This window comes from Vulpes lagopus, chromosome 17, assembly GCF_018345385.1.
Source record: "Vulpes lagopus strain Blue_001 chromosome 17, ASM1834538v1, whole genome shotgun sequence".
NCBI classification, from domain to species: domain Eukaryota; kingdom Metazoa; phylum Chordata; class Mammalia; order Carnivora; family Canidae; genus Vulpes; species Vulpes lagopus.
In genome coordinates, this window is record NC_054840.1 from 24,685,501 (window position 1) to 24,755,928 (window position 70,428).

The 70,428-nt window shown below is 53.1% G+C and overlaps 1 protein-coding gene across 1 annotated transcript; it reads right to left on the bottom strand.

The window, feature by feature from the left end:
- Nucleotides 1-26,828: 26,828 nt before the first annotated feature.
- EPHB3 (EPH receptor B3) lies at nucleotides 26,829-45,960 on the bottom strand. The gene is made up of 16 exons (XM_041732031.1): nucleotides 45,834-45,960; nucleotides 37,227-37,291; nucleotides 35,428-36,100; nucleotides 33,061-33,216; nucleotides 31,937-32,287; nucleotides 31,664-31,788; nucleotides 31,319-31,478; nucleotides 31,125-31,233; nucleotides 30,736-30,788; nucleotides 29,532-29,654; nucleotides 29,161-29,408; nucleotides 28,473-28,688; nucleotides 28,212-28,361; nucleotides 27,926-28,119; nucleotides 27,444-27,599; nucleotides 26,829-27,338 (listed from the first exon to the last, which is right to left on the bottom strand). The coding sequence occupies exons 1-16, from the start codon at nucleotides 45,943-45,945 to the stop codon at nucleotides 27,230-27,232; spliced, it is 3,000 nt and encodes a 999-aa protein (XP_041587965.1). The 5' UTR covers nucleotides 45,946-45,960; the 3' UTR covers nucleotides 26,829-27,229.
- Nucleotides 45,961-70,428: the final 24,468 nt, after the last annotated feature.

Below are 70,428 nucleotides of genomic sequence, written 5' to 3' on the forward strand. Positions count from 1 at the left end.
ACAGCTCCCTGCCCATACCCACCAAGTACAGACACGTGCACGCACAGTCTCCCTCCAAAGTGCACTCACATGTGCTCTCACCTCCACAGAGATGATGTAAAGCCTTTAAGACCCAGAGATCAGGAGCCCAGGAGACGTGCTATTTTGTTCTGAGATCTGCTCTACAGAGCAGTACCTTGGGCAAGTACCCTTGCTGACCCTCCATCTCTCCATCTGCGATGGAAGATTCAAATTAGATGGTTTCAGAGATCCTTCCACCCTTGACTGTTCTGTGGTTGTGAGGTCCCCTCTCCTTACCTTGTAAAAGGCCCCGGGGTGATATGGAAGGGGCAGGGCTTTTGATTCACATGGATTTGAGAGTAAATTCTAGCTCAAATTATTTTTAGTTGGAGGATCTTAGCCAAGGTATTCAGCTTTTCCGAATTTCACTTTCTCATCTTTAAATTAAGAGTAACACTTACTATTACATAGGCTTGCTGTAACCATCAGAGACAAAAACATAATGTGCCTGGTCTGTTCTCAATTAATGGTGGTTATTATTTTATTAGCTAAGGAAGGCCATAAAAAGTCATGCATGTGGTGGTTGTAAGCATGGACTCTGAAGCCCCGTGGCCTGAGTTCCAATTCCAGCTTAGCCACTTTTTAGCTGTGTGACCTCGGGTAAGCAACTTAACTCTATGCCTCTGTGTCCTCATCTATAAAATGGGGATAATTATATCTATCTTACAGAATTGTTGCCAAGATAAAATTATTCCATAAAGTGAAACTTAGAGCAATGTCTTATTATATAAGCACTCCAAACAACACCAGCTATGGTATTATGATCATGCTGGGGACAGAAGCATATATGGGTCGGGGGAGGGTACTGTTACCAGTACCTACGCCAAGTCTGGAGTCCCATTTGCTTCCCAACATTCACATCGCCAGCCTATGGCTCTGGGTTTTCATTTAGCACCCAGAGCCTGGTGACCCTCATCTTCCCTGTGCCCTCCCTAAAACATGCCCTCCTCTGCCCCATGTAGCCTGTTAGCTTGTTCTGTAACCTCTGCAGAACCAGGCTTCCCCAGTGGGTATCTGGCTGCTGGCCATGAGACACAGGTAGCCAGCTCTCACTCAGCTCTGAAAGTGTGTGATCCACCCAGAGCATAGGAATGTGCCCAGAGAACAGAATCCTGCTGCTTCTCTTTACCTAGGTCCTGATAGCATTCATTTGCGTTCAGTTCTTCTTCAGAGCTGCCTTAGATTTGCTACTTATTCTTTTTTTAAGATTTTATTTATTTATTTGAGACACAGAGAGTGAGCATAAGCAGGGGGAGGGGCAGAGGGAGAGGAAGAAGCAGACTCTGCACTGAGCAGGGAGCCCAACATAGGGCTCAAACCCAGGACCCCAGGATCATGACCTAAGCCAAAGGCAGATGCCTAACCGACTGAGCCCCTCTGCTACTCATTATTCAGCACTTCTTCAGGTCTTCACAAATGATGCTTTCTTCAGCTAATGGGACTTTGGCTGAGCTGTACAGACTCAAGAAAATCAAAATGAAAACAAAAATGAAAAACTCTTTTTGTCTCACTAGATTAGTAAGTGTGGATATATTACATGATACCTGGTGGCAAGGATGTGAAAGAATGAGCACACTCCTATTATGATGGAGGGAGCATAAATTGGCATAAACCTCTTTGGACAGAAGTTTACTACTAACCATAAGAATTTAAAACGAGCACATTCTTGACCCAATGATGCCACTTCTAGGAATTTATCCTGTAGAAATACCCTTGCTTGCATGAAGATATTATTCTTACAAGGATGGGTGTGCACTGAAGCACTGTTGGTGACTGCAAGACTTTAGAGACAATACAAATGTCCAGAGGAAGGGGGATAGATAAATAATGGAATATCTCTACAAAGGAGTACTATACAACTTGAAAAAATTAAATAGACATAAATAAGGATGGAAATATCAAGAGAAAAAAGTAACATGTTGCAGAACAACATATATACTTTGATCTCATTTAGGGAAAGAAAAAAAAAAGAGCCCACCCTTTCCCCCTCCTCTCAGCTGGGTGGAGGCTTCCTGCTAAGTTCAGGCTGGCTCAGGACAGGCTGCCCTGGATCAAAAGTCCAGCCTCTTCCTTCCAGCCAAATGGGTCAGTGCCCCAGGATGGCCACACCTGGAGAAGAAAACACTGCTGAGGCCCCAGGGTCAGGTCTCTTGCCCAATGGAGCACAATGCAAGCAGCCTCCATTCTGAGGCTGGCAGACCTGGGTTCAAATCATACCTTCATCTATTCCCAGCTGAGTGACTTTGGGCAAGTTTCCTCACCACTCTGAGCCTCCATTTCCCCATCTGTAAAATGGGATGATAACACCTGCTACACTGTGCGCTGGGAATTAAATGAGAATGTATAGAAGGGTGCAAGAGCACCTCAGAAAATGCCGGCCCTCTCTCATCCCCACAAATGCTTCCTTTGCATTACTCTCTCTCAAATTTCTGTAATCCAGCCTCAGCTGCAACCCTGCTCATCAGCCCTCCCATCATCCCTACCCTACTCCTGACTGGGTATCCATAGTGGACTCTTTCCAGGTCCACTCACTCCTCACTCAGTGCCAACAATGAGTTGAGTAAGGCCAATGAAGAGGTCAAAATATCCTCTCCTTTCCCCCACCCCAGTGTGTCTCCTGTTCCTTCTTACCTATGCCCTAGCTCTCACCCCTCAGCCTTCTTCAGGACATGACCCCATCAGCCATCTACCCTTCCACTTGGCATCTTTAACCCAGTCCTCCCTGCCAGCCCAACCTTATGATGAAGCTCGGGTGGGTGCCACCATTAAACACCCACTTCTCTACCCTGCTCCTCACCCCATCTCCCGTCTTCTTTTTACCACCAAGCCACCTCCTTCTTTTTTTTTTTTTTTTAAGATTTTATTTATTTATTCATGAGAGACACACACAGAGAGAGAGAGAGAGGCAGAGACACAGGCAGAGGCAGGAGCAGACTCCACGCAGGGAGCCCGATGTGGGACTCGATCCCGGGACCCCAGGATCACACCCTGGGCCAAAGGCAGGCACTAAACCACTGAGCCACCGGGGAGTCCCAAGCCGCCTCCTTCTGATCCTCCTGCCATCTATCTGGGGCTTCTGCTCAGCCTCCCTCCTCCAGCCCGCCTCACTTTGACCTCTGGGCAACAGCGGAGACAGGCACAGGCCTTTGGCTTCTGCGACTTCGATGCTCTGCATCAGTCAAGATTCTTCCTTCCGACACACACCTCCCCCTCACTCCTCCTACAACCCACCTCCCCGCCTCGATCCCCCCCCCCCCGCCCCCCGACAGCAACCTGAGGGCCAGACATCCTCCACCTCTGCTGAATGAGCTTGGGAAAAAAACGTGACCTGTGTTCCTTGTTTTTCAGAGGAGAAAACTGAAGTCCCCAACAAACTTTCCCAAAGCCACACAGCGGGTGAGCAGTAGAGAGCCGAGTAGTCTTTTATCTAGGAATCAAGTGCTTCCGGAAGTTTCCAGCTCTCCGGAACTTCTTCCCTTCTTTCCTACACTTTCCTGGCCCTGGAAAAGCCCAGCCAGGTGCAAATTAGCATAAAAACGTCCCTAATTAGTCTCCATTTCCGCCCGGGTGGGTCAGCCCCGCAGCCTGAGTCCCAGCCTCTGGCCCCAGCACCCCTCCCCGTCCTCCCCGGAGCCCCGCAGCCTCCGAGCACCTGCCCCCGCGACCCGGCGGCCGGCGGGCGCTGAGGCTCGCGCGCCCCCGGCCTCCCCCTCCAGCCCCTCGGCCCCCGCTGCCGGGAGCACGCGGCGCGCACCGCCCGCGCGTGGGAGGGGCTGCATTGACCTTGGCCAGAGGCAGCGGAGCCCTCCAAGGCCCGGGCCGCTGCGGCGCCGGGGCTCCGGTTTCTGCTGCCACCGTCTCGGTTTCTCGTCCAGCAGGGCCCGGGGGAGGGTGCGGGGCGGAGCCCGGCCCGACCCCCGGCCGCAGCGCTCGGCTGCCGGAGACGACATCTGATGGGAAGGTCTTCCTGCAAATTAAGCCTTCCCGGGCCTCTCCATCCGGTGCCGGCAGCAAGCCCGGCGCGCGGGGAGCCAGCCCTGGGGGCGGCGGGGGCTCGGCACCCCACCCTCGGTCCCCGCCTCCTGCCGCGGGCGCTCGGGGTCGGAGGGTGGAGCCCACCTACCCCAGCGCCCAGAAAGTGGGGCAGCTGTGCCTCTCTCCTCTGCCCCGCTCGGGCCACCCGAGGCGCTCGAGGGCCCCTGTCCCTCTGCTACCCCTTACCCTCGGGGAGCGACCCCCGGCTTCCAGGCCCGGCCCCGCCCGCAGGTAGCCGTGCTCCTCGAGCCCCTGCTTCTCCGTCCCCGGGTGTGAACCAGGGCGTTAGTACCCCTTGCGCTTGCTTCCCGTGAGGGTTCTTGATCCGCCTGCGGAGCACCGCCGCAGTCCCGGCCCTGAGTGAGCCTGGGGTCCTACCCAGCGGCAACCCCCGAACTCTGGGACCTCCTCCCCCCTTCCATGGTTTGCAAATGTTAGCTTTCCGCGTTTTTCTGCAAGGGGTAGAAGAGTCTGCAAGGGGTGTGAGGCTTCCAGGTGTATTTGGAAGGATAAGAGGTAGAATTTTGGAACACAGCGCTACGCTAGAAAAATAGTAGACTCCAAGATCTTCTCCAGGAAGACAAAAAATGATAATGAAAGAACTTCACCTTTCTCTGGCCGCTGTCTTATGGGCCATAAATCTCATTATTGTTTAATAACTACTGTTGTCCCCATTTTATAGACAGGGAACTGAGGCTCAAGTGATTCCTCAAGATTACAGAAGGGTTGAAAACAACGGAGTTCCAAGTTGAACACAGCTCCTCTTTCCAAACCCTGTGCTCTTTCCTCCTCTATAACGTCTTTGGACATGACTATTTTGTGCTATTTATAGTTTCTGCACTTATCACTTTTTCCCTTAGTATTGGTGAATTTTTAAAAGACTCCAGGCTGTTTTAACTGTGCTGAAAGAAGACAAGAAGGAAAGTGTGTCTGCACTTGCATCTGGGTTCAAAATACAGGCAGGGAGGTGGGGTGGGGTGGGGTGGGCAGAGCAGCAGGGAAGTGGAGATCCCTTTGAGCTGGAGCGGCAGGACACTAAAGAAGCCCCTGGGGACCCCCTCTGGCTCTAACCTCGAAGAGCTCGTGGCCCCAACAAAACTCTCCCACACTTCCTGCACTGGGGATCCAGGTCAGGCTGCCAGTGCCCAGCCTCGGGCCTGCCCAGCCCTGCAGTGGGAAGGATGCTTGGCCCAGAGGTGGCCCAGCACTAGGCCTGCTCCCCTTGGGGGTATCTGCCTGGCAGCCAGGGCGGGATGCACCTCTGGGAGGACAGAGAGGCATTCAGGGGTTGGGACAGTGAGAGACAAAGGTGGGGAGGAAGCACTGGTATGAGAGGGAGAGACAGGAACCCAGAGGAGGAACAAGGGAGCTATTCAGAGTTAGAGAGGGGAGGCCGCTGGGGAGGGAAAAGACCGAGAAAGACGGGAGAAAAGACAGACAGACGGACGGACAGGCAAGGGTGGGGGGCGGTGGGCGAGGAAAGGAGGAGACAAAGAGCAGAGGGGGAGAGTGAAGGGGTGACAAGGATGGGCAGACAGGAGACAAAAGAGAGGAGAGACGGAGCGGAGGAGAGAGGAGGGCAGGCGGGGCGCGGGGCCGCGGGCGGGGGGCGCGGGCGGGGGCCGCGGGGAGCGCGCAGGGCGGGAGCGGGCTGGGCGCGCGGGGCGCGGGGCGCGGGGCCGCGGTGGGCCGCGTGCTAAGCCTTTTCTTTCTCTTTCTCGGGTGGGCGGCGGATCTCCGCCGAGATAACCCAGCCGAGCCCCCTGCCCCGCGTCCCAGCGAGGGGCCGCAGCTGTATAAATACCGGGGGTGGGGAGCGGGGCTGCTGCCCAGGGGTCAGCGACACCGGAGAAGGCTTTGCTGTCATTAGCTAATTGAGCCCCAGATGTTAAGAAAAGGTTACGTCCTCCTCCGGAGAGTTTTTCTTTTTAAACACTTTACACAGATTCCGCGGCCAAAATGGCCGGGAGGCGCCGGGGGGGCCCCCCATCCACCCCCAGCCCGCGCCCCGCCCCGCCCGCGCCCCGCCCCGCCCCCAGGGCCCCCCGCGCCCCGCCAGCCGCGGCTGCTGCCCTTGTAATCCTAGTGGCCTGCCCGGAGGCGCGGCGGGGACCACCGGCGGCGGAGCCAGCCCCCAGCCCGGGCCGCCGACTGGGAGGTCAGCCCGGAGGGAGGGCGGCTGGGAGCGGGGGACCCCGGGGAGAGGGGCTCTCAGACTCTTAATCCCCCTGAAGGTTGCAGATCAAAGACGCTGGTACCGAGGCAAAGGCGGGGGGGGGGGGGGGGGGGGGTGCTGGCCCGGGCCGCAGCCTTCCCCGCTGCTCTGCGGGCTGGGGCTCCCCCCGCCCCCGCCCCCGCCCCCGCCTCGGACCCCAGGCTGCCAGCTCAGGGGGGGAGGGCCCGGGCTGCGGGGAAGCGGCCCAGGCGCCCCCACGGGGCCTTCGTGGACCTCCCCCTCCCTGGGGGCCGGGGAAGGGTGCTTGTCGCAGCCCCTCGCAGGCAACCAGACCAGAATGCCAGGCACTTGATGCATATTATTTCCTTTACCCTTCTCGAAAACTCAATGAGGTTTTAAATTGTTGTTGTTATTACTATTAGTTCATAAATGAGGAAACAGGCCTCTAAAAGGTTCAAGTCCCTTGCCCGAGGACACACACCGCTGCGAAGTGGCAGCCCTAGGATTCCCGCGCCTTCCCTCGCTGCTCCGCAACTGCTCTACCATTCCCGCTCCTCTCCTATCCTCTTCCTGTGCACCCCCCCGGCCCGCCCAGGCCCCTTCAGCCCACAAGAAGGGATCCACCCACGTGTGGCCCTGGCAAGTGGGGTGGCGGTGGGCGTGGGGGAACAGCGTGGTGCCAAAGGCGTGGCCCTGCCGGCTACCGCTACCGGCTAAATGTGCGGGATGGGGCTGGGCAAGCATGTGCCTGGGTTGAATCTGAGCTGAAAGAATGTTCCTGTCGCCCCTGCCCCAGAGGTGGGGCTCCCTGCTCAGAATAGAACCAAGCAAGTCAGAGCTGGAAGGGGCCTACAAGATGATCTGATCCAACCCTCATGTTTGACAGATGAAGCTGAGCCCCAGAGCAGTGAGGCACCCTCCCCAAGGTCACAGAGCTGGATGGTGGCCGGCAGGAATGAGCCCAGGCCTTCGCTGGGTGCGTACTTGGTGGCCCGCACTGCACTAGCTCTGCACATGTGATTTTGTTTAACCACTGCAGGGTGGAGATTATCATCTCCATTCCACAGATGAGGCTTGGAGAAGCTATGTGTGCCCAGCGTCTCCCAGTAAGAAAGTGGTAGAACTGGCTTGGAACTCAGATCTCCCGACAACTTCCCTTTCCATGCCCCCCAGAATGTTGGGGCCAGGAGTGGAGACTGAAGGATGGAGAGCATGGCAGGCGCTCAACAGCTCTAGAGACACAAGGTGAAGGGGACGTAGGCTGGGAAAAGATCTCCATGCCCTCCTTACAGTGACCCAAATATTGAGATCCTTTCCAATTTTTCTTCTGAGAGAGTCAGTGGGAGGGGGGAAAACCAGGTGGTTAGTGGCCCTTCTCCATCGTGAGGGTCTGAGATGCAAGAGAGGCCTTAATCCACAGGCTCCTTCTGATTGTCTACCTGAGGTTCAGCTTAGAAGGTGAATAGACCATAAGGCTTCACTGGCCCACCTCAGAGCCACACCTGGCTTTAGGGGCAATTCTACCCCAGCTCCGAAGACTCCAGAAGCTTCATCTTCTTACCTCTTCCCCTTCCCAGCCACCTTCCATGGTCCTGACCTCTCCTTTCTTAGCTTCCCACTGACTCCATTTCACTCATCATCCATAAATGTGCTTAATAAAAATTTGTCAGGTACCTGCTATGTGTCAACATTGTGCCAGGCACTGGAGATCCACTAGAAAGCAGAATGACCTTTTGGAGCTTGCAATCCAGCAGGAAGACAGAATTAACTAAATAGATGTGGAAATAAATTTATAATTACAAATCGTTATGTAGGAAAGTAGTAGGTACTTGGAGAATAGCAGGTACTTGGAGAAGTTACAACACTAAGAAGTGGGCAGCCTGAGCAGGGCCGGGGGGGGGGGGGGGGGGGGGGGGGGGGGGCTCAGCGGTTTAGCGCTGCCTTCAGCCCAGGGCGTGATCCTGAAGACCGGGGATCCAGTCCCTCATCAGGCTCCCTGCATGGAGCCTGTGTCTCTGCCTCTCTCTCAATCTCTCACTCTCTCTCTCTCTCTGTCTCTCATGAATAAATAAATAAAATCTTAAAAAAAAAAAAAAAAAAAAAACACAGTAGAGGGATCCCTGGGTGACTCAGTGGTTGAGTGTCTGCCTTTGGCCCAGGTCATGATCCTGGAGTCCCAGGATCGAGTCCCACGTCGGGCTCCCTGCATGGAGCCTGCTTCTCCCTCTGCCTGTGTCTCTCTCTGCCTCTGTGTGTGTGTCTCTCTCTCATGAATAAATAAATAAAATATTTTTTAAAAAAAGACAGTAGAGGCTAAAAACTAGTACTAATAATTACCCCAACAGGGTACTGCTCACTTGCAATCATGCCCTCACACCACCTGCAATTCTACAGTGGGTCTCCAGTCCTCCCCCAAAGGTGACCACCCAGTCTGTCCCAGAGGGTCCAGCTGATGATGTGGGTGGGAGTGGGGTGACTAGATGGTGGCCCCAATGCCAACAGTCCCCCCCAGTAGTCCCCGCTACTAGCCAGCTCAGGATTGGGAAGGGCCCAGTCCAGAGATAAGTGAGGAGGCTGGGAGAGAGGGTGTTTTGCCCAGGTAGCAGGTCAGGGCTGAGGCTTGAGACTGGGAGTACCTGCAGGGAAGGGGACAGTGTGGCTCACGGATGAATGTGTGAGCCTCTGGCATCTCCCCAGGGGAAAATCCCTCCTGCTCTGCCTTCTCACCTGCCTTCTCACCTGGCCCTCCCACACAACTCACACTTACGCACAGACACAGTCCCCCAAAAAGCATAGTAAAGCTGGACAGGTCCTGCCTTGGGGTCAGACAGCCTTGCGCTCAAATCCCACATCAGCCACATTCTGACTGGGTGACCTCGGCAATGCTCCTGGTATCCCTGAGCCTCCTGTCCCCTCTCTGTTCTTTGAGGTAACATGAGCCTCTGCCACAGAGGGCTGTGAGGACTTGATGAACTCAGGCACAGGCACGGAGAGCACTGAACACAGCACCCGGCCCATGGTTCACCATGACTAAAGGACGGCCGTCACTCTGATGATATAACCCGATAATTAATATATAATGGTAATAAAAGAAACCTCATTCGTGCCCTCTGGGCTCCCACCTGGTTTCCTGAGCCTCTCTGGGAGGTCACTCTCAGTTGGCCTCCTGTGAAAAGGGAAGTTATACAAGTTTGTGAAAATTGTCCCAGCAACCCTAGAGCCTCTTGAGGTCCAGGCAAACACACAGTGGGTATTCAGCATGGACTGGGGTAGGTGGGGCAAGGGGGTGGGTAGAAAAGCCTGGAAACCCCCCCATGTGTGCGTCTAGGAGTGGGCACAGTACCTCCTGGCTTTGCAGTTCAGGCTTTCTGACCACAGGGCCGGCAGGCCCACCATGGCGGGGAGCCCTACCCTCTCCACTGTCCCAGCTCTGTATACTTCAGAGGCTGGAGGGACGGGCTGGAGAGGTCTGGCCAGCTGAGCCTTCCCAGCCACGGGGAGAGTCAGAGCCTGAGCCAGTGCGCTGGTTTTGGCCTCTGCAGGGCACAGAGCACACCTGGAACCCATTAGGCCTGGCCAGGCCCTTGTTCCCTCTTGGCATAAATAGAGTGAAGAATTTGTTTTGACTACTTCAAATTGTGCAGATTTTAGGGCCTGAGAATTGGAAGTCCCCAATGTCCCGATGGACAAACAGACCAAGAAACAAGAGGGTTGAGGCAGCAGGAAGAGAGTCCCATCTCATCCCGTTCCTTGTCACCATCTCTGCTTAGCTGGGCCTCTGATACTGGTCCTCACAGCTATGCTCCACGTAGTGCATGCTGCTGCCTCATGTGCCCCATCTTCTCAGCAACTGTACAAGGTAGGAATGAGATTCCCTGACTTCTAGGTGAGGGGGGCCAGTGACTTGCCCAAGGTCACTGGGCTAGTAAGTAGCAAGTCGAGATTCTATACCAGGCTGGTCTGATGGCAAGGCCGGTAGAGGTCCTTCCAGGGACCACCAAGACTGCAGCGGGGTGGGCTAGAGCTCCCCGTCACTGTCAGGAACACGAGGCTCACAGAGCTGGAGTTGCTCAGACCCTCACTCCAGTCAGAGCACAGGAGTCTGAACCTCTGTGCTGGGCTCCCTGTCCCGAGTTACCAGCTCCTGACCTCAACTGCCCCAGGGAGTTGTGCCCCCCAGGTCAGGGTTGGGTTGACCTTGGCAGGAGGAAGAGACTGTGGGCCCTGGGCTGCTGCCAAGACCTCATGAAATGAAAGGGTACCTTGTCCTGTCCCACACAGGGCCCATTCTCTGAGCACTCTTGAGCCGGCCTGGCCCCCGTGGACCAAGACCTGATCCCTCTGTGCCAGCTATTCATAGGCTCACGGAAGAGCATCTGTCACCAGAGGCAGGGCCCTTAGAAGTCCCCAAGCCCAGGCCATAAAGTTTACAGTTATGGAAACTGAGGCCCAGGGAAGGGAGGAACTCTCTCAAGGCCACACAGTGAGTTAATGGCAGAACAAAGACTCAAACCCCATCTCTTGCTTCTTTGGCCTGAACCTTTTCTCCAGGAGCCTAGCACTGCCTCCAAATAGGCAACCCTGCCTTACCCCCTTCCCTCCTGGAGACATCCACAGCTGTGCTCCCTGACCTCCTCTTCACTCCCCCAGAAGGACTGGCAATAAATACTTGTTGGATTCTCCATTTTCAATCATCTCAGCTACCTAACCTAGAGGGGGCTGCCTTGGGAGGTGCATCCCTGGCACCATGATGAGTCCCCCATCCCTGGGACTGGTCAAACAGAGGCTGAGGGACCACCTGCCAGGGAGGTTGCAGAGTGAGGAACTTGTCTGGGAAATGGTCTCTCTGGACGGTCCCAGCTGAACTGGCAGATCTCCTCACAGCCCTGGGATGACCCCAGAGAAGCTGAGGGCTCCTAAAACAGGGGCCTCCGAGGGCTGGCATCTAGTAGAGGGGACAGATTTGTAAAGGTACCATCTTTATACGGACACCTATCAGTCATCCGTCTCGTCCAGCTTCTCACACTTCCTTCACCATGGGGAACCCACACTTCAGACAACAGTAGCCTGGTCCCCACAAGAGCCACCCGGCAATGTTCAGCCTCTGACGCCATTGTCCCCTGCATCTTGGGTCACAGTCCCTTAAGGTTGCATCCAGGTATGAAATTCCAGAGGAAAGCAAAACTTCCTGGGAAAGGGGGACCCCAGCTAGAGGTCTCAAGGGGGCTCAGACCAGCCCCCTCCCAACTCATCCCAAGCTGTGCCCTTGGCCCAGCCCACTGGTCTGTTCAGACTCAAGAGCAGGGACCTGAGGTAGCTCAGGCAATGCCTGTCCACTCCCTAACTAATCACATCTACACTCCTGAGATTTCCTGAGATCTAGAAAAGGAGGTGAGCCTGGGAGCAGGCAGGGGAGCCTAGGGAAGAAGATGGGTTGGTCAAAGATAGTTTCCTGGGAAATAATAATATAATGTATTTGCAAATAAAACATTTTTGAGGAAACAAACACTGCTGCCCTTCCGCATTCTCTCTGAGGAACAGGAGATACCTCAAAAGTCAACCCGTTTTGCTGGTTGAAATACCTCAATGTATTATAAATGGTGAGAGGCTGAAATGGTGTCAGGGGGCCAGGCCCAGCAGCAACCCAAGGGCAGCACAGAGGGATGCTGAGGGGTTCTGACAGTAGCCACAAAAGAGAAGCTGGATGAGGATGGAGTGGGAGGCAGGAATGGGACATTGTGAGGAGGACCTAGAGGGGAAGGCCGAGAGGAGGCCATGCTGGATGCCTGTAGGAAGAGGCCTATGGCTGACAGGACCAGGCAGTGAGTGCAGGGTGGCTGGCCACACCATGCTGGCTACATCCTCCTTCCAGACCTTTGGTGATGGCCCTCAAGGCACAAGCCCTAGAGTTCACACGTCCCTTGTGGGGCAGTGGCCAAGGGGGCAGACAGCTCAGGAAAACACCAGCCATGGCAGGAAGGATGAGTGGGAGCAGAGGCACCGACATCTCAAGAGTCATGGCAAATACAGACGGGGTGGGTTTGTGAGGGCTTCTATGTTTGGGACCTGGGGCCACTTGATTATTATTAATCCGTGGGTAGTAAAGGAGAGAAGTGATCCTTTGGACAGCAGAGAGACTTGCAAATACCCAAGAGGAAGACACAAAATCAACACCTTTGACTGAGAATGTGCCCTGCCAGGCACTTAACATCCATCATCTCCTTCGCTCTCATCACAGCAGCGCTGCCAGGGAGGCATTATTATGCCCATTTGACAGATGCAGAAACTGAGGATAGGAGAGATAATGTGCCCCACCCAAGGCCAAAGGTATTAAAGGGCAGAGCCTAGACACCGAGCTCTCATCCTGCCAGCTCTAGAGGGACAGTCCTTCTTCTGCCAAGCACTGAGAAGGGCTGTAGTGCCGTGTCAGGGGACTGGACCCAGCCCACACCCTCATACACCTGAGGTGACTGAGGCCTGGAGAAAGGAAACACCACATCTCAAGTCACAGGGCTTCTTGGGAGTTGAACCAGGCCAGAATTCAGGGCAATAAAAGTGTTCTGAAGTGCTGAACAGAGGCCCCCCCAACGCCCCCATCAATCTGTCACAGCCACCCTGGTTCAGCTCCTGGGGTTGTGAAGTTGTTTTCTCAGACCCCTCCCCTCCCCACACACACACCTGTTGTTTTGGGGGGCTTGAGGAGGGCTCTCTGAGCAGGATGCTGCCCCTCATTTCAGCCTTTCCTCCTGCACAGCCCATCGGATGGTCCATGCCCCCTCCCCTGCTGCAGCCCCCAAGGGACCCTGGGTCTCTGGTTTTCGTCAGGCCTGAGAGCTGGTGGGATTGATTTATGAGAGGAGCCCCTACCCCCACCTCACCCTGAGCCTTTGGTCCTCCTCCCCCTTCTCCTCCTCTTCCTCTTCCAACTCCTCCCCCCCTGCCTGACTGCCTGCTCAGTTTTCCACAGAGTCAGGATTTCCCTGGGGCTGGGGGCTCCAAGCCAAGAACAGCACAAGACCGGTTCCCCCACCTCCCCTGCCCCTCCTCTCCCCCCTCCAGCTCACTCACCCGCCACAGTGGCCCCTCAGTCAAGAGGAGGGGGTGAGCAGAGAGGTCCAGGCCCAGCCGGATCCCTAAGGAGGGGCCAGAAGCCAAGGTCCCTCCCATCCTGAGCCTTGACTGCCCCCCCTCCCTCAAAAGTGCCTTTCTTCTAGGGCCCCCATTGGGGAGCTTGCAGCAGAGCAGGACTTTGCAAAGCCACACTAGGGTGAGAGGAGGACAGAGAATTCTGAGAGCTCAGTGAGGTGGGGTGGGGGTATCCAGAGTAATGAACAAGACTTGAGACCCACACTCTGAGGGGGCAGGTCAGTGAAGGCTCTTGGGAATCCACAGTGAGGGCAAAGGCGAGAGGACTCTGGGAGCCTCTATTGGGCCTGGGAGGAAGTAGGGCAGAGAGGCCTCTGAGACCCTCACACTGGAGGCAGATGGGAATAAGTTCTGCTGTTGCTAAGTGGGCTCAGGGGGAAATGGGCAAGGGGGTCCCAATCAGTCTCTGGTTCCCTCTCCACGGAGAGGGGCTTGAGTTGCAAAGGAGGAGATGGGGACAGAAGGTAGGACAAGGAAGACTCTTGTGTGATGGCAGTAGTGTTGGAGGAGCAGCAAGCCAGACAGACCCCAGGGCTGGGTCAGAGCAGGGGTCAGGGCAGAAAGAGGGTGGGGAGGGGGTCATGGCTTGTGTCGAGGCTTGCTTCCGGCTGGTTCTGAGATTTACTTGTGGCCCTTGAGGAGGTATGGAGATATGGAGGGACCCAGGCGGGGTGGCTGAGGACCCCTGTTTCCTCCCTAAGAAGGGGCCCAGACATCCAGACCACGACAGGCAGACACAAAGCTTCTCCCTAGAAAAGAGCTTGGTGAGGAACGCCTGGGTGGCTCAGGGGTTGAGAATCTGGTCTGCCTTTGGCTCAGGGCGTGATCCCAGGGTCCTAGGATCAAGTCCCACGTCAGGCTCCCTGCATGGAGCCGGCTTCTCCCTCTGCCTGTGTCTCTGCCTCTCTCTGTGTGTCTCATGAATAAATAAATAAAATCTTTAGAAAGAGAAAGAAAAGAAAGAAAGAAAGAAAGAAAAGAAAAGAAAAAAGAAAAGAAAAGAAAAGAGCCTGCTGAACCTCTGCCTGCAGCCAGTGCTGGACACGGAGCTTTGCCACCCCCTCTCCAGCCCCAGGCCCTGCCCCTCCCCCATCAGACTAGGCCTTCATCCCTCTCCAGGCTGCGTGAACCCGGGTGACCCCTCCAAGTTTGCCCCTTTCACACAGCAGCTCCTTTGATGAGTCTCTGAAGGCTTCGGTTTTCCTCTGCTGCAAGCCCCTGCCCGGCCCCGCAGTGAACCCCCCCTTGCCTGCCCTCCCCTCATTTCCGACCCATGGTTCCCCCCAGTGCTGCCTGGGAAGGAGAGGCATTCCCCAGGCTGCCCAGGGCACCCCCCAGACACCTCCCTAGTTAGGACAAGGAATGAGAAACCATTTTTTAAGTGACACCTCAAAGGCTCCCAGATGGACTCCTTCCCAACTAGCCCTCTGTTGAATGTGTCCTTCCGTCCCTGGCTCCGCACAACACAGGAGGCTTAGAAAGGAAACAGAAAATTTTTCAATGAGTACTTGGTACGATGGGGAGTCACAGGGGCCTGTCAGAGGTAGGGCAGGGTCAGACGGGGAGGGATGTAGCTGGGTTACAGCTGCAGCCAGAGAGTGTCACTGATGGACTAGACACCTTTGTTGCGGGACAGGCCGCCCGGGTGGCTGGGGCACCTGACTCCTCCCTCCTCTCAGGCAGGCGGCCCAGGGGACAGCCTGGGGACAGCAGGGGGACGGCTGCCCCTCTACCCATCACAGCCTGGTCTCTTGGGAACACACGTCGGGAGTCCGTCCAGCCCCTCCCGCTCAGCCAGGGCCCAACCTCCTCCACTCCCCTTGTAGACCCCTCCCCCCAGGCCAAATCTGGCCAATTTGTTCTGAGACCGGGTTCTGGTTTCATAGCCTCATTTGAATGATTTCCAACCAGAATTCCTGCCTCCTCCTTTGCAAAGCTCTGCCCTCCCATCCCCCAGCCTCTCTGTAGCCTGAGCTGCTCCTCAGCCAAGGTTGGTGTGGAAGGAGAAGGGATGGGCCACCCCACCCCACCCCCCTCTAAAATGACACAGGCCACTACCCTTCCCCCTCTGGGCACTCCTGGCCTCCACCAGGCTTGTAACCCCAAAAAGGAGGCCCTGCAGGTTGACCACCCAGAGCTCTGTCTCAGGACTGAGAATGTGGGAGCTCAGGCTCTGCTGGCTACAGCCTCTGGGGCTTGTCACCCTACCTGTGCCAGGAGTAGATGATGTTCTAGATGTGAGCCCAGAGCCCAGCCCTGCCCTCAATAGAGTTTAGTTGCCAAATTAGAGTGAATGCCATCCTAACGCTCCCTGCCTGCCCCTGAACATAATTCTCTAGCCCCCAGGAGCAGGAAAAGCTATGTTTCAGATCCCAGGGAAAGGGTGTCAAGAGGAAGCTGCCCCTTCTGCACAGACTTGTAAAAAAAAAAAAAAAAAAAAAAAAACAGGCAGCCCCCAGGGTTCTGTTCCCTTCCTCCTAACACTTCTTACCAACTGAGACATCAGGCAGAGATTCTATTCCCTGCCCTGTTTCTGGAGGCTCTGTTCTGACCCACAGTCAGAGCCCCCTGGGGGAGGAGGTCTCTTCCTCTAGGCCCTGTGCCAAGATGTAGGCAGAAGAAAATTTCTCCCTTTGTTTACAAAAGAGGGGTATGAGGGCCCAGAGATATTTAGCAAATCATCTAAGGTCACACAGCAGGACTTGAGTGGCAGCCACCTGAGCTGCAGGCTGCTCTGTCCACCCCACGTCTGGGTCAGCCTGGAGGGCACTCTTCAGCCCTCCTCCCTCCTAGGGGCAGCTGAGCAACCATCTGCAAACCCCTCCCCTGGGAGGTGATCCTGCAGATGGGTCCAACAATCTGTTCTGCAGTTCAGGTGTGTCATTTCCTGAGCCCTCAGGTGGGGGCTGGGTTGGGTATGGCCCTGTTGGCACCTGTTCAGCATCTTCATTTCATACACATAGAACTGGGCTCCCAGCACAGAGCTGCATGTGGAGCCAGGAGTCCTGGCTCTGAGTCAAAGAGAACAGCACCCCAGTCTTCCCCGTGCCCCTACAGCCTCTCACCTCCTCTTCTAGACCCCTGTGGGTCTCCTGTCTTCAAGGCCTCCTCTCTAATCAAGTCTCAGCCTGGGTTCAAATACAGGCTCTAACATTTATAGCCATGTGGTCTTGGGTAAGTTTTTTCTGAGCCTTGGTTTCTTTAATCTGTAAAATGGGATAATACTGTCTTCCTTACAACCTCATACGATTGCTATGGGGACTAAACTACATAAAAAGTTTAATGCTAGACCTACTTATTCCTGTCTCCTCCCTTCATATAGCCTGTGGTTAAGCCTAGAATAAGCCCAGTTTAGGGGAAAAAAGTGTCCCCAGCAGAGTCAACAGTCCAGCTATTCAATATCATAGACATCTCTGAAACCCAAGGCAAGATTCCCAGCATCTGTTCTTCCACTGAACACATAAACATGATGGAGATAAAATGAGACCAGAGAAGTGAAATAAAGCAGTGGGAAGGGAAGGGTCCAAATAACAATTTCTGGCTTCCTTTACTCCCCACACCGAGGTCTGGCTGTGGGATCCTGGGTCAAGAATGGACCCTCTCCCCCTTTTAACTCCCAGAGCCATTTCAGGGTCTCCATGACTCATCCTCCACAACAAGCAGCTCTTTTTTTTTTTTTTTTTTAATGTTTTTTTTGTTTTTATTTATTTATTTATTTATTTATTTATGATAGTCACAGAGAGAAAGAGAGGCAGAGACATAGGCAGAGGGCGAAGCAGGCTCCATGCACCGGGAGCCTGATGTGGGATTCGATCCCGGGTCTCCAGGATCGCGCCCTGGGCCAAAGGCAGGCGCCAAACCGCTGCGCCACCCAGGGATCCCCATGCAGCTCTTTTTTGTTAAACACCGAACTGAGTGCCCTGCCTGCTGGCACCTGGCCCAGAAAAGGAGGGTCAGGAGCTCTGGGGAGGGTCTGGCCTCCTCAGGGGTTTCAAGGCTAGCTCCCATTCCCACCTGTACCCTGACACTACTTCTTTCTGCTCAGGCCTTGGAAATTTCCAAGGATCTGAGCTTGTGAGGACAGGAAACAGGATAAGGTTTCTCAAGGAGGTTCCCATGAGGTTATGCTGGTGCCCAGAAGCCATGGGGACCCTATATCCATGATGTAATCTTCCCCCAAAACCCACACTTCTTCCTAAACAGACACAGAACAGAGGTTCCTGAATTTATCTTCCTCCAGAAAAAGAAGAAAGAAAAAGAAGAAGAAAGAAAGAAAGAAAGAAAGAAGAAAGAAAGAAAGAAAGAAAGAAAGAAAGAAAGAAAGAAGAAAGAAAGAAAGAAAGAAAGAAAGAAAGAAAGAAAGAAAGAAAGAAAGAAAGAAAGAAAGAAATCCACATACTTTATTACCTCTTGAAAGCATTTTGTTAATGGCTTATTCTGTGCCAGACACTCTGTGTTTGCATCATCTTGTTTCATCTCCTCAGTGGTCATGTGAGATGGATGTTATTAGTTCATTTTACAGATAAGGAGACTCAGAAAGGCTAAGTGAATTGTCCAAGGTCACACAGTTCCCATGTAATAGAGCTGAGGACTTAACAACTAGATGCCTTCAGAGGTGGACGCTGTCTTCAGACTCAGGAAGGCCTTATTCCTTCCAGTCTGCCTTAATGACCCTTCCAAAAAACCCCTTCTCTGCCTGAGAACATATATGGTGTCCTGCCAGCCCCACAGAACACACCTCTCCCCACCCCCCAGACACTGTGCCCCTAACACTTTCTGTGATGCCCATTAATTTCTCACTCTAATCACAACCTTCCAACCCTGGCATCTGCTTGGGTCCTGGGGCTTCAGGGCTAGGCCTGTAAAAGACACAATAGGGGACAGAGGGAGGAGCCCTCACAGTCACCACTTGCCTTCTCCTTGGCTGGTTATTTCGCTGGACATAAGACAAAAGAGCAGAAAGAGAAACAGGATGGCTGGAATCCATTCCAGAATGTCTCTGTACTGGGGTGAAGGTGGATGGGTGAGGACCAGGCTTTGGTGCCTAGTTAGGGGTTAGAGGGTTGGTGGGTAGGGCAGGACAGATTCTATGTACACATGTGAAAGAAATGGCCAAGAGAAGGCATAGAAGATACCTAAGAGAAAGTGTAGGGGCTGTAATTTATGTATTGTCTTATTCTCTTTTATAGCCCTAAATATAGGAATTCATTCCTTTATCTATTCAACCACCTAACCATCCACTCATCTAACCAGCCATCTATTCATCTAATCTTCAGTTATCTAATCATCTAGTTGTCTTCCACTCATTCATCCTTTCATCCATTGTTTATCCATTCATTCATCCTACCATTCACCCATCTTACCATTCGCCCATTCATTTTTCTACTCATCCATCTATTCACCCATTCAACTAATTATCCATCTGCTCATCTATGCTTGGGCATCCATTAGTTTTTCCATCTCTCTATTCATCCTTCTATCCACTCATCCATTCACCTATTCTTCCATCTATTCATCCATCCATCCATCCATTTTCTCACCAGTACACCTGTTTCCATATCCTTTCATCCAACCACTCATCCATCCACATATCCATTCATCTGTTCATTCACTTACCCATCACTCATTCATCCAACTATTTTTCATTTGTACATATATTCATTTATCCATCTTTCCATCTATCCTTCCATTTACTTTCTCATCTACCCATTCATTCACCCATCCATTCACCCACCATTCATCCACTTACCTGTATATACACATCCATATGTACATACATATTTTACTCCATCCATCAATACATTTATCTATTAACTTATTTAGATAGAATTAAATTAAATAATCTAATAAAGTTCTCAGCACAGTAAACATTCAATAATGGTAATCATAGTAGATAACCTTATTTTAAGGTTTTATTTGAGAAGCAGAATAGTGTGGGACTAAAAAGCATCAGCTCTGGAGCTAGACTACCTGAATTCAAATCTTGGCTCTTTCACTTACTGGTGCTGTGACCTTGGACAATTTACTTAGCTTGGTTACAAGCTTTCCCATCTGTAAAATGGAGATAGTAAGAGTACATTTCAAAAGAGAGTTGGAAGTGGAGAGTTGTCCTAAAGATTGAATGAATTACCAACTAAATGTAAAATACTTAGAATGGTTCCCTGCACACAGTAAGCCCTCAACACATAACTATTACTATCCATTCATCCCTCAGGCATTACTGAGCCCTATCTTGTGCCAGACTCTCTGTGTCTGTCATGAATAAATAAACAAAATATTAAAAAAAAAAAAAAGATGTGGTACTCCTTCAGGGGGCACACACAGCAAGGCAGAGAAGGCAAATGGGAACATTTACAATGTAGTATGATAAGAGCTCTTGGAGAGGCATGAAGGCTGCCTTTTGAGCAGGGAGGGGGCATTCCCCACACACCCACCTCAGCCTCTTCTCTTCATGCTATAAATTCAGGTTTTTTTTAAGATTTTTTTTTTTTTTTTTTACTTATTCATGAGAGACACAGAGAGAGAGGCAAAGACACAGGCAGAGGGAGAAGCAGGCTCCCCGCAGGGAGTCCAATGCGGGGACTCAATCCCAGGACCCTGGGATCACACCCTGAGCCAAAGGCAGATGCTCAACTGCTGAGCCACCCAGGTGTCTCAAGATACCACTCTTGTAGGCCATCTTGTCTGCTCTCTGAACTTCATCCTTGGCCTCCATGCTCAGACCGCCCTCCTGAGCTCCAGATCCACACATACAGTGGCTTACTGGACATCTCTCCTTGAAAGCTTCAGACTGAACAGCTTCACTCTGTTCTTCCTGCACTTTCTAAGCCTATAAATGGTATCAAAGTACACCCAAATGCCCAATGTTCAGGATCAGCCAGGCTCAGCCTCTCCCCACCCACATCCTGTCAGTCATTACGCATGTTGCTTCTTACCTCTGCAAGATCCCTTACACCTGCCTCCTCCTTGTCATCTCTACAGCACCTCCTCTTCGCCTCTGCTCCACCTGGGCCCTTATTACCCTTCACCTACCCTGTGGCCTCCTCCCCTGCCTTCCTGAGGCCATGTCTGTGTCCTCCACTGCATCCCACCCTTATCTCATTCGACTTCCCAGGACCCTGTTCTCATGATATCACTCCAAATCCAACAGTGACACCTGGACTATTTCTATGTCACCCTATTACTTGTCTTTCACTTCCGTGGGACTTTAGGCCTCTGGAGGGCAGCTCACTTATTTATCTCCATAGCCTGAGGCTCAGTGCCTGGCAGAGAGGAGATCGCAACAGGTTGTTTGTGGAGAGGAGGCATCATTTTAGTAAACTAGGAGGTGAGAATGGAAGAAGGTATAACTGAGGGCTTGAGAATTTTGTTATAAATCAGCAAAACAAGGAAAAGATTGGTCACAGAGGTCACAGTGTGAATGTCTGGGAGTGAGAATAGCCCAAGTTGGTAGTGAGAGGAGTGTACCCCTAGAAGGCCCCCAAGTGGGGAGAAAAAAGGGTCTGGGGACCAGAGATTTCAAAACTGGCAGACAGGAGGAAGTGGTGGGAGCCTAGGCTATCAGACTTCCAATCCTGGCGATGACTACTGTGTTTAACTCAATGTGCTGCTGGAGGCCAACTAGGAATGACGAAGATTGCCAGAGGGGGCACCTGGCTGATTCAGTGGGTACAGCATGCCAGTCTTGATCTTTGGATCATGAGTTCAAGCCCCACATTGGGCATGGAGCCTTTTAGAAAAAAAGAAGATGACAAAGATTACTGGAGGTGAGAAGTGAAGCTACAGCTAAGAAGAATCTGGTATCTGGTGGGCCAGGTACCAAGTCCCAGAAGAAGCCTGTGAACTTGAGGCTCAGGAAAAATGAAGGAGGTGAGGACAGGTCAAAGGGAGCATAAGGGAAGACTCAATAGTGGAGGTGGCTTCAACGGTAAGTGGAGAGGAGGTTGGGAGAACGGTCCTAGGGAGAAGTGCTAGGGGTAGTGGTGAGGGCAGGAGTGTCAGGGTGTGTGGGAGGCCATGGTGTCTAGGGAAAGCCAGTTTCTGTACCCCTCACATTCCTGCAGACACACCCTTGCCTGGTCCCTCCAGGCCAGTACCACCACTCTAACCTGCCTCAAGTTCGGTGCCCAGAGAAGGAAAAGGGGTTTCAGGAGAATTGTTTTCTGCCTCTCCTTCTCCCTGTCATGGCAGGACAAAGTGAAAAATGGGGTCTTCTCTAGCCCCCAACAGTCAGGGTGAGAGCAGCCACCTCTGGGCTGATGTCACAGCAGGCCTTCAGCCAGATCCTGAGTCTGTTTTCATTCCTGCTCCCTGAGATGGGAATAATTAATGAGAAACAGAGAGGGGCAGGGAGGCAAAGTGGAGGGACAGAGCTGCTTGCCTGTCAGACCTATGCCCCCACCCCAGAGCTGGAACCCTATGCATTCCTGGACTGGGCTCCTGAAAATTCCTTCAGTGCTCAGGGACCCAGCTCTCCTCTCTCCCCTTCCCCCTCTGGAAAAGCTTAGGTAGCCCTTGTCCATGTGTGCAGATTCCCCTCCTTAGAGGAAGAGTATTACTTTGAAGTGGCCCAGGAAGGGGATGTAGTACTTCTAGGTTGCCCTAGGCCCTTTTCCGAGGTATCCTGACAGGACGCGAAGAACACAGAACAGCACATAGGTCAGGTCCAATTCAGATCTTGGCTTTGCCATTGACTGGCTCTGTGACCTCAGACAAGCCATGTAGTCTTTCTGAGCTCTTCTGTAGAAGTGGGGTTAGAAAGCATTGTGTAGAAATGCTTGTGGACAAATGTGCCTTGCAGCAGGGAAGAGGTAGAGCAGAGGGCTACAGTGACACAGAGGGTTTCCAAGAAACACTGTGGAGTTGTAGGACTGCTGGGACCAGGTGCCCCAGCCAGGCCCTCTGGTCTGTGAGAAGTAGCTGGCGGAGCGGGGGATGAATTATAAGGAAGGGAAGGCTGAGTCAACGCCACATGTCCATGACCTTGTTCCTTCCTCACCCTCAGAGTTAGGTCGGCTAGACTGTCCTACTCTTACCAGCCCCAGGATTTTTGCATATACTGTTTCCTTCTCCCCTCCTGCTAATTGCTATCAGCCTCCAAGTCTTAATTTAGGTCATCTTTTCAGGCAGCCTGCTTTGACAGAATTTCTAGCCTGAGTCCCTTCCTTACAGTGCATGGTGCTTACCTAGCTGTAGCACTTACCATACCACATTGTATCAGCTGACTTAGAGCTGTGGGTACCTCCAAAGAGTAGGAGCTGTACCCAGTTCACCTCCATGTCCTCAACTCCATACACGGGGATGGGCATATGGAAGGGCCCAACTGAATAAATGAATGAGTGAGGGAGGGAGGGAATAAAGGTATACTCAGAGTCAGATACCAAAAGGTTAAAGGGACTTGGGTGGTAATGGGGGTCCCAGCTCCCTCTTCTGGGCAGCACCAGATAACTGGTTAGAGGACCCTCAGCCTTGTCTAAGACTAGCTCAGGTCTCTAGAGCCGTGATTTTGGTCACACACGCATTAATATTTACCTTGACTTGTAATTTTAGACATTCTTTATACGATTATTTGAAGAGCATCCATGTGCCTATTTGACTGAGCTCTCTGAAGCAGTGGCTGTCTCTATTTTTGCTCATCACAAATTCCTAGTGCCCAGCACAACACCTGGCACACAGTAGATATCCAGTAAATATTTGAAGAATGAATGACTATTGGAAAGAAGGAGCCTTCCACCCCAAGTCAGAACCTGGATCGGTGTGCTAAGGGGAGAAATGCAGAAACCACGTTCCCTCCACAACTTGCTGCATTCTCTCTACCCCTTAAGTTTCTGCACCCTCACTGCCTTCAAACCACCCAGGCTCCAGCAGCCCTATCCCAGGAGATGGGCCAGGGCCTGGGCTAAGCCTACAGCCAAATGTCCAGCTCCTTCTGAGTAGAAAGGAGTTAGCGGATTTCCCCAAGTGCCTTGATTGATTGGACTCCTGCTACGCATCAAGCACTATTCAGCATCTTCCTATCTTTTCCTACATTGTATTTAAACTTAATACTAATAAAAATATTAGCTGACATTTGTGAGTACATCCTATGATCTTGGCACACACTTTACATTTATGAACTGATTTAATGTTTGTAGCAATCTCATGAAGTAGGAAGGATTCCTATACTTTTCTACAGAGGAGGGCATTGAGGCACAGAGAAGTCAACCTGCCCAAGGTCACAGACTAGGAAGCTGGGCTTTGACTCTAAATCTGCAGCCCTTCCCACTGCACTGTCCCAGTCACCCCAGATTTCCAGGTTCTAATTCAGGGTCTGGCCATGCAGGCTTAGATCTAAGGGCTGCTGCACAGGTCCTGCTCCCTGGGGCCACCCTGGAAGAGGGGGATACTGTCAAAGGCTTGAGTATAGCCTAGAGCAGCTTACTTTCCCTACCCGTCATCCTACTCTCTGAGTTTAGGCACAGCGAGAGGCATGAAATGGGGCATTTGGGGCTACAACTACCCCTCTGGGGCAGATGGGATAAGGGACCTTTCCCAGAGCTGCCCCTCTGCCCCTCTCCCAGCCGCCAAACTACTCCCCTCTTCCCTTTTTAACCACTAACTTGAAAGATCTAATTTTCTGCCCCCAGGAGTGTAATTAACACTGGGCAGATTACCTCTCATTCCTTATCTGCCCCCAAGGAAAGCCAGACCCCTCCAGAGCACTCTCATTCTTTCTCTGCTCTCACCACCTCCACCCCTCCAGGCGCTCCGGCTCAGAGGTCTTGAGGACTCCTCCCAACCGGCAGGAAGACCCAGGGTGGCTGGGTTGGGCCGCCCAGGCAGGACCGCACCAGAGCAGGCGCCTTCAAGGAGGGGGTGGCTTTAGTGCTTCAGGTCTTTGCGGCCCTTCTCACACCTCTTCTCAGTCATGGAAGCTCTAGCGTGTGTAGGTTGGGTGGTTGGGACGGGAGGGTCTTGGGACTGAGGTCATGTGTACCTGAATAAAGGAGGTGACTTGGGGACATGGTGTGGGTATAGCCTGGGCAAGTGTAGTGTGCCCCTGTCTGCAGCTTCAGGAGTTAAGTGACAGGAGAGAGGTGTGCGTGCAGGGGACTACAAATCTGAACTCAGGTGGAGGGCGCTGCGTGCGGTGGGCCGCACAGGGCACACCCAACAGAACACCTTCCCTACTTCGGGTTTCTCGGTTCAAGGCATCCCTCGGGTCGTGGGCCTGGGGCGCACACACCAAGGGCGCCCTCTGTGCTGCTCCGGCCCCCCACTCCTCCCAGGGCGCCCACCGTGCACTAGCCCCGCTCCTTGCGGCCCCAGTAGGGGGCGATACCTTACCTCTCGGGGGGCGGAGCCCCCATCCCAGACCGGTAGGGCGCTGGGGCGTGGGGGTCGGTCCAGGAGGCCTGGGCCACGGCCCTGCCTCATCTGGGAGCCTCCGGAGCAGGAAGCGGGCACTTGAGCAGGCGCTTGCAGCGCCCCGACTCTTTATCTGGACCCTCAGCCCCGGAATGTGGCGCGGGGTGTGCAGGATGCCGCTCGGCTCCGCGTCTCCTCCCCGGGCCGCCCGCGACACCTCGCGCCGCTGACAGCTGCGGCGCCTGGGCCCAAGGCGACCCCCGGACCCCGCCCCGTCCCCGCCGCCCCCCCCACCCCCCACTCCGGTCCCCGGCGGCGTCCAGCCAGGGCAGGAGGGCTCCGCGGAGGAGCTCGGAGCCCGCCCCCGCTCCCCCCCCACCCCGGGGACGCCGCGGGCCCAGCCTGGCGGGGCGCCCCTCCCCCGGGCCGGCGCTGCGGCGAGGGCTCGGCTCCGCCTCCGTGCGGGGAATACTAAGGAGCGGGCGCGGGGCGCGGGGGCGCGGGGGCGCGGGGCGCGGGGGCGCGGGGGCGCGGGCGCGGGGGCGCGGGGCGCGCAGCCGACGGGCGGGGGCGAGCCGGGAGTCCCGCTCGCCGGGCCCTGAAGCCGCAGCCGGGGCCTCCGGGCCTGCCGCTGCGCCAACCCGGGCTGCCTCCCCCGCTGGGGACCCTGCCCTGTCGGGGACACGTGCAGAGCCGCCAGGCGTGACCCCCGAGATCTGCGAGGCTTTGTCCACGCTCCTCCCCCACCGGGTCCGGCCGAGACCCTCTAATTTAGGGTACCTAGGAAACCTGCCCCACGCCCAGAAAAGGTTACCTCCTGGAGGCTCCCTCCTGACCCAGGGAGTAGGGCCTGCACTTGCCCGCCCCCACTCCTGCCCTCAACCCGCGTGTTTCTGCATCCAAAGGGCCTCTGAACGCCCCCCACTTCTCTCCTTTGACATTTCCAGAAGCTGTTTTCCTAATCCTCTTCCTGGTTCTTGTTATTTATCCTCTGAACCTTTCAAGTGTGCAGGCAGTCGCTGGGTGGGAATCCCAGCCCCAGGCCTCACTTACTGGCTCAGCGACTTTGGGCAAGTTACTTAACCTCTCCCTTTCCTCCCCTGCAAAAAAGAGATAAAAATACTTCCGTCCCCGGCTGGTTGTTGTGAGATTAAATAAGATCCAAGTATAAATGGAGCATTTTAGCCCAGTGCCTGGAGCATAGTAAGCGCTCAGTAAAGAGAAGCCAAAGAGGAGCCGCACTTCTGGGCTGATGCTTGCTGGAAGGAGCTAGCCTCTGCAGTTGAACACCAACCAGTGGCCGCCCTTATCCCCTGAGTCCCTAGGCCAAGTGACCTTGGGAGCTGACCCACCCCCTATACCTTCAGTTCCCTCAGAGACAATGAGTGTGAGAGGACGCTGTAAAACATCAGCAGACAGAAGTGTCTGCCCTGACCCCAGAACACCTGGGCCTTAGAAGAAGGAACTCTGAGGGCAGTTTGCTCTCTACTCTTACCACCCACTTCCAAGAAGTTAGATGCAATAAGGCTGAAGCACAAAAGGGAGAGGGAGCCCAGATAGGCCTGGATCTGGTCTCCCAAAGGCTCCAGGGAATTCTGAAGAGGGCTGGTGCTGAGGGACTGTGAATCTGACGGCATGAGGGAATCCCGCCTCAGGAGGCGCAAAGAGAAGGAGCAAGAGAATCATCTTATTGCCTTTATTCCGCTGACGGCCCAGCTGGCCCCACTGCAGGGCACAGGGCCAAGCTTTTACACGCTCACCCATGCTCTCTGTGCAGGCCAGTGCGTGCACAGACACACACACACACACACACACACAGACACACACAAACACACTCACATACACATCCAAACTCTGGCTCTGAGAGTCAGTCTCTGGGGGGCAAGGGGCTACTCCTCAGCCTGCCCCTGCCTGCCCTTTTATGACAGCACCAAGGGCGGGGGTGGGGCAGGGCCCTCAGCCCCCAGAACAAGTCCCTGTGCAAACTGGAGGTGCCAGCTGGCTTCAGGATGGGGTGTCACATTTCCCCGTTCCCGGAGTCCCCTCCTCCAGTTCCCGAGGGAGGGACTACTCTGCCTACCTGGGAGGGCCAGACCCCTGCCAGGGCTGGGCCCGACAGAACCCAGGCTCATCCTCCACCTGACCCTGCCAGGACCTCCAGCACTGAAGAACAGTGAAGTCTGAGGTGGTGGGGATCCCCCACTAGAACAGGAAGGCCTGGGCCCCGAGGGGCTTGGGGAGGGGTCATCATCCCCTCTCCTAATCCATCTTCAATATGAAGAGGTTTGGGGCACACTTCCTGGGGCGGGAGCACAGGCCTGGAGAAGTCCCAGCTTGGGCCTTCCCCAAACTTCCATCTTCTGGGCCACAGCCTAAGGCCAGGCATCCAAAAGTCCAAAAGTCCAGCCGGCTGGTCAGAGTCCCTGCACAGTCCTTGGGGGGCACCCACCCAGTGGGAGTCAGGTATCAGACCTGCACGGGCAGTGTCTGGTTCATCTGCAGCCGCATGTCCTGGATACTGCTAAGGATCTTCTTCTGGTGCCCAGCCAAGGTGACCCCGATCCGAAGCAGGTCTCTGTAGATGGATCGAGGGCAGAGTCAATCCCTCTCCATCTGCCCACCACTCCAGGCTTTGCTCAGGGCCCCCTGCCCTCCCTCTCCAAATCTTAGGTACACTCACTCTGCAGTCATCTGAGCCACCAGGTCAAAGGTTGCAAACCCCGCACTGACGAAGCTCTCCTTGTACCGCCCCATCTTGATGGCATCTAGCCAGTCACCAACTGTCGTGAAAGTCGTGTAATCTGGGACCGTGCGGTCCAGGAGGGGCTGTGACATGCTATGGGGAGGAGAGAGAGACTTGGTGAATCCTAATGGCAAGGGAAGGAGGGGTAGAGTTGCTGGTCCAAGAGTAGAGCAGGAACGTGGGGCACCTGGGTGGCTCAGCTGGTTAAATGTCCAATTCTTGATTTTGGCTCAGGTCATGATCTCAGGGTGGTGAGGTCAAGCCCTATGTCTAGCTCCACGATCAGCAGGAAGTCTGCTTGGGATTGTCTCTCCCCCTCTCCCTCTGCCCCACCCCCTCTCATACACATTCTCCCCCTATTCCCTCTCAAATAAATAAGTCTTCAGAAGCAGAGTGGGAACAGAGGCTGAGATACTGACCCAGACTGGGCACTGGCAATGACCTTGAGGCTGGCAGCATTACGGATGAGCTTGTCCAGGGTGTTGACAATCTGGGAGAATTTGGGCCTGAGGTTCCGGTCCCGCACCCAGCAGTCCAGCATGAGCTGATGCAGTGCTGTGGGGCAGTCCATGGGTGGGGGCAGCCGGTAATCCTGCTCTACGGCATTGATGACCTGAAGAGAGAACAGGGAAACCTGGAGTGAGCCACCACTTGGCTCCCCAGCTGACTCCCATCCACCTGAGCACTCTGGCCAGCTCCACTCACATCCTGGTTGCTCATGTCCCAGTAGGGTCGCTCTCCATAGCTCATGACCTCCCACATGACGATTCCATAGCTCCAGACATCACTTGCAGAGGTGAACTTCCGATAGGCTATGGCCTCTGGGGCAGTCCAGCGGATGGGGATCTTCCCGCCCTGGTGGGGGGGGCACAGGCCCTTCACCCTATGACTCGGGGCTGGTCCCCAGCCCCAAGCCCCGGCCTGGTTGGCCCCGCCCCCGGGCCCCCTCCCAGCTGCTTCCTGTACCAGGGAGCTGGTGTAAGTAGGATCAGAGGGATCATCCTCCAGAAAGCGGGAGAGGCCGAAGTCTGACACTTTGCAGACCAGGTTGCTGTTGACAAGGATGTTGCGGGCAGCCAGGTCTCGGTGCACATAGTTCATCTCAGACAGGTATTTCATGCCCGCAGCAATGCCCCGCAACATGCCCACCAGCTGGATGACTGTGAACTGTCCATCGTTGAGCTGGAGGCAACAAGCAGGCTCAGGTGGGCCCATCACCTCCCTGCTGGCCCAGAGCTGCCCGACACCCTCGTGTCTGCTCCCTGGGCCCCCACCCACCCTCTCTAAGTCCTTGGAGACCATGCTTCACCTATCCCTGTGACTGTGTGCAGAGTGCCCTGAAAATAAGGGGCCCATTGTGTGGCAGGTGTCTGTACACAACATCCCAATGAACCCTGGTGAGGATCCAAATAGCTCTTACCACTCTCATTAAGTACAGCCTGATGTCACACAGGCAGCAGAGGGCAGAGTCGGGACAGGAACCTTGGTCCTCCTGGCTCTGAGGGCCTGGCTGTTTCCCTGCACCCTGCCACCTCAGTAAATATCTGTAGACTTGAGGAGGAGAGGGCCTGTCTAACCTTGTGGGAGGGGGTGGTTTGCCCATCTGCAGCTCTCTGGGGCAGGGAAGGGAGAGGGGCTAGGGGCTGGCTCTTACCCGGAGGAAGGAGTCCAGGGCACAGTTCTCCATGAACTCGGTGAGAATCATGACCGGCCGACTTTTAGTGACCACGCCCTCTAGTCGGATTATGTTGGGGTGGTCAAACTGACCCATGATGGAGGCCTCACTTAGGAAGTCCCGTCGCTGCCTCTCTGTGTAGCCCACCTTCAGCGTCTTGATGGCCACAAACACCTCTCTGCGGCCTGGCTGTTTCAGCCGACCCCGGCACACTTCCCCAAATTCCCCTGCAGGGTAGAGGGCACAGGTAGCAGCAGGTGGTTCTGGGATTGGCTCTGTACCCAGGGGGTGCTGCCCCTCCCTGGGGTCACACCTGGCCTCTCCTCCCCACTGTGCCTCAGGGAACTCACCAGCTCCAATCACCTCCTCGATCTTGACACAGGACACATCGATCTCCTTGGCAAACTCCCGCACAGCCTCATTAGGGTCTTCGTAGGTAAAAGGGTCAATATACACCTTCATTCCAGGAGCAACTAGAGAAAGAAAAGGCGGGCATGAGAGGGACCAGATCTTCGGTCTGGGGTGGGGGAGAGGGAGGGAACTCCTCAGGCTGTGCCCTCAGGCCCAGGGTGCTGCCCCTCACTCTCATCCCTCATGGAAGCACACTTCCCAGCCTCCCTGCTAAGTCTGCTCCCCGTTCCTCTCTGTGGGAGCCCCAACTCGCCCCTTCCCCACCCTCTGCACCTCATTCCCTCCATGGAAACCAGTGACCATAAAGGCTAGACACCTAGGATCCTTATTCTTCTTTCTCCCTCATCTCTCATCAGGTCAAAAACCTCTCTCAGATAAGTCCCTCCCCTCATTCCGGCTGCCCCTGCCCTGGTCCAGGCCTTTAACACTCAGACTATTGCAATAGTCTCCCAGCTGGGCTCTCTGCCTCTGGACTTTTCCCACCATACCTTTTCCTGCATACCTGACTCCCTAAAACAATACTCACATTGTATTACTCCCCAGCTTGAGGGCCTTTCGGATTACCTATGGTGGAGTCAAGTCCAAACTCCTCTGCCTGCCTTTCACGACCCTCCAAGGACTGGCCACAGCTACCCAGCCTTACTCCCTGGCAGCTGTCAAATCCGTCTTCTCACTGCCCCCACAGTCGGGCACTCTCCCCACCCACCCACCACCTTCCAGAGGCTCCTCTAGCCAAGGAATGCTCTCCTCCACCTCCTCTCTAAACCCTGTTCAACCCGCCTGGCTCAGCTCAGCCCAAGGCCACCTCCTCCAGGAAGCCCTCCTCTTTTCTGCACTCTCGCTGCCCTTTGTAACAGGAACACCCAGCTTAACACGCTACCTTTTTCTCTCTTTTTTCCCCCCACGCGTATGTATCTTGTCTTTCTCCTAGGATTAGCTGCCTCTGAGGAAAGGGGTCACTTCTCATTCACCTCTGGTTCTAGCAGGAGTGAGGCAGGGGCTCAGGAAATGGAAGCAGGAGGGGCTATGCGGGATAGCAGTACACGGGGTGAAATCCCAGGCAGGGAAAAGGGTCTCTCCAAGCCCTGCAGGGACCGGGGGAACTCTGGGGGGAACAGGATCAGGATGAAGAGACAAACTCACTGTACTGCTGCAGCTTCTCTGTGTATTCCGAATCAGAGCCATGCCGCTGCTTCCTGGAGGGGGCAGGGTGGAGGCGAGGCCTGAGACAAGCCCAACAGCTCCCTCTGTCCAGGGGACCCTTGGGCTCACAGGAGGGGCAGGGTGTGCAGTGCCTGGTAGCAGGAACGGCAGGTCCTGGGTCTCTGGGCAAGGGGCTCAGTGGACTCGGTCCCTGAGGGGACCTGCCAGGGGACGGGCAGGGGACAGAGTGAGGACATGTGCGTGGTCTAGAGAGGGCCTTGCCAGCAAGGAGTGCCTGCACCCATCAGGGGCGTCTGCGGCATGTGCACTCTTGGGTACTCCGGGGCAGCTCTCGCCAGCCCTGGGGAGCAAGCAGGGCCTGAGAGTACCTGAGGCAGACGACAGCGATGACCACCACAGCCACCACGAAGACAAGCCCAGCTGTGGCAGAGCCCACAATGAGGGGAAGCTGCTCCTGGAGCTGCTGGGCACCAGAGCCTGGAGATGGGGAGGGGACTGGGTAAGTGGGGGGATGGGATGGGGAAATATGGGTGTGTGGGAGCAGGTGCAGTGGCGTACACACCTCTCTCGCTTGTGGTCTCAAACTCAGCTGGACGGCTGTACTGCCCATAGCCAGCTACGGTGCGGGCACGGACCTGGACCACATAGCGGGCATCAGGCCGCAGCCCGTCCAGCTGCACCGAGTTCTTCTGGCTGGTCACCGTGGAGGCAATGCCCTCGCTCTGCAACACCAGGAGAAACAAGGCACCTCAGTGGCCCTGAGGCCCACCAGCCCCTACTGCCCCCGGGGCCCACCTGCGGCCGTCTCAGTACCCAAGACCGTGCTCCCCAGGGCCCCTGCCACCATCTGGGGGGTCATCTTCTCACCCCAAGGCCTCCTCCTCCTCCTGCCCCTCAAGGCTCTGACCTTCTCAAAGTACTTCATCTCATAGTCCAGGATGACTCCATTGGGCCGCTCTGGGGGTGCCCAGGACAGGGTGAGGCTGCTGCCCGAGCTGCTGTGCAGATGCAGTGTAGGCACTTCAGATGGAGCTGAGGGAAGAGTGGGGGCAGGGCCTCACGATGGGCTCAGCGGGCCCTGGCATCCCTCTCCTGGTGGTCCCCAGGCAGGCCCCAGGCCACCTCAGCTCTGAGTGGGAGAAAATGACCCAGGCCCTACCCTCGCATGTCCCCTCCTCACCAGCCTGGTTGGTGGTGATGTTCACAGCTGCGTAGCGGGGGGGCAGAGGGCTCTTGCCCGAGACACCATTGACCGCCTGCACCTCAAAGGTGTAGCGTGTGTGGGCCAGCAGATGGCTGATGTGCACCCGGCGCTCCGTCAGGCCCAGCTGCCGAGGCACAAACTCCACGTTGTCGTCACAGCGAGAGCAGGCTGAGGTGCCCCCGGCCCCAGGGCCCCCATGGCACTTCTTGCAGATGACATTGTACAGGAGGTCGTCCCGGCCACCCAGGTCCCGGGGCTCGCTCCACTCGAGGATTAGCGAGGTCTCGTTCACGTTGGAGATCACGCCCCGGGGAGGAGATGGCACCGCTGGAGGAAAGGTGGAGGGAGAGAGCAGTGAGCGGGGCCCTAGCACCACCCTTCCACCCACAGCTCCTGAGGACTGCAAGCTGCTTCCTTGCTTTTGTCTTGGCTTTAATAAGCAGAATGTCTTTCCTCCCCTTCTTCACTGGGAAGACTCTATTTAGCCTTCAAGGCTCAACCTGAGATGTCACCCCCTCTTGGAAGCCTTCCTTGATTCTTCTCCTTCCTATCCTCTGCACTCCCATAACACAATTCCTGGGCATCCTTCCAGCCCAGCACTTAGCACATTATATGGTCATTATCTGTTTTCACATCTGTTTCTCCCACCAGGTTGCAAGCTCCTTTAGGACAGTGACTGTATCTTATTCTCTTCCACATCCCTGGCGCCTGGCACAACGCCTGGCATCAAAGGCCAGCGCAGGGAGAAAGCAGGGCACTGGGCTGGCCTAAGGACTTGAGGCCCCCTCTACGGTTACGGCTGGATCAGGAGAACAGCAGTTCTACACAGTGGAAGGAGCGAGGAACTAGATGTCCCAGCGGCTTCTGATGCCTGGCTAGGAGCTAGTCAGTGCTTATTCAATGCTGGTGGCAAGGCTGAGCCAGCTGACCTGGATTCTGCCCCAGGGCCAGTCACTTCTCAGCTGTGCCATATTGCACACAACGTCGAACATCCTCGGGCCTTGGTTTCCCTATCTGGAAAATGGGTATTTATAGCGATTGTTTAGGCCCCCAGACGGAAGGCCTGGAGTGGCACAGGGTGAGGCCGTGAGTTCACTTACTGGTACAGGCACTGTCTGCAGAATCTGAATCTGCACGGTAGAAGTTACTGTGGCAGGTGCAGATGCCGGCAGCCGGCGAGGTGGTGCGGCTGTTGGAGGGGCAGGGGAGGCAGGGCCCCTCTCCCTGCTTTGCCTTATAACTCCCAGGGGGACAGGCTGTGGGGAAGAAGAGGATGGACATGCTCTTCAGATCTGTGAGAATCTGGCCCTCCCCCAGCACAGGTCTTGGCCCCTCCACCTCCTAGACTGTGGGGGCTATGCTAGGATTGCCTCACTCCATGCAGCTACAAAAGGCCCTTTTGCCCCGTGGAAACCCCACGTCAGCAGATTCCTCCCCGCCCCGGCCCCCCACCCCTACCCCGGGGCCTCACGGGCGAAGACGTCAGCCCCATCACCTGGGCAGCCTGGGCTTGTCGAGGCAGGGAAGAGAGAAGGAAGAGGAGGGGTGGGGAAGAGACCACTGGCAGGCTGGCAGCACCCTCTACTCTGCCAGGATGCCCCTGCCCCTCCCTGAAATTTGAGGAAAATCAGTCCTAGGACCCTCGCGGCCCCCTCGGAACAGCCAGAGGGGGAACCTTGCCCCCACAACCAGCCTCTCTCCCCACCTACCACCCACCAGGAGCAGGGCAGCAGCTCCTTTCTGCCCTTGGGCAGAGGTGGGGGCTGAAGAAGGCTGAGCAGATGAGAGAAAGACAGCAAGCAGGAAGGCTGGGGTCACCAGGAGTTCAGAGCCCTCAAAGCATCCACAAAAGGCACCCCAGGCTGGGTGCCCAAACATCCCTTCTCCTCAGTTTCCTCTCTTGCCATTCAGACTTGGGCCCTTGGGCCCGGGTTGGGGGATTACACATATCTATGACAGTCATATAACTTATTATTCCAACTGGAATGTTCTGAGAGTGAAAGGGGCTGCTAATAATAACCATGTCATAACAAGCATAAGCCAGGACTGCCCCAGACCCATTAAAGCATATGGTCACTCTATCCATGTCTGACTGCTTCGGGGAGGCCATCCAGCATGGGGAATGCCCAGAGTTGGGGTTATGCTCTTCTCTGGGGTTTAATCTCCCCTCATGAAGGTGATATTCCACCCCAAGCTCTTTGGAGCCAGTGGGGGAAGGGGGCAGAGGCCAGGCCAGGCTGGTTGCTATGGGAACCAGCATGCATTTCCTGCCAGGGACCTGCAGAGTGTTAGCCCCTCTTCAGGCTGTCAGGCTCATCACCCCCACCCCCTTTCTCCACTTATGAAGAGGAAGTCTGGGGCAGGTTCCCATAGAGAAGTGGAGAGGGGCCGGGCAAGGCACTGTTCACCCTGCCATGACAACACCCAGAATGGAGGTGGGGGGGGGCTGCCAGCCAGGTTGGGCAGCCAGCCCCCTCACACCTAGGGCTGTGTTAAGAACCAGCCCCACCCCTTAGAGTTACAGGCTGCAGGTGTCAGGGCATAAGGGCAAGAAGGCAAGGCCCTCGGCATCTTGCCCTGCACATAGTAGAGCACTGGACAAGGCTATAGCCCCAGCTCCCACATTCCTAGCTGTGACACATTGGGAGACTCAGTTTCCTTACTGGCAAAATAGGGGAGATAACAGGAATCTACCTTACAACTCTGTGATGAGGCTCAAATGAGAACCTTTCATGAATGGGTTTTATGGCTGGAAGTCTAGTACATCTTAAGGTCACAGGCGTCTTGGCAAGCCACCATGGACAAACCTCCTAACCTCCTCCTGTATGAAAGGAGGACAAGAGAATCCCTGGCCCCACACATCCCAGGATTCTAAGAGAGTCATGGCTGACACTTAGGTGGTACTTGTGTTGCCATGTCCCAGGCACTGCTCCAAGAGCTTCACATGCATTGACTCACTTAAGCCCACCACGAGTCCATAAGGGACCACCACCATTGTTCCCATCTTGCATATGAGGAATCTGAGGTTCAAAGAGTTAAGTAACTTGCCCAAGGTCCCACAGGTGCTGAGTAACAGAGTGAGGACTCAGACTTGAGGGACTGGGTCCTAACCCCACAGTTCTGGGGCCCATCTAGTGCTTCCAGGATGAAGTATCCACTCGGGGCCAAACAAAGCAGGCATCTCTGCTGACTGTCTGACTCTCTGACCAGGCATCTCCTTACCAAGGATTCTCCATGTTTCTCTTCCTGTCCCTTTAGTTTCTTTGTTTTCCCTTATTATTCTGGTGTGTCTCCTCATTTTCTCTCCTCTCCCTCCTTACACCATATTCTATGCACTTGATACTCTTTTTCCCTTTCCTCCCTCTGCCTCAGGCCTGACGCCAGACCTCCTTGACTGGCAGGTGAGAGGCAGTAGGTGGCTTTGGCCCAAGTCCTCCCCTCCTCCCACCAGGCCAGTCCCCACTCACGGCGGCACTGGGATTCCTTGGCAGCTGGCTCATGGCCGGTGGCACAGGTGCAGGCTCCTACAGGCACCATCCATTCCCCATCGCCATTGCAGTAGAGCTTGAGTGGCACTGACACCTCCACAGCATTAGCAATGCAGGTGCCAGGGGCAATGACCAGAGAGGTGGGCTCAGCCCCCGTGAGGGTCTCAGGAAAGAGGGCGAAGCCCGCGGTGGTAGATGCACACTTCTTGTAGAAGGCACGCACAGAGATGAGTGACATGCAGGCACCCTGGTCCTGGAAGGCCAAGTAGAAACCGGCCTTGGAAAGTGGCCCAAAGCTTCGCACCTTGGTGTTGACACGGCCAGCATCAAGCCTTGAGAAGCTCTCATCGGGCGCGATGGTGTCCACCTTCACATAGGGGTTCTCCATCCAGAAGGGGGAGGAGGCTGAAGCCACATCACTGTCAGCCTCATAGTAGAAGAGGTTGAAAGTCTCTTTACAGGAGCCAGGGATGTTGGGGATGCTGTTGCAGTCACGCACGGTAAACTTGAGCTCCACATAGACGCGCTGAACCTCTCGCCTCCAGATGAACCCCGTGCGAAGCCAGTTGTTCTGGCTTGACTCTCGCACGTTACACACCTGGTACGTGCGGATGGGGTTCATGGCCTCATCGTAGCCACTCACCTCTTCCCACTGTGCAGTGAAAAAGACTGAATGAGCACCAACATTTGCCAGGTGCTTTACCCCATGCCCAGATCTGTATTTACTTCACAGAGATGCTTCTGTGGTGTCGTGGCTGAGCATGCAGACTACATGGGTTCAAATCCCAGTTCCTGCTGTGTGACTATGGCTTATGTCACTTAACCTCCCTGTACCACTGTTTCCCCATCTGTAACATGGCAAGAATAAAGATGTATAGGGAATAAATGACTTTAAATGAATGACAAGCTTAGAGTGTTTGCGAATTACTATGGGACTGTTAGCTATAACGTTTGTTATTTTTAGGCCTCGGTTTCATTGCCTGTAAAATGGAGCTGATTGGATATAAATGAGGTGGTAGGGAATCAAATCGGTTTAATATATATAATGGGCCTGTAACAATGACCCATACAGAGCAAACATTCAATAAATACTGCCTATCGCTACCACATTTAACCTTCACTACGACTCCATGAGAAGATACATCTGTTGTCCTCACTCTATAGAAGAGGAAGCCAAGACTCTCAAAGGTAGAGACTTGCCCAAGGTCACACAGTCAGGCCTGGTGAATGAGGGCCTTTAGCGCCATCCCACCCCAGTGTTTCAGAGCTCAGTGTAGTTGTGAAGGCCAACTAGGAAGATTAATTAGGATATTTTGGAAGTGTCAGAACTACAGGAAGCCCAGAAAACTGCCTCACTAAAAGTCACACAGCAAGTCAGAGATCTGGAGCCAAAGTTTCCTGGTCCCCAAGCCAGTGCCCTACCCAGGGACCCAGGAAGGAGGGAGATGGTTGCAGAAGACATGTAAAGAGCTGTCAGGCAGGAAAGGGACCGTGACAGGCCAAAGGTAGGCTGAGGGATAGGCAGAGGGAAGATGGGGCAAAGATGGTGTGTATGGGGAGGAGGACAGGCTGAAGGCTGAAAGGGTGAGAAACACCCATAGGCAAAGAAGGAAGGGGACAGGTGCCAAGGATGTGAACGGCACAGGAGGGGACAGTGATAGGCAGGGGGCAGAGGCAGCCCTTCTCCAGCCCTGGTGACATGAGCAGAATGGATGCTGAAGGAGGAAGCAGCCTACTTGACCAACCAACACTCAGGGGAGATGGTGGGAAAGGCTTACCCCACTTTCTGGATGAGATGTCCATGCCAACTCAGACGTCACCCATTTTGTGTCCATGAGGGTTTCTGGGAAGCAACAGAAGAACAAAGGTCAGAGGCCATGCTCAGGATGGGGAGAAAGAGGCTGTCCAGGAAAGGTCAGGACACCAGAGAATGATTCCCACCAGGCACTACCCCATCCCACCCCACCCCCAAGTCCTTGAAGCTCTCAGCTATCTTGCCCTGGAGAAGACCTTGCAGCCACCCCCAGAAATGTCACAGCCCCAAAGACGTCAGGATGTCAGGTTGTCAGGTCATCAGACTGTCAGGTCATAGGCCAGTTGGAGGTGGATGTCTACTACTGACCCCTTGCCTGGGTTATAGAGGCAAGAGCCAGGGCCAGTTCACACACCTACAGGCTCTGCTAATCTCCACACAAAGGGGTAGCAGGCCCTTTATCCTGGAACAAAGGGCAGTATGCTTCAGACCCTGCTGCCCAGGCCTCCCCTGACTCCATTCTCAACACAAAGGCCCAGCACCACACATGCCTGGGGGGAATGGGAGGGCAGTTACAGGGCAGAACCTGCTCCCAGCCAGCCTCCCACTCAACCACCCCTGGAGAATGGGGCACAAATGCTCTTTCAGGGTGGGCTGAGGGGCCACCAAGACCCAGACCAGCTCCTTGCGAGCTAGTTCAGTTCTTCGTATAATCCTGGGATAAAGGCGCTGTTAGTGTTCCCCTTCTACAGATGAGAAAACTGAGGCCCAGATAAAATAAATATATGGCCTAAGGTAAAACTGCTAGGACTTTGGGTGAAGGGTTGAAAGGTAGCTGACTCCACCATTAACCCATTAACTCAGAGCACTCACTATGAAGGGGAAGAAGAGAAGGAGGAACGGAGAAAACCTAGAAAGCTCCTGTGTATCCTTTAAGTCCCAATCCAGCTGTCACCTCCTCCAGGAAGCCTTCCCTGAACCATCAAATCAAGTTAGATGCCTTCCTCTGTACATCCAGGGTCAAGGGCTTTGTCACAGCACTGATCCTGTTCCAAGCTCCAGTTTCGTTTCTTTCTTTTCTTTTCTTTCTTTTCTTTCTTTTCTTTCTTCTTTCTTTTTCTTTCTTTCTTTCTTTCTTTCTTTCTTTCTTAAATATTTTATTTATTTGAGAGAGAGAGCACGAGTAGGGAAGAGAGGGAGAAGCAGGCTCCCACTGAGCAGAAAGCCTGATGTAGGAGCAATGCCAGTGCAGGTTTAACCACATGGGCTCGATCTCAGGACCCTGGGATCATGACCTGAGCCAAAGGCGGACACCTAACCGACTGAGCCACCCAGGTGCCCCTAAGCTTTCAGTTTGCCCTTGCTCAGCCATAGGAGGGGTCTATTAATGTTTGTGACATAAACTCACTGCTCTAGGAATCAGGCTCTGGGTTCTGGCTGGGCAACTTTGCTCTCTGAGAGGAGAGAGATGCCAACTCCTTTCTTACAGCCCGGGAGACAGTTCTGCCCCCTGCCTAGGAGGAGAAAGACCCAGACCCCATGGGTTCCAGGCTTATGGCCTTCACTGGCTTCCTGCAGTCTGGGTCCGAGTTGAGGATGGTGGATAAGGCAGCTGTGGCCCCAGACTCTCATGTGAGGCAAAGGGGGAGTAGGGCTTCCATCAGAGGTGGCTGGTTCCTGGAGGGCCTGGCTGCGGGGTGAGCTGTCCCAGCCTCACTGCTGCCAGCCTGACAGGCCCCTCTGGCAGACAGACAGATACGGACATTTGGGACGGGGGTACAGGAGGCAAGGAGAGGTGGACAGAAACAGGGGCCCAGAGACAGGCGGGGAGAGAGGCAGTGGAGCAGGGGCCTCGCTGAGCGGATGGTGGGCGGCCCAGCGCTGGAAGGATGCGCAGAGCCGGCTGGCGCGGACCAGACAGCGGGGTGGCCCGCTGAGGACTGCAAAAGACGATGAGGTGGACAGACAAGGAGGACCAAAGAGAGACAGGGAGGGAGGCTTCCAAGCAGCCTCTTCCCCAGCCAGCAGCCCAGAGTATTCCTGTCCCCGGAGCCAGCGGAGCCAGCGGAGCCCAGCGCACCCCCTCGCCCCCACGCCAGCCAGTCCGCCTGCTTGTCTGCCCGCTGCCCGCCCCCCAGCAGGCAGGGGCTCCCACCGCTCCCTCGAGCTGCCTCCCTCCTCCCTCTCCCTCACTTCCTTCTGCTCAGCCTGTGCCAAACCCATCTGGAACTGTTTAAACCCAAATATTCAGCCCCCTCCCCCCTCCAGCCAGATTCCTCCACAGTTTAAAACAAGCCCTGTGCTGGCTCTGGGAGGACCGAGGGGAGGGAGGGGACGGTGGGGAGGGGGAGGGGAAGGGGGAGGCAGTGGGGAGGGAGGCTCTTCATTTCTGTTTAATTTCTGGGGAGCGGGAGAGGGAGGGGGCGGGGATCAGCCCTTGGCCATCGCTCAGCCTTGGCCATCGCTCAATCTCGGCACATTTTTCCCATTAATGAGGAGAGGACTTGGATTTCGAGTCATGTGTGCCCGAGGAGGGGCTCCGGTCACCCTGGTGGGGAGGGGGCTTGCTCTCTGGGGAAGGGGAGGGGTCTGCTCCCTTCAGCAAGAGGGAGACCCTGGGGTGCCCGTGTCCCAGCCTTAGGAAGGGCCTGGAGGGGGTCCCAGAATACGTCTGTCTGTGCCACAGCGACCCAACCCAACAGATCCCACCTTTTCTCTGCTATGTGTGCGCCCTGTATGCGTGCAAGCGTGTACACATGCTGGGGTAAAGGATATGACGTACAGGGGACAAGGACGAAAGAGGACCAAGTAAGCAATCTCCAAACTCCCCAGCTGCCAATCGCACCCCCATCCTCCTCTGCCCGCCCCACTGCTGGAGGCAGACAGCCGCTCTCTGAGACAGGCCCTAGAGTCAGGCCGGAAACCCCACCAGCCCCTCAAAAGCGAGCAGGGAAGTGGACAGCAGGCCAGGGGGCTCTCTGGGACCAGGGCTTCAATGCTCAGAAGTGAACCAGCACCCCTTTCAGGTTTCCAAAGGGCCCCAGAGAACAGCCACGTGGCAGCAGCTGTGCAGCTCTTGCCTGCGCACAAATACACACAGGCACAAGCCTTCCCCAGTTCGCGGTGGCTGGGCTCATTCTCTGCCACTGGGGCCAAAGAATGACAAGTCAACACATATGGTGGACAAAAAACACACAAAGCCACAGCCGCCCGCAAACACACACACACACACACACACACACACACACACACGGCTTCATACTCAGCCATAGCCTTTTTCAGACACAGATGCATATGGTACAAACAGATGAGTGTTCCTTAGACATTCATATACAGTGACTCCTTCCTATGCACAGATTTGGCTTGCCTTAGGCAAACATTCACTCTTACAGTCTTCATGTGTGCATATTTCCAGAGACATATGCATACATGGAGGGCACGCACACCCATCAGTACAGTCTCCTTACACACCCGACTGCACACAATTGCCAGCCACCAGTCACAGTCTTGAGCGTAGTCAGGTGCAAACATAAACACCAGTTTCTCTATACAGACTCAATGATGTGCTCTTACACAGTCACACACAACTGGCATCAGCCACACGCCGATGCCCATTTACACTCAAACACACCACAGGAGCATGCAGATGCAGTATTAATATCAATATCTACAGTTTGCATAAAGCCTCAGAGGTGCATCCTCCATGCATACGCAACGCGCACACACACATATTGCAAGCATGTTCTTTCTATGAGAGGAGTCTTCAGGTGGGATGGAGGGAGGCTAGGAGAAGGCAGTGTCTGGTAAGAAAGCAGAGGTACTGGGCCAGTCCTGGCCAGAGGTACAAGGAAGGAGCAAGCCCCAGACCTGCTTCCTGTGGCCCTGGCCTAGACGGGCACTGTCACTGGTCACGAGGCTGGGGGTGGGGTAGGGGCATGAAGATGATTCTAGGTGTGGCCGGGTGTGGCCTCTCCAGGTGCAGTCCCTGCCCAAGCAGCAGGCCACTTCCCTGCCAGAACAATGGCACTGTCCCCAGCACTGAGGCCTTGGAGAGAGGTGGCATTACGAAGAGCTTTGGGCAAGACTTCCACATGTAAGTCGGGCACCCGGCAAGAGAATATCATGGGTACCCAGCCTGCATCTGAGGGCCTCGTTGGGCAGCCCTGGTGCAGAGGCACCAGCTGGGAGCCTGCCACCAGCCCTGGTGAAGGGCCAGGTACACACAGCTTTATGAAGCTGCCAGACCCCACAGCACCTCATGTCCCAAGTCACACAGGGCACACTGCTCTGTGTCAGTGAGTCCCAGGAAATCCAAAACCTCCCGAGACAAAAGCAAGAAGCCCAAGTTCCAGATTAGGGACTTTAAGGGGGTGGGGAAGGTCAGGCTCCTGGGCTGAGCCAGTGGAGATTGCAGGGGCAGGCGGGGCAGGTGGATAGAGGGGTAGCATCCAGACATGAAGGCGCATAGCCCTGCCTGCAAAGAGAGGGAGGGAAGCCCAGGCCAGCCCTGAGTTGGTCCCCCTCCTCCTTGATGGGGCCCCCACCTCGGGGGCCAACCAACCCAAGGGATCTGTCCCATCTTCTCCCACCTTGCCCCTATCCCGTGTGTCAGCGTGTGTCCATGCATGTGCCAGGCCGCACACTCAGGGTGGTCGGCCAGAGGAGGAAGGGGATGGGGGGGAGGCTCCTGCTATGGGACCTGGAAGAGCCTAACTCACCTCTCCCTTTCTCCACCCATGGCCCCTTGGCCCTCGAATCGGGGATGGAGAGGAGAGCATCTCAAAACAGAGAACACATTTTGTTTTCCATTCTTCCCCTCAGATCACGGAGATTTATAATTAAATAAACCTGAGAGGGAGAAGGGAGGAGAAAGCACAGAGCAAGGAGCCCAGATGCCTCCGTGTTCATCCATGCCCCCACCCTAGGCCTGGCCTTAGCAGCCAGCCAGGACGGATGGACAGCTAGCCCTTCTGTGAGCCCTCTGAGCCCTTCCCTGGGACCCCAGCCACAGTGGGCCTGCCTGGGGGTCTGGGGGCAGAAGGCAATAGATCTGGGGTCAGGGCGGCCCTGGGGGGGGGGCAGGGGGGCCTCTCCCACCCCATCAGGTGCCCAGCTGTACCCAGTCTCCCTCCCTACCCACAACCCCCCCCAGCTGCCCAATCCCGACAAACCAGTTTGACTCAGCACAACAGGCAGGGCTACAATTTTCAAACTATGCAGGGCTGGTGATTCAGCCTCTTCATGCTGTTTAATTAGTGTAAGGCCGGGTGGCGGAGGCCTTGCCCACGGCGGCTTAGGCTTTAGCTCCCTGCTGCTGAGGCCACAGAGACGGCGGCCGCAGTGGCAGCAGTTCTGGCTACAGGGAAGGCAGTGACGTGCAAACTGGTTCCCCCAAATACCTGCCACTGCCCTTCAGTGGCAGCTCTGAGGTGCCAGCTCATGACAAACAGGGACGGGGTGGGGGCGAGGGGGGTGTGTGTGTGCACCAGAGGCAACTCTATAAGTGAGCCAGCCACAGAAATCCCAGGCCTGGTGTCCCCTGTCAGCTAACACCTCCTCAGGGGCCACTGCTGCCGCCCCTGAGGGGGAGACGGACTCACACACCGCCCTTCACCTTGCCTGCCAGGTGCCAGGTGCGCTGCGGTGGCCACTCAGCTTAGCCCAGCCTGGCCGGGAGGGTGCCGACCTGTCCCTTCCTCTTACATCTGGCAGCTCTTTCTCTTTTCTCCAAAGGGTGGGCTCTCGGCAGACCTCCCCGTCCTATCTGAGGTGTAAGTAACCCCGTGGCCCAGACATCCTTCCTCATCCCACGCCTGTTCCTGGTCTGCTCACCTTCCGGTCCATGGTCCTGAGGGGGAGAAGGGATCTTGGCTCAGGGGACTGAGAAACACTACCCGAAAGGAGAGTGAGCAACAAGGTGGCCCTGTTTCTCCCTGACTGAGGGCAAATCTGAGGGTGATCTGTGTATGTTTGCGGGGCGGGGGGTGGAGGGCAAGCAATCAGAGGGCAAAGGAAGGGGGGGGCGGTTTCTTCAACCAAGGAGGACAAGCAAGGACCCTGGCTCCATCCTCATGGAAAACTGATGAGACCCTTGGATGCAGTCCAGGTGGACCCCAAGAGTGTAGGGAGGTAGAGCAATCAGGCGGATCCATGAGGTAACAGCACCGACAACTCAGGCCTAAATGTAATGGCCCCCAGAAGCAGAGAGCCAAAAGGCTCCCCTAGGTCCAGGGCAAACTACATCCCGGCCAAGCCAAATGGAGGGCTGGAGCAAGGAGCCTGGGTCCCCTGCCTGTAAGGCTTGGCAGTGGGGCGGGTCCTAGGTAGCCCTGCCCGCTGGCCACAGTGCAGGACCACCAACTCTTCCCATCTCAGCCTTTGAGCTCCAGACAGGGCTAGGGGGTGGGCAAGACACTGAGTCAACTGTCGCCCACCTAGCTCTCATCCCATCCCACCCCACCCCTCCCAGAGCTGAAATGAGCTGGAAGTCGGGAGACAACTTTCTCTACAGGCCAACCTTCCTGCCCCCCATCACCCAGTCCTCTAACCTCCCTCCAGCAGGGCAGGCACACCCCAATTTCACTTCTGCCCCTCCCCAAAGAGCAGACCCTAGGATAACGATAATAGCAGTTAATCCTCGAATAATAATGGCTGTGTGCTGAGCACCCCGCACGCATTAAGGACTCAATCTTCACTATAACCGGAGGATAGTGGGTACTATCTCTATCCCATCTCACAGCGAGGGAGGAAAGAGTGGGAAGGCCTACCTGGGGGGGAGGGGTCTGCACGCCAAAGCATCTCTATTTTTCCTTTCATTCTCCCACACACAAACTGAAAACCCTAAGGTCTGAGGTATGGCAAAAGCAAAAGAACCAGAACAAGCCACATTCGGAAGGCACTGCTACTTCCTAGGGGCACCCCGCACTGGCCTGGCCCGGCCACCACCCACCCACCCACCCAGCCAGGGAATAGCCCCCGGATACAGCTGAGGGGGGAAGGAGGGACAAGGTTGGGGCCCTGCCATCCTCTCTGTGCTGCTCCTGCTCATCAGTTCTCTGCTTCCCACTCAGCCCCTCAGCTCTTTGGCCCGGAGGCCTGGATGCCAGCTCCCAGTGATGGTCTGCTCTGAGGGTCTAACAGATTGCGAGGGGCCAAGAGGAAGAAGAAAGGGAGGAAAAGGGGATGGGAGGAAGGAACGAGCCTCTTCAGGTAGCCCTTACTCACCTGACCGAAACCTCACCCCTTCCACCCCACTGTCAGCCCCAGCATCCACCACACCTGACAACAAGGGCCCTGCGCCTGGCACACACAGCCCCATCAGTGCGTGTGCCTGTGTCGCCTCTCCTGGGCTAAGACACAGTCACAGACCTGGGAACTCCAACAGGCTCCCTGGCTCACACCCTTGAGGCAATCAACAACAAAGCCCCACACTGGTTTCTCACGCCTGAGATCCTATCACACGCATGTGGGCGCGACCTCAGTGTGTCTGCTTGGATTTGCATGTGTCCACCCGTGTGAATCGGTCTGTCAGCACCGGTGGGCTCAGAGATAAAAGGGGGTGGGGGTTCACAGGAACACTGTACCCATAAAGAAAACTGGAAAGCACCAGAAGATGCCTTTCTTTCAGAACTGTGTGCTTTTTCTTTCCTCCCAACCTTTAAGTTTACCAGTTGTGAACATACAAACCAACCAAGTTACACAGGATTCATATTTTTGTTCCTGTACTAAGTGACTAGATCTGTTGTTAAAGCCGCCAAAAAAGTGCTGTCTCTATTCCAATTACCCCCACATTTCTGTGGGTGCTTCCCTCCACATGACGGAACGTTTTTCTTCTCTCATTTAATGGCTCCAATTTTTTTGGAAACTCTGTGTATGTGTGTGTCTATTGTTTGTGACCAGTGTCGGTGCCCCCCCAAGGCCTGGGTCAAGGGGCCTGTGAGTGAGCTCTCCGGCCAGGGCCCACAGCATCCTGCCCCCCCAAGCACAGTCGCCTGGAATTTGCAGCGACCCCTCGGCACCGTCTGGGTAGGTGTCACACGACCTAATGAGAAACTCAGCTCTTCCCACCGGCAAGTGGGGCAAACCCCAGAACTTCGGGGGTGCAACGGAGACCGGAGCGCTCGGAGGTCCTGCGTGAGGGCGCCGACAGCCGCAGAGCCGTGCGCACCGCCGGGCACGCAGCACCTCGTGGGTAACCGGCGCCCCATAAACCACGAACAATAACAGGCCCCCGCCTCTGCGCCCCCGCAGCCGCCCCCTGACGAGCGGGGCGCACGCGCTCACCCCTCTCGCGGTGCACTCCCACGGGCGCCTCCCCAACGCCGCCCCTCCCCCGGGGGTCCCGCTCGCCCCCCCCGGGTCGCCCACACTTGCTCGCCTCCCCGGGCCGCGCGGCGGTGAGCGCGGGGCTCTTCTCCCCCACGAGCCCGCCGCGCTGCCGGGACTTTCGGGGGCCGCTCAGCCCGAGGGGGGCCGCCCGGGATCCACAGCCCGCGGGGCGGGGCGGGGCGGGGGCGTCCTCCGCGGGGGCCGCAGCCTCCTCCGACGGGCGCGCAGCCCGCAGCTGATGCGCACCGCGGGTGCTCCGCGGCCCACGCTCGGGCGCCCCGGACGCGCCCCCGACGCCGCTCACCTTCCAGCGCCCGGCAGCCGGCGGGCAGCAGCAGCGGCAGCAGGAGCAGCGGAGGGAGCAGCGGCAGGAGCCCCGGCGGCGGCGGCGGCGGCGGCGGCCGGGCTCGGGCCATGGCCGGGGCGGGCTCCGGGAGCCGAGCCGGGCCGCGCCGGGCCGCGCCGCGCCGGCGGGGCTGGGGGCGGCCGGGGGAGGGTCCGCTCGGCGGGCTCCGAGGAACGCTCGCCCCCGGTCCCGGCAGATCCCGGCAAGCAGAGGGCGCGATCCAGGCGCGCGGCTCCGGGACCGAGGCGGCGGCCCGAGCCCGGCGATGCTGCGGGGATGCAGGCAGGTCGGACCCGCGGGAATCTGGACGGACCGGTCCAGGAGGATCCCGGGCGCTGGAGAGCTCGGAGCGGAGAACTCCGGGAGGCGGGCCGGGGCGGGAGGGCGCAGGCGGTGGTGGTTCGGGGGCACAGTTATCTGGCGGCCTGCCGCGGGCCGGGCTGGGCTCCGGGGCTCCGGGCTGGGCTCCGGGGCTCCGGGGCTCCGGGTGCGCGCGCCGTCCGGGGTCCGAGCAGGGATCCTGCGGCGCCGCTCACGTACTCACTTCTGCTGTGCCGGGCGCGGGGCTGCCGCTCTGAGCGAGAGGGGCGGGCCCGGCCTCCTGCCGGTCAGCGCCGTGGCCCCGCCCCCAGCCGCGGGCCGCCCACTCAGCGGCCGCCGGGCGCGCGGGTTCGGCCTCGGGAGCTCCCTGCTGGAGCTCAGTTGGCGGCGTCTCCGTCGGGCCCACCTTCGGGGTCCCCGAAGCCGGGGGTGGGCGGGGCCAGGAAAAAGATGAATTAGATTGGGCGGAGCGCTGCTGTCCATCAGAAGGAAACCCCGCCTCCTGTCTCCCATTGGCCATCAGCAACCGAACCCGAGTCCGAAGAGGTGCCGGCCACATACCACGAGCTGAGGGCGCCCCCCTGTGGCCGGCAGGCGCCCGGGGACGCCCCCACGTGGCTGGCTTCTCGAGGCACTTCCCCAGACCCTACGCTGCGTTTACCGAGGGAGCCCACCCCCCATCCGCAACACGTCCTGCGACCAGGGCCTTCTGCTCTTTTATTCGTCCATTCACTCATTCCGCCGTTCTTTGAGCATCGACTCTCTCACTGCTGGTGCTACAGCAATAGAGGTTTGTGGTCCCTTGGAGCTAGTTTAGTGATGGAGGCAGGCGTGAAGTCACAGCAGAGTGTAACAGGTCGTATTATGGAGGAAAGACAGAGCTGTTAGAGCACACATGAGGGGAATGGCTATGTCTGGCCCTGAGTAAATGATATTTCAGCTGAAATATGAAAGATGAGTAGTAGGTGAAAGATGTGTGTTTGGAGACAGCGTAGGGGTGGGGTGGCCTTTTCAAACACAGCAGTGGCACTTTGTGTGAGGTCCCAGCGGCAGGAGAAGCTGATAAGCACTTGAGGAATCCGAAGAAGTTCAGAATATCTTGAGTGTAGGGGGAGTTAGAGGCTGAAAGGAGCTGTAGGGGACCAGAGGAATTGTTTTTAAGGCTCATGAGGCCTTCCTGAGAGCTGGAGCATGAAGCAGAGGCTTTGCCTTATGGGATTAGCATGGCTGCTCTGCGAAGTAGCAATGAGGCAGGCAAGGGTAGAAATAGAGAGATGGAGAGGAAGCTGTGCAGTGGCCAGGTAGGGGAAGGTGATGGTTTAGACTAGGTTGGAGGCTGTGGGGATAAAGAAAAGTGGGCAGGTCTAAGATGTTTTACGAGGTAGAATTCATGAGATTTGTGACAGTGGTTGAGAAATATGTGGTGGTTGGAGCCATCGAGAACCCCTGGGTTTCTGGATTGGCAATGAACATCTACCCCATTTGCTCAACAAATATTTACAGCATGCAACAAATACTCTGAAACAATAGGTCTTGTTTATTAAGTGGTAGATGTTATTATAAACTCATTTTACAAACAAAATTAACATCTAGAACGGCTTGGTGACTTGCCCAAGTCATAGTGCAAATAAGTGACAGGGGTGGGATTTGAATCCAGGACTATATAGCTTTTAAACTCCCTCATCCCACTTCATCAGAGACCTTAGGATCACCTAGGTGCTCAGAATCCTGTGCCATCCATTCCACCTTGGATCTTGGGACTCAGAATCTCTGGGGTATGGGCCCCAGGATCCTGTATTTTAAGTAAGCATTCCAGATGCTTCTGTTACATGCTGAAGTCTGAGAATGACTATCACCACGCAGCCTCTAACTGTCCTAGCTGGAGAAAAACATCCCTCCATGGAACCTCTGACCTTCCCTAGCTACCCTAAGATTTCTGGTGGGCAGAAAGTAAGAGATCAGACTCTAGGTGCCCTCAGAAACGAGATGATCATACTCAGTCCTCTGATCATGAGGTGCCTTAGTTCCAGTCGTGGAAGCTCCATTACAGGAAATGAAGTCATGGATCTGGTGCTTGAAGACATAGCTCTGAAAGAGGCCTATCCTCCCAGCCAGAGACAGGTAGGTGTGGGTACACAGGGCTGGGGGAAGGGCTGCCATGGGACAGAGACCCAGATCCCACCTCAGCCTCCCAAGCACTTTTGCCTCCAGACCAGCTCTCAAGCACTAGAGACTCCTAACAACATTATTCAAGGCTCTAGACCACGGAAAGGATCTGAAGCTCTTCTTGAGCAACTCTCCCATTGTAGAGCTAGAAAGCTTGAGGCCCAGAGAAGACTGTTAGCCCTCCCGTCTCCTCTGCCCTGGGGTGCTGGTTGGCATTGGGCAGTGTAGTATCTTGGCAGGGGGCCTGGCAGCAACACCTCTCAGCCGAAGGCCTGCTCGTTGCAAGGCGGATCTGTGAGGCTGGCACTCCTGTTTGCTCAGCATCTGTGCCAGGCGAGGCCTCGCCCTGGACAAACACAGCCTGCTGAGCGGCAGGCACCAAGCTCCTTTGTTCTTGGGCCTGATAGCAGGGCTAACAGGTAACAGAGGGCCCGTCCTCACCGGATGCTGGCACCATGGTTCCCACGGGAATGCTTTTTGATCAAGAGGCCGACAGGCTGAAGGGCACCCAGGTACTGGCTGCAATAGCCTGGGGCAGGAAGGTGACCACCTGGCAACAGAACAGACGTGAGAGGGGAGCAGGTGGAGGGATGAGGACCAAAAGCCAGGCCAGATAAGGAAAACTGGGACACCTCCATCTCTTTGGGGCTAGGTGGGCGGAGCGTCCTAACCTATCTTTCCAGGCTGAGGAGGTGCCAAGAAACCCAGGGAGCAGGCTCTGACCTTTGATTTGGAATGAAGGGAAAATGTCCAGACTGAGGTCAAGGTTCCACTCTCTGAGCGCATCTTCCTTTGCCCATTTGAAACTAGAAGGAAGCTTAATGTAGAAGCAAGAGCTTGTTGAGACCTGGGTACAAACCCTGGCATGGTCATTCACCAGCTGGGATGGATACTAGTGATGAGAAGCTGAACCTTCCTGAGTCCAAGCATCCGCCGGAATGAAGGTGGGATGATGATCACACCTCCCTTGCAAGCATACTGTGATGCTCTGGCCACAGGGCCAGGAGCCCAGCAGGTGCCTATTAAATGGTCCCTATGATAATTAATACCCAGTCCCCAGAACCTCTCTGGAAATGCTATCAGTTTGGGGACAACTAGAGGGATGACTATGAATGGAGTTGGGGCTTAATGCCCCCTGTGGCTGTGAGCAACTTCAGATTCTCTTTTAAAAAGATAATAGGGACACCTGAGTGACTCAGTGGTTAAGTGTCTGCCTTTGGCTCAGGGCCTGAGTCTCAAGTCTCAGCATCAACCTCCCCACAGGGAGCCTGCTTTTCCCTCTGCCTGTGTCTCTGCCTCTCTCTGTGTGTCTCTCATGAAGAAATAAATAATATCTTAAAAAAAAAAGATAATAAATGTGTGTCCCTGGGTTTGTGGGTTGGGGCTTGTTGCAAGAAAGTCGAAACTGGAAGAACAGAGCTTGGGGATAATAAATGATGGTGGGATTGATTTGATAAGTGCTTTTTGGGCTCTGATCAAGGACCAGGGTGGGGGCAAGGAGACCACAGGCAAGAGTCGGTGATGACCAGGCTGATTGTAGCACAGTGGTCTGAGCAGCAGCGGGGATGGTCATTTGCAGGAAGAGGAGTAAAGACTTGAGGAACAGTTTGGTTGGAGAGGTACTAGGGGATGAGGACCGAGGGTGTCATTTTGGACTGGCTAAGTTTAGGAGGCTGGTTAGATACCACATGTGCACATCAAGCAGACAGCTAGCTTCATCACTCCCACCTCCTCCACTGACTCTCTCCTTTGTCATCTACACAGCCTCAATTCTGGCCTCTCTCTGTCCCTTGGAGGCATGACCTCAGGGCCTTTGCACTGGCTGTTCCTTCTGCCTGGATGCTCTTTTCTCAGTTCTTACAGAGCTGCCTTCTCTCAGAATTTAGGTCTCTGCTTAGATATCACATCCCTGCCCACTCTGATTTCCTCCCTCGTCCTCCACACCATCACTATCTAGCCTGTTGCACTGTTTCATTTCCTTATACTATTGAGCACTAATTGAGATTATACTATTTAGTCATATGTATTTACATAGTTTACATGTGTCTTGTCTGTCTCCCCTTCTAGAATGTAAGCTTCCTGAGAGCAGGGGCTTGCCTTATTTAACCAATGAATCCCTGGTGTAAGGCCCAGTGCCCTGCATGAAGTGGCCTCTCAATAATAATTTACTGACCAAGTCCATAAGTATGGCCAACACATGGTATTCATGCTGCCACTTCTTTTTCCCAAGACCTTGGCGGACATTGCTCATTGATTCTGAACTCTTTCCTTAGCATGACGGTGCAGACAGCCCTTGTCCATCTATCAGGGTTGGCACAGGAAGTCAAACTTACCTGTCATTCCTGTAGTGGACAAAAGTCCCCTTCTTGCAACTGGTGTGACTTTATGTGATTCTTTTTTTTTAAGATTTATTTTTATTTATTTATTAAAGATTTTATTGATTTATTTGACAGAGAGAGAGCATAAGCAGGGGGAGCAGCAGGCAGAAGGAGAAGCAGGCTCCCCAGTGAGCAGAAAGCCTGATGCAGGACTCAATCCCAGGACCCCAGGTTCATGACCTGAGCCAAACGCAGATGCTTAACCGACTGAGCCACCCAGGCACCCCTATTTATTTATTTTGAGAGAGAGAGAGAATGCACAAGCCAGAGAGGGAGAACCCCAAGCAGACTCTGTACTAAGCACAGGGCCTCTTGCCAGGCTCAGTCTCACAACCCTGAGCTCATGACTGAGCTGAAACCAAGAGTCAGATGCTTAAACAACTATGCTACCCAGGCACCCCTGTATGTCTTTTATTATTATTTTTTTAATCTTTATTTATTTTTTAAAGATTGTATTTATTCATTCATGAGAGACACACAGAGAGAGAGAGAGAGAGAGAGAGAAAGAGGCAGAGACACAGGCAGAGGGAGAAACAGGCTCCACGCAGGGAGCCCGATGTGGGACTGGATCCCCCGTCTCCAGGATCAGGCCTGGGCTGAAGGCGGCCCTAAACCACTGAGCCACCCGGGCTGCCCCCCTGTATGTCTTTTACAGTTCCTTGGACCTCAGTTTCCTTAACTGATGCCTCCTTCAACATGCAGAGGAGTCTTCCCACTGCTCCTTGATGGGCAGGACCTCTGGGCTGGAACCTGCTGCCACATGCAGACACCCCAGATCCCTCAGACCCCATGCTCTATTCCCATCTCTCCCCTGAGTCACTCTGCACCTTCCTCCCCCTCTATTCCCCACACTTTCTCACCAGCCCCGGAAGACAGAGGCTAGAAGGGGCCTTTGATACCCGGCCCAACAAAACCTTCATTTTCAGATGAGGAAACTGAGATCAGAGAGGGACAATAACTGGAGCCAGAAATCCAACAAAGACTAGTTGTCCACACCCAGTGCTTTGGCAGTAGCATTGGCTTCCCTGGATCCCTGGCAGGGCCTGGGCACTTGCTGTCAGCACCTCCTCTCCGTGATAGGGAGCCGGGGGCTGCGCTTCCTTGTGCTCAGGCACATTCCCAAGCCCCAGGAGGCACACAGCCTGGCTTCCCTCCAGACCCTGGCTGTTGGCGGGAGAAGGATGCCCTGTGGATTCCTGGCTCCTTCCCCCACTTCCGAGCCGCCCCTTGGAACGAGAGAGGTGAGAAAGGTACAGGCCTCTTCCGCCACAATTGCTTTTGGAAATTGCCTCAAGTTGTTTGGACCAGGGCGAGGCTCCGAGCTGCTTCAAAGCCAATTAATGCCCTGTTGGCAGCTTCTCACCTTCATCCTCTTCCCATCCAACCTGGATCATCCCCTCCACTGTCTTGAAGCTATTCCATAGTCTCTCTGACAAGAGCTCGGTTCTGGCTTCCCTTGAGGAAGGGTGGAGGAAGAAATGAATGAGTATTGACTAAACCTCTCTGTGATCCTAAGTGGAGGTGCTTTAAATGTTTCCCAGAGAGGGGGACGCTTCGATTCCTTTGAGCCTGCCTGTACGGAGCCCTTGTTTGCAAACCGTCTTTTCTTGTGGAGCGGCCGTACCTTGTTTTCTAGGAGCTATTTGGGGAAACTCTAATGTTTGCAGAAACAGAGAGCCAGCTCCCTGCTCAGGAGGACAGTGAGGACCCAGAGGAACCCAAAAGTGCTAATTAAGGACCAATACCCATAGACATCTGGGGAGAGTTAAAAAAAAAATGGAAAAGGCTGTGACTTTCATGTTTAATGAGGAAGAAGGGAATATCAGGGGATGAAGGGAAATTTTGGGAAATGGATTTTGCCTTGATATTGAACATTTCAGCCCATTTATTAAACAGTCACTGTGTCCTGTGGGGCCCAGGCAGAGACAGGCTCCAGCCCACCGTGCCCAGGAGCAGGGGGTCACAGCCACCTTCCCAAGGTGGCAGACACTGAGCAGAGGCCAGGCTGAGGCCCGGAGAATAAGAGGAGTCGGCCAGGGGAGGATGACAGGGTGAAAAGACCAGACAGGAGGGCTTCATGGCCCTGGACGCACAGTGGAATCACCTGGGGAGGTTTTTAAAAAGAAGGATTTGGGGGAAGAAAGACTGGTTTGGAGGCAGGGCCTGGGCATTGATGTCAAGAAGATCTAATATTGGGGAAGGGGGGAAGGAGATCATAAAGTATGTGTTGGGGGGACAGGACAGTCCAGGAGTCACTGGTGACTGTCAGCAGTAACCACGGTGCCATATGAAGGAGTTTGGAGTACAGGTGAAGGAGACAGGAAGTCCCTGGTGGGCTTTAAGGTTCAAGCAGAGGATTAAGTTGGTCCCATTTGCTTTTTAAAACTATGCCTTGGGAGGCCTGGGTGGCTCAGCGGTTGAGTATCTGCCTTTGTGATCCCAGAGTCCCGGGATCGAGTCCTGCATCGGGCTCTCCACAGCGAGCCTGCTTCTCCCTCTACCTGTGTCTCTGCCTCTCTCTCTGTGTCTCTCATGAATAAATTTTTTTAAAACTTAAAAAAATAAAAATAAAACCATGCCTTTTAGTCTAGTCTTCCCTCTCTTCCCTCTCCCATATTACCTGATGTAAAAGGGTCCCTACAGAGGCTCACTCAGGACCACCGGGGGCCAGCGAGACCTACTGGGTGCTCTCCTTTCCTCTGCCAGGCCCGGCGGTGGTCTCTGGGCAGTGTGGGTCCTTTGTACCCACATCAGGTGGCGAACGGTCACTGGGATGCCCAGCCCTTCTCCCTGCTTGTCTTCTGTCCCCAGCAGCTGTACGGGCTCTGGTCAATCATCTGGAGCTTCTTTCTCAGCCCAGCCAGAAATGGTGCCTGATTCGCCTGAGGGTTCCAGCTGGCGCAGTACAAGGGAGGCATTTTCTCCTTTCCCAGAGCTGCCGCTGTTGGGTCAGACTAACGGCTCTTTCCTTCTCGGAATGCATTTTGTCACGCCTTTCCAGGTCTCTGCTGCTACCCACAGAACCCCTGATGTAATGCCCCTCCTGCTCCCAGCTGGAAGTAGAGCACAATGAGAGAAAGCAGCACCTCAGAGTCTGTGGGACTTGGGTTAGAAACCCGACGCCACCTCTCATGAGTGTTGTGACCTAGGGCAAGTCACTTCAGCCCTCTGATTCTGTTTCTTCGCTTGTAAAACAGCAATACCAACCTCATGGGACAGTTCTGAGCATTAAATGAGAGAAGTATGTAAAAGCTTGGAGTACCTGGTACATAGTAGGTCTTCAAGAAATGCTAGTGCCATTTGCTGTTATGGTTATTATTATTATTAGGGCTGAGCTTGAGAGGGTGAGGTTTCCCACCTCCTACAGAGATACAACCATGAGCCAGACGGGTATGGTCCCAGCCTTCGTGGGGCTTCCCATCAAAGAAACGTACAATGTTAAAAAGCACATTTGGGAGGCCAGCAAGGCCGTGCTCAGGAAATGCTACGGACGCTGAAGTGTCGAGGCTGACTTATTCAGACAAGGGAAAGGGGGAGAAGCAGTGGGGCCAGAAGAAGCAGAAAGAATTGCTCTGATGGGAGTACCCAATGAGACACCTTCCTCTGTATCTTCTCACCCAACTGCAGAACCTAAAAAGTATTCTAAACTACTCCTAAATGCTGTGATCCCCAGACTTGATCTGCAGACCTTCATCAGTCTCATACTACACAGCATCCCTGTGGTACTGCACCAATGCCTGTGGCTGCTCTTTTCCATGCTTTAGACCCATCCCCTGGCTCCTGGACATCTCATCCGGATGCCAAATCCAACATGTCCTTGAATCCAGTATGCCCGGAGCTATACTCCTCTCCCCTTTCCCCCCAGCCCCACCTTTTAGCTACTTTAACATTTCTTTTCATGCTCTCTCACTCTCTCGCTCTCGCTCTGGGTGGTTCGTGTCCTCAGATCCACTTAGCCACTGCCTTGGTATAAGGTACTCCTCCCTCTCCTGCCTGTGTGGTTGCAGTTAACTACAAACTGGTCCCCAAACCTTTGACTACTATGTTATTCTAATGAAATTACCATTTGTGATCAAGTGAGGTGCCCCCACCAGCCACCTGTCCCTAGTAGAGGGATTCAGAATGTGGCTCTCAATCAAGCAGGCTGGGTTTGAGTCCTGTCACTCACTAGCAGTGTGACCTGGAGAAAGTCTGATCACGTCTCTGAGCCTCACTTCCTCACTTAGAAGACAGAGGTAGTCACAGCACCTCTGCAGTACACGGCTGCTGTTTTTGTTTGCCCCCAACATCCTCCCTCCTTCTCACTCTTCCTTCGGATGACCACCCTTCCTCAACTCTGCAGAACAGAGTTGCCAACGTAGAACTTGATCCGTGGTTACAGGGGTGAGCATTGGCCCAAGCGGACCAGTCGGAACCTTCTCTTGGGAACTGGACTCTTGAGGGGAGTGACAGGGACTGGCAGTACCTGCTGCTGAGTCAGCAGCACAGTACCTTTTTGACAGGGTCCACACACAGCTGTGACAAGCTCTGGTCCTATCCCAGCCCATCCCAAAGCTTGGCCTGGCTAGTCACCTTTTTCTTCAAATCTGTGAACTATCCAGTGTCTTTCCAACTTGTTCTCTCTCTCTCTCTCTCTCTCTCTCTCTCTCTCTCTCTCCCTCCTTCTCTGTCTTCCAACCTCCTTTGTCCCTCTCTCCTTCTCTGCTTAAGTTAGGGCCTGCTTCCAACCTTAAATCCTAAGATCTAAGGCAGCCTGGGTGGCTCAGCGGTTTAGCGCCGCCTTCGGCCCAGGGCGTGATCCTGGAGACCCAGGATCGAGTCCCACGTCGGGCTCCCTGCATGGAGCCCGCTTCTCCCTCTGCCTGTGTCTCTGCCTCTCATTCTGTGTCTCTCATGCATAAATAAAATAAATAAAATCTTTTTTAAAAATCCTAAGATCTATACCATACTGCTGCAGCCAGGATGAAATGGGCCATGCCCATCAAGCCCACCTCTGAGAATGTTAGCTTTAAGATGATGGATGACCACTCATCCCATCCCAGTTGTCCTGGAACCTAAGCCGGCTTGGAGGTGAGGCTCAGTGGGAGCTATTCAGTGGACCTTGAGCATCCAGTAGGCAGTGAGCCATCTGAGGGCAGAGACTGTATCTGGTTTGCTACCGCTGACCACCTCCAGGCCTGCACAGTGTCTGACGTTTAGCAGTAGGTCTTCAATAAACATCTGCTTACTGTTGATGTTCAGAGTCTACTGATATAAGCACCTGTCATTCTTGCAGAGGGGATGGTCCCTATAAAACCTGGCTGGCCTGTAATGATTAAAGGTGCCAGAAGCAGCCCTCCTACAAGAGCAGTCCTGGTCTCCAGCTCAGAATCAGTCTTTTTAGGAATTGCTCAGGCTTCAATGCTGTTACTTCTGTCTCTTCCAGATCAGCTCAATCCTCCTACTTTGGGAAACTGCTTCTCTCCCAGTCCAATTATGTGATTCTACTGAACCCTCTGGTCAATGTACACTATGCCATAGTCCCAGGGGTGAGCAAGGGACTAAGGGGAGCCATGGAGCTGCCTTAGTTTCCCAGAGCTGAAATGCGAATTGGGGCTTGCTGATTGCCATCCTCCCCAAACTTGGAGACAGTCTGTACAATAGAAAATGAGACAGAGGAGAAGGCCAGAAGGGAAAAGAAGATTTACCAATGTCCCTGAGTTCCTCCATCCAGTCTGCTTCTGGGACCAACCCCTTCCAAGGGAAGGGTTGGCTCATTTCTTCATTTAACAAACTTTCACTGAGCTGCTAGTACATTAAATAACTAAGATATTGTCACTGTCCTTGAGGGAGTAATTGTGCCATGACAGGCATGTATGTGTGCATGTACACACACAGACATACACACATCCGCTCATAGTGGATCATGGAGGAGGCACAAAAGCAAGAGGGTACGCTATCACCTGGGCCAACGCAGGGTGGGGGCAGCTCTACACAGACTTCACGGAGGTGGTAATCCCCAGAGGAGTCTTGAATGCCCTGCTGGGAATAATGCTCAATGGGTCTACTCTTGAAAGTAAGAGGCTAAGCTTCCAAGGCTCATCGGTTGGAAATCCTGTGTGGACTTATTTCTAAGGGGATGCCTTTGTTGTAGGAGCACACTGCTGAGCTGCAGGCGTTCACTCGGGAGGTGGCAAAGTGCTGGAAGGGAAGCACTGAATGCTGACGCCCTGAGCTGTCCCCCACCACAGATCTCCCATTGTGTCCTGTCATTTCCTCCGGAAGTTTCAGTGTTGGAATGCTGCCCTGACCTACCTCTTCAGGTTGATCAAATGGCTCAATTATCTATCTAGGATCCCAGATTGTCTTAAACTGAATGGGTGTGGGATGGGGTGGGGGTGGGGGGCATGCATCTAGAAAAGAAAGTGCCAGAGGGAGTCCAGCCATCCACAAGCTGTTAGCTGGAGCCCGCTGCCCACAAAAGATCCCTTTGTTATTCCAGGAGGTGTTGTCACAAGAGCTTGGCCACAACTCATGAAGCACATCCAGGAACTGTTTTTGTTAAAGGGCTGGCAGGGAGCACTGTCTGGTGGCCTGGAACAGATTCTGATCTTGAGGAGACTGGGAGGGAATACCCGCCAGGCTCCCCGGCACCACCTGTCCCTGGAGCTTGCTGTCCTGTGAGCAGGGACCAAGAACATGGCGAGGACTCCACAGTGAGAGCCCCAGAGCTTCTCAGGGAAGGGATTCTGGGCTGTGATCAGCTCCACCTGAAAGTTTCTGAGGGCTCCTAGTTCCATCTTAAGCTTTATTGCAACAACCATCGCAGTTCTTCCTCGGTGATTTCCAACACATGGGCTCTCTGGTGCTTAGTCAAATCCACATTGACCTCAGCAGAGCATCAGAAATCTGAATAGTCTGGATAGGAAATTGATTTGAGTTGCCACTCTTCTAGTTAGGGTGACTGTATAGTTTATCTTTCAAACCTGAACACTCCCAAGAGTCAAAGGATGTGCTATTAATAATTTTACTGGGACAACTGTCATGAACAGGCAAGCCTAGAAGTTTGGGTGCCCTATTTATTCCCCCAAACAAAAGGTCAAGATAAAAGGCTGATGCCTTGAAGCAGATCGTTGGTGGAGATGGCCAGCAAGCCTGTCCAAATTCCCAGCGTGTCTCATGTCTCTCACTCCATGTGTCATAGCAGGATGTTCTGAATTCGTAATGGCACAGACTGCCTTTGTGACCTCCATCCAGACCTTGCTGAGGACTCCATAACCAAGAACATAGTCTAGATGCGTTCCTATGTAACTATTCTTCCATTGTTCTTTACCACAAAAGGCTTTTAGGCACAGAATAGAAGGTAGGTTTGTGCATGTGCAATCTGGCAATACCAAGTGTGGGTGTGGGCACAGAGCAACAGAAACTTTGGCACATCACTAGTGCAGAAGCTACACACTGGATTTGAAGAGCACAATGTCCTCAGCCCAGTTACTCCACTCCTGGGGGTAAACCCTTGTGAGACTCTCCTGTGTGTGCAGAAAGAGAGCTGAACAAAAATCTTGATAGTGGTGTTGTCTATAATAGTAAAAAATTGAGGGCAACCTCAAGATCCATCACCAGAGTCACAGATTTTTAAAAAGGATGATAAAAACAAATAATCCAGTTTATTTTTTTATTTTTTAAAAGATTTTATATTTATTTATTCATGAGAGACACAGAGAGAGAGGCAGAGACACAGGCAGAGGGAGAAGCAGGCTCCATGCAAGTAGCCCAACGTGGGACTCAATCCCAGGTCTCCAGGATCACACCCTGGGCTAAAGGCGGTGCTAAACCGCTGAGCCACCTGGGCTGCCCAATAATCCAGTTTAAAAATGGGTAGGAGATCTGAACAGACACATTTTTGGAAAGAAGACATACAGATGGCTGTTGGGTACATGAAAAGGTGCTCCACATCTCTAATCATCAAGAAAATGCAAATCAAAACCATGATGAGATATTACCTTACACCTGGTAGAATGGCTAGGATCAAAAATATAAGAGATAACAAGTATTGGCAAGGATGTGGAGTAAGGAGAATCATTGCATTTCCTTGAAAAGATTTTATTTACTTATTTGACAGAGAGAGTGAGCTTGAGCTGGGCGAGGATGGAGTAAGGAGAGAGGGAGAAGCAGGCTCCCCGCTGAGCAGGGAGCCCAACTCAGGACTCCATCTCAGGACCTGGGGATCATGACCTGAGCCAAAGGCAGATGCTTAACCAACTGAGCTACCCAGGTGCCCATCATTGTGTATTTTTGATGGGAATGTAAATTGGTGCAGCCACTGTGGAAAACAGTATGGAGATTCCTCAAAAACACTGAAAATGGGGGGCACCTGGGTGGCTCAGCGGTTGAGAATCTGCCTTTGGCTCAAGTCGTGATCCCAGGGTCCTAGGATCAAATACCACATTCAGGCTCCCTATGGGGAGCCTGCTTCTCCCTCTGCCTATGTCTCTGCCTCTCTGTCTGTGTCTCTCATGAATAAATAAATAAAAATATTATTTTAAAAAAACGCCGAAAATGGAACTATCATGTTATCCAACAAGTCGTATCATTCTGGATAATTACCCAAAGGAAAGGAAATCATGATTTCAAAAAGATATACCTGCACCACCTTGTTCACGCATCATTATTTATAATAGCCAAGATAGGGAAACAGCCTAAGTATCCATTGATGAATAAATGGATTTTAAAAATGTGGACATAAAAAAAAATGTGGACATATATACAATGGAATATTATTCAGCCATAGAAAAGAAGGAAATCCTGCCATTTGCAACAACATGGATGGTCCTTGAGGGCATTATGCTAAGTGAGATAAGTCAGACAAGAAAAGATGAATACTGCATGATCTCACTTCTATGTGGAATCTAAAAAACAAAACATAGAGAAAACAAACTAATAGATTCAGAGAACAGATTGGTAATTGCCAGAGGCTGGCGGTAGGGGGTTGGGATGGGTGAAATGGGTTAAGGTGGTCAAAAGGTACAAGCTTCAAAAGGTTATAAGATAAATAAGTCCTAAGGATGTCATTCATGTATAGCATCATGGCCATAGCTACTAAGACCGAATCATAGACTTGAAAGTTTCTAAAAGAGTAGATCTTAAAAGATCTTATCACAGGGAAAGGAAATTGTAACTATGTGTGGTGAAGGACATTAGACTCCTTATAGTGATCATTTCACAGTATATACAAATATCAAATCATTATGCTGAAACTAAACACCTGAAACTAATATGATACACCAATTATATCTCAATTTTAAAAAATTTTAAAAAGTGATTATAATGTGTAAATTAGAGATATATGCATCAATGTGGATAAGCATTTTTGAGAAAACAATTTTGAGAAAAAAAAACGCAAGTTGCAGGAGGATTTCTTTCCTGTGACACTGTCTATAAAAGGTCTAAACACTCAGTAGGGGACTAGGTGCTGTTTATGAATTCTCATATAGATGATAAACAAATGTAAAGACGTGTGAAAATGATAAACACCAACTCCAGGAGAGTGGCTGTAGGGGAGAGGTAAGGGAATCAGAAGGGGAATAGAGAGGCTTCCAGCGTGTCATTTTTTTAAAGATTTTATCTATTTTATTTTAGAGAGATAAAGAGTGCATGCGGGCAGTGCTCAAGCAGGGGTAGGGGCAGAGGGAGAAGGAGAGGGAGGGAATCTCAAGCAGACTCAGGTGCTGAGCATGGAGCCCTCCCCACCTGGAATCTCCTGAAACCTTGACCACACGGTTTCCTAGGTGATGCTGATACCCAGCCAGGTTAGAGGGCTCACTTACTCCAGGACATGTGGGCTCCGCCCTTCCCACTTACTCCACCAGTCCAAGCATCCTTGAGGTGCCATAACTGATAGCCAGCCCAGAGCCCCCAAGTCCATGAACTTCTTGACAGCACAGTACATGCCCTTGATCCTTATGTCCCCAACACCCAGAATGGTCTCTGGCATGCTTTTGGAAGAGTACCCAGAACACTGCAAGCGAGAACTGAGAGCAAGAGGAGAGTTCCAGGGAGGCAGGCAGACTTGGCTTGCCCAACATTTGGCATCAACCAACAGGAAGGGCTGCCCATCAAGTATTGAGCGCCTCCCTGGAAGAAGTGTCCCTGAAGAAGCAGAGGCATCTCTCTTCCAAAAGAGCTATTGCCTCTGTCTAGATTCTATTTATCTTGCCACCACCAATAAATTGGGAATTTCCTCTTCACATTTCTTATTCCTGGAGATACAGAATCCCAGTGTAGGAAGGTAACAGGAGATCACCTACTCCAGCTTCCAGCCAGCCTGTACAGAAATGTCGCCAGCAGCGGCTCTGCACTCCCCATGGTGGGACCATTCCCCCAACTGGGCAGACAGCCCACACAGCTTTGACTATTGAAAATTCCTTCTTTCCTTGGGTCAAAGTTCATGCTCTGTTACCTCTACCAATTGGTCCTGTTCTGCCTTTTGGAGTGGCATCATTATTTTGTTCCACACATAGGGTCCCATAGGCCACAGGAAGGAGTTTGGATTTTATTTCATGTGAAATGGGCACAAATAAAGTATCATTAAACAAGGCATGGCAACGTGGTCTGACTTACAATTTTAAAAGAACACTCTGGGTGCACCTGAGTGGCTCAGTTGGTTGAGCTTCTAACTCTTGATTTCAACTCGGGTCATGATCTCATTGTTGTGGGATGGAGCCCCACATCAGGCTCTGTGCTCAGCTACAGTCTGCTTGTCCCTCTCCCTCTGCTCCTCCCCCAATCTCATCCTCCACCCCTCCCCCACATCCCCTTCACTTGCATGTGTTCTCTTGCTCTCTCTCATAATAAATAAATAAATAAAATATTTTTAAAGATCTAATTTATTTTTCAGAGACAGTGCATGCGTGTGAGCAGGGGGGAGGAAGGGCAGAGGGAAAGGGAAAGAGAATCTCAACTGACTCCCTGCTGAGCAGGAAGCCCAATGAGAGGCTCAATCCCATGACTCCAAGATCATGACCTGAGTCAAAAACAAGAGTCCAGGGGATCCCTGGGTGACTCCACGGTTTGGCCTGCCTTTGGCCTGGGGCATGATCCTGGGGTCCTAAGATCAAGTCCTGCATCGGGTTCCCTGCATGGAGCCTGCTTCTCCTTCTGCCTGAGTCTCTGCCTCTCTCTCTGTGTGTCTTTCATGAATAAATAAATAAAATCTTAAAAAAATAAACAAGAGTCCAATGCTTAACTCACTGAGCCACCCAGGTGCCCCTGAATAAATACGATCTTAAAAAAAAATAAAATAATGAACATTCATGGAGTCTGGAGTTTAGATGAGTAAGAACAGAACCCAGAGGGTAGATTAATTGGGATAATTCAGACTGGAGATAATGTGGCTTGGGCAATGGCCTGACAGTAAGGATGGATTCGGGATGTGTTTTGCATCCAGAGCCAACAAGATTTGCTGGTGTATTAGATGTGGGTGTGCAAGCATTAGCTTAGTATAAGAGAATTGTGACCTTTATGTGTCATCTTGTTTTAGGGACCCTTAAAAAAAATTAACCGAATCAGGGCAATTGTTGAGTCATTTCTGCCTGAGAATGGAAGAGAGGGTTGGGGAGAAAGGGAAAGATTGGAGAGAAAGGGAAAAGTTGGGCTTTCCTCTACTTACCCTGCTTTCCTGGGCCACACGGGCTCAGATCTGGTCTACTAATATCAACCCTTCTAGCTGGATTCGAGGGACAGACTTCTGAGCTTTACTGCTCTAGGCCTCCTAACTTCAAACCTTCAGAAGTTCAGAGATAATCCACTAGAGGGCACTGCAGCGCTGCCCAGAAAAGACTATCCCAGAAACTGGTTTTTGGCAATTAGCAGAGAAGGACTGCTGTCTGGAGCCCAGGTTTAGCCAAAGCCCTGGGTTAAACACTAAGATATGAAGATCAGGGCACAGGTGTTGTCCACAGTCGAATTGAGCAAGGATGGGCTCAGAGCTGTGGAGGTGGGTGAGTGGTGGTAGCAAGGTAGGGGCAGTCTTTTTCCTGCTTCTGGGGACTTAACTACAGGACATACATACATACAACACATTGACAACACACAAACAACACACATACACATACGCACACACCGCACAAACCCCAGGCACACACCCTGCTGTCCCGCGAGGGCTCCAGAGGAAGTAGGCTAGAATAGAACTCCAAGAATTATGGGGAGCAGACGAGTGGTGAGTTTACAACTCAAGAGCATAACCCCACAGCCCCCAGACAATCCACACATCATTAGAGTCAATGTAAAAAAGCCTATTAAAATACACACATGTTAACCACATGTGACCCAAGGGTTACATGAAGTCACTGACACCCACTAACACATTAGCACAAATTTACTGAGCGCTGGGGGTGTGTGTGGGGGTAATCTTTTGTCACAGGGTCACAGCGGAGAAGAATGATAACCAGCCTTTAAGGATTCCTGACTATGTGCTGACACCATTCCAGGGGCTTATGTGCTTTCTTTTCTTAATGCTCGCAGCACCACGGCTCACAGTGCTGTGAGCACCAACATAGCCCCAGTTTACAGAGGGGGGCCCAAGCCTCAGAGAAGCAAGGTGGCCCACCCAGGATCACATAGCTATGTAAGCAGAGGAGCTGTGATTAAATACTGCTCCAAAGTAACTCACAATTAGTTGGGAGATAGGTACAGAAGAAGATCCAAAACAACACAGGAGGGGCTAGCAAAGAGCAACCTCCTTTTCTTTCTGCCTGTCTCTCTAAGAACTTACCATGTTTAATTTGAGGAGCTTCGCCTGAGACAGAAGTGGCTCTGCGTTACCTGAGACATTAGCAGCTCTGTCACCTGAGCCATATGACGGGCTAACATGGTGCCAAAGGGTTCAGTGGCAGGGAGAGAGGCCTTGTGGGGTTGGTGGCAAGCTCCCATGGGACACTCACAATGAGACCCCTTTGTTCTCCAGCAAGGTCCTGCCATCTGCAGCAGAGAACTATTCATCAACCAGCAAAACAAAACAAACTTCCATGGGACACCAAGTGACCATACAGCTGGAGCTGCCCATCCTGAGCTGGGTCTGGTTAGGATGGAAGGCTGGGCAGGCACGGCATCAGTCCCTTGTACAATGGAGATGGTACCTCCAGGACTGAGCATGAGCAGGAACAGAAAGTACAGGTCAGCTGTGTCTCTCCAACCCCCCACCCCCGACTGTTGTCCCAATGTGCCTCCCTCAGTTCACACCCAGAGCAATAGGGATTCCTGTCCAACCAGCTGAAGGAGGAAAAAAAGCCAGAGCTGGGGTTACGGATGGGCCAGCTTCCTATGCATGTGCCAACTGTAAATGATGGTAAGGAATGGCCTTGAAAAACATGGGTGAAAACCCTCCAGTAAAAATGCAGAGTTATGGATAATGCAGCTAATCATTTCCTTTGTGCGGACAGAGAAGTGTCCTGAAGTTAAATGTGTACAATGTGTGGGCAGTGGCTGATGGCATGGCTGGTCAAGGGCCTGAAAGGAAAAAAGATTAGAAGATTAGGATGGGGAGATCAGGGTAGGGGATCTGGGTAGCCCTAAAGGAGTAGGCCAAAGTGTCGAGATCTCTGTGTCACATGTTAACACCCACCGGAGAGCATCTACTATAGAAAAGACACAGAACAACTAAGTACACGAAATGACCTAGCCAGTGGACATTGGTCAGCCTCTGTCATTAGACACCCCAGTGCTGGCACGGTGAGCAGTGGCCACAGTGCAAAGATGCGGGTTACACATGGACCCAGCGGCCTGATTCTCCCTACCCAAGCCTCATCCAGGTGCATCTAGGTACTTCTTCCCCTGAACTCCAACCTTCCAGGATGTCAGGGAAATTAGAGAGGCTCATGAGAGTCACCACCAGGGGGCACTGGTTGAACAGTTACATCCTTGGGTGGCAAATGACCCACGAAATGTGGAGAGACTCCCTTGTGGGGAGGACAGGTATTTTTCTTTTCCTAGTTACAGAGAGTGGAGCCAGTGAAACTCCAGCAATTAGAAAGATAGGAAGAGAGAATCAGCCTCTACCGAGGACGGGGCAAGGGAACAAGGCTCCTCAAATACCTAAGCTCCTTGGAATTTGAGGAGCTTAACTAGTGCTGAATCTGGGTAAAGGGAGAGGTCTGTCTTTCTTTCCTTCCTCCCTTTCCTTCCCTCCCTTTCCTTTCTCCCTCTCTCCCTCCTTCCTTCTTTCTTTCTTCCCCCTTTTTTTGTGGTTTAAGAATACATTGTATTGGGGCACCTGGGTGGCTCAGTGAAGCAGTCTGCCTTTGGCTCAGGTCATGATCCCAGGGTTCTGGGATCAAGCCCCACGTGGGGCTTCTAGTTCAGCAGGAAGCCTGCTTCTCCCTTCCCTCTGCCACTCCCCCTGCTTGTGCATGCTCTCTCTCATTCCTTCTCTCAAATAAATAAATTAAATCTTTTCTTTTTAAAGAATACATTGCATTATATTAGGATTTTAAGGTTTTCAAAGTACCCCCAGGTAGAATTTTTAGTTTAGCCTAGCCTCAAAACAATCTCGAAAAGTAGGTATTGTCCCTCATCTCACTGAGAGGCTCAGAGATCTTCGTTGACTTGTTCAAGGTGACACAGCTGGCCAGAGGCTGGACCTGAACCCAGGACATTTCCAGCTTGAATGACTTGGCTTCAGACTCAATCTCAGCACACGTGGACCTGTGGCCTTATGCCAGAACCTCAGGTGTTCTTTGTGACTCAGTTTCTATCCAACAGAGGGAGAATAAGGAGGGCTTAGTCACCACTGTTCCATCTCTCAACAGGTACCTACACTCGTACAGCCAGTGGTGTGCTGGAACCAGAGCCCTCCAGGCCTCCCCCCACACACACCCCAGATCCCTTTGATAATGTTCACATCACGGCGTGCAGGCAGGGCAGACATGGAGATCTTGACCTTTACATCCGGGGGGCCTCAGCACTGCCCAACAGCCCGACTATAATCCTCCAGACCCAGTGACCTTCAGCTCAGGCTGCACCATAGCATCTCCCGGGCAGCTTTTTTTCTTTTTCTTTTTTTTAAGATTTGTATTTATTTCTTCATGAGAGACACAGAGAGAGGCAGAGACATAGGTAGGGGGAGAAGCAGGCTCCATGCAGGGAGCCCGATGTGGGACTTGATCCAGGCATTCCAGAATCACGCCCTGGGCTGAAGGCAAATGCCCAACTGCTGAGCCACCCAGGCGTCCCAAAGCCACTTGGTTTAAAGGGCCCTGGGCTCAGGGCAAGACTCTGCCTCTTGAACCAGCATGCGGGGGGTTACTTCTCTGATCTTCTCTTTCTTCATCTATAAAATGAAGATAATACCCACTTACCAAGATTGTTTTGAAGTTTTGATTAAAACCATCTGTATAGAGGGGCGCCTGGGTGGTGCAGTCAGTTAAGCATCCAACTCTTGGTTTCTACTCAGGTCATGATCTCAGGGTGGTGAGATCGAGCACCAAGTCCAGCTGCACGCTCAGCACAGAGTCTGCTTAAGATTCTCTCTCCCTTGCCCCCTGCCCTTCCTCACAGAGTGCACTCTCTCTCTTTCTAAAATAAATAATCCTCTTTTTAAAAAATCTATATACAGATGCTTTGATAACCTTGAAACACTAATACAAAGTTTTAAATTCTGTTTTAATATTCACTTATTTTTTGAAACAAGAAATAGATTAGATGGACAAAATTAAAAAAAAATAAAGGACCCTCCCTCCCTTGTCCCTGGCAACAATTTCTACCCCTGGGAGGTGACTGCCCTTACCAGTTTCTGTGTGGTAACTAATGCAGTCCTAACAGGAGCTCTGCTGAGCCAGCCAATCGCTATATGGACCATGAGGACTCCCAGAATGTGCCAGATTCAGGCTCATCTCATGTTATGGAGCACTTTACTACACCCCAGGCTCTTTTCCACATAGCTCTCTTTTTATCACAAAAAAAGAAGAAAGAAAGAAGAAAGAAAGAAAGAAAGAAAGAAAGAAAGAAAGAAAGAAAGAAAGAAAAGACAGTGATAACAAAAACAAACCAGTGATACCTCGAGAGCCCCAGTTCAGCTCCTCAGTGTCATTCACCAGAACCACCACGCTCCTGCCCCTGAAACGCCCGCATTACCCCTCAACACATACAAAGCCCCCCTCCAACCTGAGCCCCGAGCTCACCCAGTCACTGCGGCTCTTGAGTCAGCCAGCTCTTCACTGTGCTTGGCCTGTCTTTGCATCATTTATAAGCTTGGCGTGTGTGAACATGGCATGCTGGAGCAAGCCCTTCCTTTCGGAGGAGACTGGGAGCCCCCCTCCCCCCAAGGAAGGAGGTGGTGGGCTACCTCCCATGGGCCTCCCAGAGCCCCAGCCAGGGCAGCCCCACCAGAGACCCGCCCAGCAGCCCTGGCTGGACTGAGGGGGCTTCAGCCCAAATGGCTGGAATGACGCCTCTTTCCACACAGCCCTCACCCCCCTACAAATCACTCTGATCCTGTTTCCCCTGGAATCTTCTCCCCTGCCCCAGAGGAGGCTGCCACAATCCAGGTGGGAACACCAGAGACCACAGGACCAGGAATATAGAAGGTTCTCCTGGAGCCAAGCTCTCACCCCCGTCTCACTGTCCTGAGTTTCACACAGTGCCCAAAGGAGTCCCAGAAAGAACCCACCACTCCCCATCCCTAGAACCTGGCGCCCTGATCGCCCTCTGGGTGCAAGGTCTTGGCCTCCGGTGGTGGTGCCTGGGGCTGCAGGACAGTCATATGGGGAAGAGATAGCCCTCCATACACCTCTGTTCTGCTCGAGGAAAGGGAACCTTGAGATGAGGGTTGGTGTCTGGGAAGGAATTTCTCATTTAAACAGATGGAGCTTGCTGGAAGTCCTCCTCTCCTTCTGGAGAAGCTCGGGAAAGTTCTCCAGGATTGACTTGAATGACAGGAAAGGGCAGAGATAGTCAGGGAAGGCTGGGCCAAGGAGAGGCTGGGAGGAGGCTGTAGGAGAAGGCAAAGGCAGAGAAGGAAGGCGGGAGGGCTCCCCAGACACCTGGTGGGATGGCTTTAAAATAGAGGCTGAGCAAGTGACAGAGACGGGAACCGACAATAGACTGCCTGGTGGGTCGCCTCTTCTTGAAAGGTCATTAATCAATCAGTCAACATTCCTGTGGTCCATCCCTCCCACTCGGCTTTCAAGAATGTTTAGATTTTCACCCTACTAGTTAACTTTCTATCCTCTTCTTTTTTTTTTTTAACCCGACGAAAAAGAGAATTTTAGGGTTTTTGAATTATGTATCTGAGCGGAATCCCCATTCCACCCTGACCCTGGCAAACAAAGAGTCTAAAAATACAAAAAAAAAAAAAAAAAGACATTAAAAAATGGTGTTAATGAGGCAAAATGAGCTACTTTATTGGGCATGATTTTCTGCTTCTTAAAGTAATGCATTCTTCTCTAACCTCTCCATGCCTCAGTTTCCTCATTGGGGATGTAAACAATATATACCCTAGAGGTCTGCTGCAAGGATTAAATGAGACAAAGGAGGTACAGTGCTGAGCGTGGTGTCTGGTGCACGTGCACACCAGGTGAATAAATGGTAACTGTTCTTTCATAATCATCAGATCACTTCCGGAGCTAAGGTCCCACTTGTCGTGGTTTGGTCCCCTTCTGCATCCTGACTTTAACAGCTGCTAGTTGTTCACAAGCTAAACATTCACTCACAGGAAGCATGTCTCATAAGACTCTCTTTGAGAGCAAACTCCCCTAGTCAGTAAAAAAAATGTGATTCAATTTATAAAATTTCTATTTCTGTCCTGCCGTTTTTAGAACCATCTTTCTCCATTAGCTAAGGAATTGGACCAGATAAGCCAGGAGATCTTTTCCAATGAAAAATTCATGACTCTGTTGCAGAAAGTGAGGAACCCTGTCTACTCAAGTATCTTCAGGGCCAAATAGCAACAAAAGCAGATTAATATTTTTGCAGAGAATAATTTGCAGACTGAGAGAGCTGAACACAAACAGTTAGCATCCGATGATGAATGTCTTGTCAATAATGAGGTCATTTGTATGCAGTGCATAATTCAGAGAGGAAGCAGGCTCTTGTAGGCTTAATTTAGCAAACTTTTAAAAATAAAAAAGAATTAATTCTAAGGAATCAATCCATAATGCGGAGGGATGAGAACTTTGAGGTGTTCAGCAGTGCATTATTTAGAGACCCAGTGGATATATAATCTAAATCTCTCATAATATGGAAATGGTTAGGGGAAGTGGGCTCATCCAAACATTCGAAATCTTACACAATCTTCAAATGGATGCGGGACAAAGCTGTGGTTATGGCCACCTGCTCTGGTCTTTGGCTGCCTTCATTCAAATGTAAGCTCCACCACATATGAGCTCTATGACTTGGACAATTTACTTCATTTCTGTCTCCTGTTTCTTCGCTTGTAAAATGAGATTAAACTCATATGTATCTCAAAAAGTGGTTGAAGATTAAATGTAAAGCTCTTAGAACAGTTGCTGGTGAATGGTAAATATTTAACAAGTGTTAGCTAATATGTGATGTTAATAAACACAGTGCGGCAGAGACTGCTAACTTAATATCAAATCATTTTCCTCTTCTTTGGGGCCTCCTGGCCAGACTAGTCACTAGCCTCCTTTTCAAGTTAAGTGTATGTAGCCGTGTGGCTACATTCAAGCCAACAGAATGAGGGCCTGTGTGATGCGTGCCCCTGCCAGGCCTGGCCCTGGAAAGCTCCCATGCACCATCTCTAAGCTTTAACTCTGCTGCTGGCTTGATGTAGACAAATGCAGTAGCTTTGGAAACTGCGTTATGGGGACAGTAGAGGCCAAGATTCTTAAATCACCACTTGGAGAACTGCCTGCAGATCATGAGCATTCATTTTGGACTTCCCATGAATGAGAAACCTTTTTATATTAAGACATGGGATTTGGAGATTCATCAGTTACAGCAACAAACCTTAACTACTTCATAAAGGAAAGTTTCTTACATGAAGTGAAAAAAATATGAGATAAATGATATACCAGACACTGAGATGTCCCCCAATATTTGTTCTTGGTTTCCTTTTTATTTAAACTGAGGAACACTTAAATACAGTGAAATGCAAAGATCTCAAATGTGAAACAAAAAAGGTTTTGATGAATTTTTACTCCCATGTAACCAGTACACTAATCAAAATGTAGACTATGTCCATCACCCCCAGAAAATTTGCTTGTCCCTAACCCTACAAGCAACCACCATTCTGATTTCCATCACCATGAATTAATTTTGCCCCTTCTTGAACGTCATATGAATGGAATCAAATTATGTACTCATTTCTGTCTGGTTTCTTTCACTCAACGAGCATGTTTTTTAAATTTATGCATGCTGCTGAATATATCAGTAGTTCATTCTTTTTGTTAAATTGTTAAAGAATATTCCATTGTATGAACATGCCACATTTTGTTTACTCATTTTCCTGTTAATGGACATTTGAATAATTTCTAGGTTTTTACTGTTGCGAAAAGAGCTGCTATAAGCATTCACACGCAAGCATTCTCATAGATTTTTAATTTTCATTTCTCTTGGGTAAATATCTAGAAGAGGGATTGCTGGGTGTATTTTTCTATTGCTGCTTTAACAAATTATCACAAACTCTGTGGCTTCAAACAACATGAGTTCATTATTGTATGGTTCTAGTGGTCAGAAGTTGGACACAAATCTCACTG

Excerpts from the sequence above, each read along its gene's own strand:
- EPHB3 (XM_041732031.1), bottom strand. The coding sequence starts at position 45,945 with ATGGCCCGAGCCCGGCCGCCGCCGCCGCCGCCGCCGCCGGGGCTCCTG. Across the intron at positions 28,689-29,160 it reads CCCTGGACTCCTTCCTCCGG|CTCAACGATGGACAGTTCAC; the intron begins GTAAGAGCCAGC and ends TGTTGCCTCCAG. Across the intron at positions 27,339-27,443 it reads GTGGCTCAGATGACTGCAGA|AGACCTGCTTCGGATCGGGG; the intron begins GTGAGTGTACCT and ends ATCCATCTACAG.